Source organism: Scyliorhinus canicula, chromosome 19 (genome assembly GCF_902713615.1).
Source record: "Scyliorhinus canicula chromosome 19, sScyCan1.1, whole genome shotgun sequence".
Taxonomy (NCBI): Eukaryota; Metazoa; Chordata; class Chondrichthyes; order Carcharhiniformes; family Scyliorhinidae; genus Scyliorhinus; species Scyliorhinus canicula.
Window position 1 is genome coordinate 2,130,969 of NC_052164.1, and position 71,719 is coordinate 2,202,687.

The 71,719-nt window shown below is 50.1% G+C and overlaps 1 protein-coding gene across 1 annotated transcript; it reads left to right on the forward strand.

The window, feature by feature from the left end:
* The first annotated feature begins 29,486 nt into the window (after positions 1 to 29,486).
* LOC119954495 (migration and invasion enhancer 1-like) lies at positions 29,487 to 52,913 on the forward strand. The gene is made up of 5 exons (XM_038779780.1): positions 29,487 to 29,572; positions 32,652 to 32,728; positions 47,283 to 47,369; positions 49,352 to 49,428; positions 51,679 to 52,913. Exons 1-5 carry the CDS (start codon positions 29,487 to 29,489, stop codon positions 51,760 to 51,762), a joined length of 411 nt encoding a protein of 136 aa, XP_038635708.1. The 3' UTR covers positions 51,763 to 52,913.
* The last annotated feature ends 18,806 nt before the right edge of the window (positions 52,914 to 71,719 follow it).

Here is a 71,719-nt window from a genome sequence, read left to right on the forward strand (position 1 = left end):
GAGAGTCAGTGTGTGTGGAACTGCATCCCAGTGAGAGTCAGTGTGTGTGGAACTGTACCCCAGTGAGAGTCAGTGTGTGTGGAACTGTACCCCAGTGAGAGTCAGTGTGTGTGGAACTGTATCCCAGTGAGTGTCAGTGTGTGTGGAACTGTGTTCCAGTGAGAGTCAGTGTGTGTGGAACCCGTAACTCAGTGAGAGTCAGTGTGTGTGGAACTGTATCCCAGTGAGAGTCAGTGTGTGTGGAACTGTATCCCAGTGAGAGTCAGTTTGTGTGGAACTGTATCCCAGTGAGAGTCAGTCTGTGTGGAACCGTACCCCAGTGAGAGTCAGTGTGTGTGGAACTGTCCCCCAGTGAGAGTCAGTGTGTGTGGAACTGTATCCCAGTGAAAGTCAGTGTGTGTGGAACTGTATCCCAGTGAGAGTCAGTGTGTGTGGAACTGTATCCCAGTGAGAGTCAGTGTGTGTGGAACTGTATCCCAGTGAGAGTCAGTGTGTGTGGAACTGTACCCCAGTGAGAGTCAGTGTGTGTGGAACTGTATCCCAGTGAGAGTCAGTGTGTGTGGAACTGTATCCCAGTGAGAGTCAGTGTGTGTGGAACTGTACCCCAGTGAGAGTCAGTGTGTGGGACTGTATCCCAGTGAGAGTCAGTGTGTGTGGAACTGCATCCCAGTGAGAGTCAGTGTGTGTGGAACTGTATCCCAGTGAGAGTCAGTATGTGTGGAACTGTATCCCAGTGAGAGTCAGTGTGTGTGGAACTGTACCCCAGTGAGAGTCAGTGTGTGTGGAACTGTACCCCAGTGAGAGTCAGTGTGTGTGGAACTGTATCCCAGTGAGTGTCAGTGTGTGTGGAACTGTGTTCCAGTGAGAGTCAGTGTGTGTGGAACCCGTAACTCAGTGAGAGTCAGTGTGTGTGGAACTGTATCCCAGTGAGAGTCAGTGTGTGAGGAACTGTATCCCAGTGAGAGTCAGTGTGTGTGGAACTGTCCCCCAGTGAGAGTCAGTGTGTGTGGAACTGTATCCCAGTGAAAGTCAGTGTGTGTGGAACTGTATCCCAGTGAGAGTCAGTGTGTGTGGAACTGTATCCCAGTGAGAGTCAGTGTGTGTGGAACTGTACCCCAGTGAGAGTCAGTATGTGTGGAACTGTATCCCAGTGAGAGTCAGTGTGTGTGGAACTGTATCTCAGTGAGAGTCAGTGTGTGTGGAACTGTATCCCAGTGAGAGTCAGTGTGTGTGGAACCGTACCCCTGTAAGAGTCAGTGTGTGTGGAACTGTATCCCAGTGAGAGTCAGTGTGTGTGGAACTGTATCCCAGTGAGAGTCAGTGTGTGTGGAACTGTATCCCAGTGAGAGTCAGTGTGTGTGGAACTGTATCCCAGTGAGAGTCAGTGTGTGTGGAACCGTACCCCAGTAAGAGTCAGTGTGTGTGGAACCGTACCCCAGTAAGAGTCAGTGTGTGTGGAACTGTACCCCAGTGAGAGTCAGTGTGTGGAACTGTATCCCAGTGAGAGTCAGTGTGTGTGGAACTGTATCCCAGTGAGAGTCAGTGTGTGTGGAACTGGATCCCAGTGAGAGTCAGCGTGTGGAACTGTATCCCAGTGAGAGTCAGTGTGTGTGGAACTGTATCCCAGTGAGCGTCAGTGTGTGTGGAACTGTATCCCAGTGAGAGTCAGTGTGTGTGGAACTGTATCCCAGTGAGAGTCAGTGTGTGTGGAACTGTACCCCAGTGAGAGTCAGTGTGTGTGGAACTGTATCCCAGTGTGAGTCAGTGTGTGTGGAACTGTATCCCAGTGAGAGTCAGTGTGTGTGGAACTGTACCCTAGTGAGAGTCAGTGTGTGTGGAACTGTATCCCAGTGTGAGTCAGTGTGTGTGGAACTGTATCCCAGTGAGAGTCAGTGTGTGTGGAACTGTATCCCAGTGAGAGTCAGTGTGTGTGGAACTGTATCCCAGTGAGTCAGTGTGTGTGGAACTGTATCCCAGTGAGTGCCAGTGTGTGTGGAACTCTATCCCAGCGAGAGTCAGTGTGTGTGGAACTGTATCCCAGTGAGAGTCAGTGTGTGTGGAACTGTATCCCAGTGAGAGTCAGTGTGTGTGGAACTGTATCCCAATGAGAGTCAGTGTGTGTGGAACTGTATCCCAGTGAGAGTCAGTGTGTGTGGAACTGTATCCCAGTGAGAGTCAGTGTGTCTGGAACTGTACCCCAGTGAGAGTCAGTGTGTGTGGAACTGTACCCCAGTGAGGGTCAGTGTGTGTGGAACTGTATCCCAGTGAGTGTCAGTGTGTGTGGCACTGTGTCCCAGTGAGAGTCAGTGTGTGTGGAACTGAATCCCAGTGAGAGTCAGTGTGTGTGGAACTGTATCCCAGTGAGAGTCAGTGTGTGTGGAACTGTACCCCAGTGAGAGTCAGTGTGTGTGGAACTGTACCCCAGTGAGGGTCAGTGTGTGTGGAACTGTATCCCAGTGAGTGTCAGTGTGTGTGGCACTGTGTCCCAGTGAGAGTCAGTGTGTGTGGAACTGAATCCCAGTGAGAGTCAGTGTGTGTGGAACTGTATCCCAGTGAGAGTCAGTGTGTGTGGAACTGTACCACAGTGAGAGTCAGTGTGTGTGGAACTGTATCCCAGTGAGAGTCAGTGTGTGTGGAACTGTATCCCAGTGAGAGTCAGTGTGTGTGGAACTGTATCCCAGTGAGAGTCAGTGTGTGTGGAACTGTATCCCAGTGAGAGTCAGTGTGTGTGGAACTGTACCCCAGTGAGAGTCAGTGTGTGTGGAACTGTATCCCAGTGAGAGTCAGTGTGTGTGGAACTGTATCCCAGTGACTCAGTGTGTGGAACTGTACCCCAGTGAGAGTCAGTGTGTGTGGAACTGTATCCCAGTGAGAGTCAGTGTGTGTGGAACTGTATCCCAGTGAGAGTCAGTGGGTGTGGAACTGTATCCCAGTGAGAGTCAGTGTGTGTGGAACTGTATCCCAGTGAGAGTCAGTGTGTGTGGAACTGTATCCCAGTGAGAGTCAGTGTGTGTGGAACTGTACCCAGTGAGAGTCAGTGTGTGTGGAACTGTACCCCAGTAAAGGTCAGTGGGCGGGCCTGCGTGAATCCCGCCCCGCCGCTCCGACGCCAGCTGCCGAATACACTGGCGCCCGTTTTTGGGCAGGGACGGTGATCTCGCCGAGCCGATCAGGGGCCGTTGGCCGTGGACCCCCCCCCCCCCCCCCCACGGCGATTCTCCGGGCCCGGATGGTCCGAGCGGCAGCCTGTTTTCGGTGGGACCTGGCTTTGAGGGCGGCTTGCGGAGTCCTTGGGGGGAGACGCGGGGGGATCCGGGCCTGGCGGGGCCCCACGGTGGCCTGGCCTGCGGTCGTGGCCCACCGATCAGCGGGCGTTCCTGTGCCATGGGGCACTCTTTCCCTCTGCGTCGGCCTGTGTAAGGCTCTGCCATGATCGGCGCGGAGAAAAAACCCCCTGCGCATGCGCAGCAATCATGTCAGTGCTCCTGCGCATGGGTCAACTCGTGCCGGCCAGCGGAGGCCCTTCGCCGCCTGTTGGCGCAGCATTAACCACACCTGCGCTGGCCTAGCCGCTGGATGTGCGGAGGATTCTGCACCTTCCGGGTTGTCCGATGCCGGAGTGGTTGAGGGCACCGTTTGGCGCCGCTACGGCCCGCCCTGCCAATTGCGGGAGAATTCCGCCCAGTGTGTGTGGAACTGTATCCCAGGCTGGCCCGCTGTGAGGTCCGCTGCATCAGAGTCATGCTGGCCACCCCCCCCCCCCCCCCCCCTCCCCCGCACTGCCTGCAAACGCCTCTCAACCAGATTCCATCCCCCCTCCCAAGCCGCCCCAAAGGGTCACCTGTAATAGGGTGACCCCGTCAGACGGACCCTTGTTATAGGGCCCCCAGGAGCCCTGTAATATTTAGACTTTAGTTTTTTATTTGATTTGGTTCCATTATTGTCACATATATTAGTATACAGTGAAAAGTATTGTTTCTTGCATGCTGTACAAACAATGCTTACCGTACATAGGGAAGGAAGGAGAGACTGCAGAATATAATGTTACAGTTATAGCAAGGTGTAGAGAAAAGATCAACTTAATACGAGGTAGGTCCATTCAAAAGTCTGATGGCAGTAGGGAAGAAGCTGTTCTTGAGTCGGTCGGTACGTGACCTCAAACTTTGGTAGCTTTTTCCTGAGGGAAGGAGGAAGAGAGTATGTCTGGGATGCGTGGGGTCCTTAATGATGCTGGCTGCCTTTCCGAGGCAGCTGGAATTATAGAGTCAATGGATGGGAGACTGGTTTGTGTGATGGACTGGGCTACATTCACAACCTTTTGTAGTTTCTGCGGTCTTGGGCAGAGCAGGCTCCATACCAAGCTGAGATACAACCAGAAAGAATGCTTTCTATGGCATATCTGGAGAAGTTGGTGAGAGTCGTATAGGGGACCCCACAGGGACACTCCCCCACACACACATAGATCCCCCCCCCCCCCCCCCCCCCCACACACACACACACACACACACACACACACACAAACCCAGAACTCCATCCCCCAGAAGAAGGCCCCGTGTCTGGAAGCTGGAGAGAAAGGCCCCGTGTCTGGAAGCTGGAGAGCAGACAGGAGCAGTGGGAAGCATTGTTGCTGTATTATTAACCTTGCAGCTCCAGATGTGGAAGGAGTGTCGTTGTGCCCGTGTCTGGTTCCCACAGATCCATTAGCTGCAGGCTATTCACAGCTTTCGAGTGGTGGTTTGTGATTGACAGTTTCTACAAACCATCTGCAGCTTTAACGCTCAGAGGCCTAAGTGGTGAAACCCCAATATCAACACCAGATACCAATATCCTGGGGATTACCATTGACCAGAAACTGGACCAACCATATAAACATTGTGGCTACAAGATCAGGTTAGAGGATGGGAATCTTGCAGTGGGTGACTCACTTCTGACTCCCCAAAGCCTGTTCAGCATCTACAAGGTACAAGTCAGTGGGTGGGATGAACACTCTCCACTTGCCTGAATGAGTGCAGCTCCAACAATACTCAGGAAGCTGAACACCATCCAGGACAAAGCAACTCCCACCCACCCAATCCCAGAGAAAGAAAAAACAAAAACAACAATCCAACCCATACAATTCACTAAAATAAGATATAACCGATGCAACACAGAACGCCAATCAACCCAATCAATAACTTGAACTTTGCAACAATGTGAAGAGAAGTAAATTACAATACATGTCAGTAAACAGAAAGTTATGACATTTATACACTTTCCAGCTCCCCAATCACAGTCCACAGTCTCTCTTCCAGCTCTGCTCCTCACGTCTGTCCCAAGCCTTCTGCCCTCATGAACATCTCAGCCGCCTCCACTGTCTCAAAATAAAAGTCTTTGGTATCATACGTCACCCTCAGCTTCGCCAGGTACATCTACCAAATCGCACCCCTTCTTGTACAGTGCCGCCTTCACCCGCCCGAACACCCCTCGTCTTTTTGCCAACTCCACCGTCAAGTCCTGATAGATCCGAACTCCAGCACCATCCCACTGCACCGCGCACTTCTGCTTCGCCCAGCTTAACACCTTCTCCTTCATGCAGTATTTATGGAAGCAGATAATTACTGCTCTTGATGGCTTGTTCACCTTGGGCTTCAGCCTTAATGACCGATGAGCTCAGTCCAGCTCGTACCGGGAGGAGTTCTCACCCTCCCCCATCAGCTCCGCCAACTTCTTAGCGAAGTACTCTATTGGCCTTGGGCCCTCTGTCCCTTTGGGCAAGCCCATACTTCTCAGATTGTGCCTTCTTGAGCGGTTCTCCAAGTCCTCGAGCTTTGCTCGGAGTCCTCTATTGACCCCCACCACGCTCCGCAGCTGGTCCCCCATCGAGGTGACCTGATCGCTGTGCTGCGACACGGCTTCCTCCACTTCCTTCATCTTCTCGCCCTGCTCTCTCGCCTCGGCCAATGTCTTTGCCACAGCTACCCTCACCAGGGCGATTGCCTCCTCCACCAATGATTTCAATGCGCCCGCCGTCTCCTTCCTCAAAGCCTCCATATGCCTCGCAAACTGCTTTTCCAGCTCCACCACCATCTCCTCGGTCATCTTTTCCACCGTAAGTAGTGCAGCCCCACCATGCAGTCCGGTATCCGCCATCTTGTCAGCGCTTTTGCTGTCCTTCTCATTCAACGTTGAGCCCGGGTTTTCTTCCTTCTTCCTAGCTGCTTTTCACATCCTCTAATGACTTATTATTTTTTCTTTCTTTCTTCAATCCGAAAATAAATAAATAATTATTTTCAAAAAATGTTTCCAAAAACTCCAAAATCAAAAATCACTTCCCCTGGGGACCAGACTTCAAACTCCTCAAAGATCCATTTTCAGTGGGAGTCACCCAGTGTGCTCTCATTCCCCTCTACATCGCGTTCTGGACTCAGGCCTGCCACCTCGATTGCCTCGCCTCGTGCCAAGCTCCGCCCATGCATCTGACCTCTGGATCGATGCCTCCCGCTCCGGCCACTGGACACTCCCGCAGGACTCCTCACCGGCTCCAAGCCAGACCGACCTGATGCCCGTCCTTCAGGTCCCAAAGGCCGAAGAAACCCGGGAAGAAAGAACCACGGGGAAACCCCCGAAAAGGTCTGAAATATCGCGGACCGACGGGAGCCTCTTCTCGACACAGCCACTCCGCTCACAAGCGCCACCAGAAGTTCCCTTTAAAACAGAGATGAGGAGGAATTTCTTCAGCCAGAGGGTGGTGAATCTGTGGAACTCTTTGCCGCAGAAGGCTGTGGAGGCCAAATCACTGAGTGTCTTTAAGACAGAGACAGATAGGTTCTTGATTAATAAGGGGATCAGGGGTTTTGGGGAGAAGGCAGGAGAATGGGGATGAGAAACATATCAGCCATGATTGAATGGCGGAGCAGACTCGATGGGCCGAGTGGCTAATTCTGATCCTGTCTGAAGTTGGGGATTTTCTCCTTGGAGGGACCAAGATTGAGAGGTGATTTGATAGATGTGTTCAGGACCATGAGGGGTCTGGACAGAGTAGATGGGGGGAAAACTCCTTCCATTAGCAGCAGATTATTAGTAAAATAATCAATGGGGACATGTGGATAAACATTTTCATGCAGTGAGTGGTTAGGATCTGGAGTGTGCTGTCCTGAAAGTGTGGTGGAGGCAGGGTCAGGAGGAGAGTTGATAATTACCTGAAACTAAAACATTTGCAAGGTTGCGGGGAAGGTGTGGGGAAGGTGTGGGGAATTCAATGGTGAGCATGGACACAATGGGCTGAATGGTCTCCTTCTGCACCGAGACCATTCTGTGAGATTGAAAAGGAAGGGGTGGTAATTCTCAAGGACAGCCTCTGTAGATAGTAACCCAGCGCCTTGCGTATATAATAACCAAGCATTTACAATTATACTCTTATTTTGTGCATGCTACATTCTGGCTGATAGGTTGAGTTCACTTGATATTGTCTCCCATTATATTACATGGTATAATAATAACTGTAGCATTCAGAGGGGGACAATATGGTCAGAAATTACTACTTTCATCATTTACCAAAGTCTGAGCGTCAGAGAAAAGCAAAGACAACTTTCCTCTGCAGATTGGATAGATGTTTGTACAGTATTTGCAGAGTCAGCTCAGCCGTGAATTACGGTAATGACATTCTCCTCCCACACCCACGTGTACATTGGTTAATTGTACCAGGAAACATCAACGCTTTCTAGGAATCGGCTGAGCGTCTGTTATTTAATTATTCATGACCAGCATATTCTATTGAAATTACTGTGGAGTTAAAACCACAGTGAGAGAAATAAAATTCTCTCAACCATAAACCTGCCTTTCAACCTGATTTAGTTCTTCTACCACGTTTTACGTTGAAACAAACAGAATTACAAAGAAAGTCATAAAGGTCAGTAATGAGTGCTTGAAAAGGCACACAGCATAACAGAGGGTGCACGCCTTCAGCATTCGCGATTATTCCAGAATATCCCACATCTTCTACACCCTGCTGCCCTTACTAAACTCTGGGCACCTCCCCAAGTGTTTCATAATAATAATCACTTATTGTCACGAGTAGGCTTCAATGAAGTCACTGTGAAAAGCCCCTAGTCGCCACATTCTGGTGCCTGTTTGGGGAGGCTGGTACGGGAATTGAACCAGTGCTGCTGGTCTTGTTCTTCATTCAAGCCAGCTGTTTAGCCCACTGTGCCAAACCAGCCCAACTACAGACTCTAACCGATTCTAGTTTAACCCTTTCATTACTAATAATATCTCTGTTGCTATCTGAATGAGATCCAGTAGGACACGAAGAATGTGTGGGCACTGCTGGAACTGTCGCTAGAATGAGATGCAGGGAGAGGGAGGGAGAGTGTCGTATGTTACAGATGGAGAGAGAGAGACGGTGAGTGACCAAGGCATGGGTGAATGTTAGTTGAACGAGACGGTTAAATGGTGTGGAGGGTGTGGATAGTGACAGTGAGTGGGTGAAGGATTAAAGGCTGTAGTGTGAGAGGGCTACAAGGCAATCTTCCTTCTGGAGTCCAATCAACTTCACGTTCACAGCAGAATTAAGCCTAATCCAAATGAAATGCCATAAATTTTCAGTTTCCAAGGCTCCCACACTATGAATACATTTCACAGTCCCACTGTGCTCTGCAGCAAGAAACTGCAATACAATAAACTCCATGGTAGCTTGTATTAAAAATGCCATAAAACATCTTTCTTTCATTTAAAAAAAATAAATGGGCAGGACAACAGAGTGTAAAAGTTGTTGAAATTTCCTCAGGGATTTAGCAAAGGAGTTAATATACAGGGGCTGACATGATACAGGGCCTGACATGAACGCATCAGATAATTCGACACATCCCCGCCACACTGTTACAAGACCACCTCTCCTGCCTGTGTTGTTTACAAGTCTACAGCCTGCCTGGTTGCTTCATGAACAGAGACAATCCATTCTTTTCTGCTGTTATAAAGTTGTGTGCAACTTGTAGTGAGCTGGAGCTTGTCATTAAGAGAGGCGGACTGAGTGTGCAAAACACTCACTTTCTCATTTCCACTAAACACACAGAGCAGGAAACCACGTTGAACTGATGCCAGATCAGATGTATCCCTTTGGCCAACATGCTCAACAAATAAGGGGGGAACTTACATTCCTTTTCCCACCGCCACGCTATATGGGCGGCACGGTAGCACAGTGGTTAGCACTGTTGCTTCACAGCACCAGGGTGCCGGGTTCGATTCCCGGCTTGGGTCACTGTCTGTGCGGAGTCTGCACGTCCTCCCCGTGTCTGCGTGGGTTTCCTCCGGGTGCTCCGGTTTCCTCCCACAGTCCAAAGATGTGCAGGTTAGGTGAATTGGACATTCTGAATTCTCCCTCTGTGTATCCGAGTGTGGCGACTAGGGGCTTTTCACAGTAACTTCATTGCAGTGTTAATGTAAGACTATTTGTGACAATAATAAAAATTGGCCCCATGTGTTCCATCCCACAGTCCTGGTGGTGGATTCTCTGCATCACAGTTTATGTCCTTGTTCAGCTGCTACTTGGAGCAGAGGCAGCTCACAGGCTGAAATCAATAAATGTTACAACAAATGTCAGTGAACCCACTCCTCTCATAACAAGCCTGGCAGATGTTGTGGGTTAATTGAAAATTTTCAAGACTGAGATTGATAGACTTTTATTAGGAAAAAGAGCCATATACATAAGCCTGGAAAATGATGTGCACACAGATATAAAAGGTTGTCCCACACGCACCTCAGTAAAGAGATATTGGCCTTCGCGAGAAAGCAGCACAGGTCCCCCAGAATGATACCATGGCCTGAATTATAAAGACAAGCTGCTTAAATTTAGCCTCTACTTTATTGAGTTTAGAAGTTGGGGGGATGGTGGCGGTTGATGATCTGATCAAAATGTTTGAAATGATTAGGGCATTGTTAGTACAGAGAAGCCATTTCCTCTGGTGGGGATTAAAGAACAAAAGGGAAAATAAATACCTTAGGATCATTAGATTAGAATCAGGCAATTGAAGAGACAGATTGAGAAGGCTCTGGATGCTGGGTTGAAGAATTGAAACTTTCAATCGATGGAAGAATTTGGAGCAGAAGCAGGTAAATGTAGCCAAGATGCAAATCAGCCGTGATATGATTGCAACAAGGTTGAGGGGCTGAATGGCCTCCTCTTGTTCCTCTGAGATCCAAAAAGACGAGGTGTTGGGCGTCTTGAAAAATATTAAGGTAGATAAGTCCCCAGGGCCTGATGGGATCTACCCCAGAATACTGAAGGAAGCCAGAGAGAAAATTACTGAGGTCTCGACAGAAATCTTTGGATCCTCACTGTCTTCAGGTGATGTCCCGGAGGACTGGAGAATAGCCAATGTTATTCCTTTGTTTAAGAAGGGTAGCAAGGATAATCCAGGGAACTACAGGCCGGTGAGCCTTCCGTCAGTGATAGGGAAATTACTGGAGAGAATTCTTCGAGACAGGATCTACTCCCATTTGGAAACAAGTGGTCGTATTAGCGAGAGGCAGCACGGTTTTGTGAAGGGGAGGTTGTGTCTCACTAACTTGATAGAGTTTTTCGACGAGGTCACAAAGGTGATTGATGCAGGTAGGGCAGTGGATGTTGTCTATATGAACTTCAGTAAAGCCTTTGACAAGGTCCCTCATGGCAGACTGGTACAAAAGGTGAAGTCACACGGGATCACACGGGCAAGATGGATACAGAACTGGCTAAGTCATAGAAGGCAGAGAGTAGCAATGGAAGAGTGCTTTTCTGATTGGAGGGCTGTGACTAGTGATGTTCCGCAGGGATCAGTGCTGGGATCTTTGCTGTTTGTAGTAAATATAAATGATTTGGAGGAAAATGTAACTGGTCTGATTAGTAAGTTTGCAGACGACACAAAGGTTGGTGGAATTGTGGATAGCGATGAGGACTGTCAGAGGATACAGCAGGATTTAGATCGTTTGGATGGCAGATGGAGTTTAATCCGGACAAATGTGAGGTAATGCATTTTGGAAGGTCTAATGCAGGTAGAGAATATACAGTGAATGGTAGAACCCTCAAGGGTATTGACAGTCAGAGAGATCTAGGTGTACAAGTCCACAGGTCACTGAAAGGGACAACACAGGCGGAGAAGGTAGTCAAGAAGCCATACGGCATGCTTACCTTCATTGGCCGGGGCATTGAGTATAAGAATTGGCAAGTCATGTTGCAGCTATATAGAACCTCAGTTAGGCTACACTTGGAGTATAGTGTTCAATTCTGGTCGCCACACTACCAGAAGGATGTGGAGGTTTCAGAGAGGGTGCAGAAGAGATTTACCAGGATGTTGCCGGGTATGGAGGGCATTAACTATGAGGAGAGGTTGAATAAACTCGGTTTGTTCTCACTGGAACGAAGGAGGTTGAGGGGCGACCTGATAGAGGTCTACAAAATTATGAGGGGTATAGACAGAGTGGATAGTCAGAGATTTTTTCCCAGGGTATAGGGGTCAATTACTCGGGGCCATAGGTTTAAGGTGCGAGGGACAAGGTTTAGAGTAGATGGACGAGGCAAGGTTTTTACACAGAGGGTGGTGGGGTGCCTGGAACTCGCTGCCGGAGGAGGTGGTGGAAGCAGGGATGATAGTGACATTTAAGGGGCATCTTGACAAATACATGAATAGGATGGGAATAGAGGGATACGGACCCCGGAAGTGTAGAAAATTTTAGTTTAGACGGGTAGCATGGTCGCTGCTGGCTTGGAGGGCCGAAGGGCCTGTTCCCGTGCTGTACTTTGTTCTTTGTCCCCATCATCCTCTTGAGAGTCATTCACTAACAGACTTTGTCCATTCATGTTTCACTGTTAGAAAACATTTTTCTCACTCTCACTGGGGGTCATCACACGAGCAATGTGCAGACAATGCTCACAGAATCCTGCTGTTTAGTTACCAATATATTTCCCCACTGATGGAATGTGAATACTGGGCTGTAGATTCAAGCACAGCGCAAGAATATAAAAGATCAGCTGCAGGAGGTAGAATGTGTGATGTATGGACAAAATTGAAGGTAGTGCTGGCTGGAGAGATTGAGACACCAGTCACCACAAATTTTGAATTAACTACTAGTGTAAAAATTAATCTGTTCCCTCATCCAGTGGAGTGAACCAGCCCAGCACAGGGCTGAGAATCTGCCAAGGAACCCATCGTAATCTGACATCTGAAAAAGTGCAACGTTAACATGGTAAGCAGCGTTCTGAGGACTCACCGGCAATCTGTGACATTGCTCTTTGGGGAACTGATGAAACTTGTTCACCCATCCCTGTCCCCCCTCAGACAAGTGATGCTTCTGGAAGTAGTATAATGGTCTGGCATTGAAAGGGTTAACATGGGACAGGGTACAGCACCGTCCACAATGTAATGTCAAGGAACACATGACCCAATTCTAGAGGGCAGCCTTGGACTGGAAGAGTGCAGAGGCAAGCATGGTGACAACATCGAGCTTACAGCTAACATACGGAAAGTCATAGAGTTAGCACAGAAAGAGGCCTTTCAGCCCATCGTGTCTGTGCCGGCCATCAGGCACCTATTTATCCTCATCCCATTTTCCAACACTTGGCCCGTGGCCTTGTCTGCTGTAGCATTTCAAACGCTCATCGAAATACTTCTTAAATGTTGTGAGGGTTCCCGCCTCTACCACCCTCTCAGGCAGCGAGTTCCAGATTCCCACCACCCTCTGGATGAATACGTTTTCCCCCAAAGCCCCTCTGAATCTCCAGCCCGTTACCGTAAGTCTCTGCCCCCTTGTTATTGACCCCTCTACTAGGGGAAAAGACTTCTTCCTATCTACTCTATCTATGTCCCTCACACTTCTGTGCACCTCAATCAGGTCCCCCCTCTGCCTTCTCTACTCCAAGGAGAACAGCCCCAGCCTAACCAGCTTCTCCCCATAGCTGAGACACTCCAGCCCAGGCAACATCCTGGTGAATCTCCTCTGCACCCTCTCCAGTGAAATCACATCCTTCCTATAGAGTGGCGATGAGAACTGCACACAGTACTCCAGCTGTGGCCTAACCAGTGTTTTATACATCATCACCTTCCTGCTCTTATATTCTATGCCTCAACTAATAAAGGCAAGTATCCCATCTGCCTCCTTAACCACCTTATCTACCTCCCTTGCTGCCTTCAGGGATATTTGGACATGCACACCAAGGTCCCGCTGGCCCTCTGTACATCCCAGCATCCTACCGTTTATTGTATATTGCCTTGTCTTGTTAGTCCTCCCAAAATGCATCACCTCACACTTCTCCGGGTTAAATTCCATTTGTCTTTGTTCTGCCCAATGACCAGCCCGTCGATATTGTCCTGTAATCTAAGGCTTTGCTCCTCACTATTGAACGGCAGGGGGGGGGGGGGGGGGGGGGGGGGGGCGGTAGCACAGTGGGTAGCACTGTTGCTTCACAGCTCCAGGGTCCCAGGTTCGATTCCCGGCTTGGGTCACTGTCTGTGTGGAGTCTGCACGTTCTCCCCGTGTCTGCGTGGGTTTCCTCCGGGTGCTCCGGTTTCCTCCCACAGTCCAGAGATGTGCAGGTTAGGTGGATTGGCCATGATAAATTGCCCTTAGTGTCCAAAAAGGTTAGGAGGGGTTATTGGGTTACGGGGATAGTGTGGAAGTGAGGGCTTAAGTGGGTCAGTGCATACTCAATGGGCCAAATGGCCTCCTTCTGCACTAATTCTATGATTAACACACCCCTAATTTACGTGTCATCTGTGAACTTACTGATCGTACCTACTACTTCCACATCTCAATCATTAATGTAGACAATAAGAAGCCTTACAACACCAGGTTAAAGTCCAACATGTTTGTTTAAAACACCAGTTTTCGGAGCACTGCTCCTTCCTCAGGTCACATTCACCTGAGGAAGGAGCCGCGCTCCGAAAGCGAGTGTTTGAAACAAACCTGTTGGACTTTAACCTGGTGTTGTAAGACTTCTTACTGTGCTCACCCCAGTCCAACGCCGGCATCTCCACGTCATTAATGTAGACGGCAAACAGCAAGGAACCCAGCAAGATGCCTGCGGTACACCACTGGACACAAGCTTCCAGTCACAAAAAAAACTGTGACTGTTATCACAGCCTCTGCCTCCTGCCACGAGCCAATTTTGGATTCAACTCACCAAATTGCCCTGGACACCATGGGCTCTTATCTTCTTGATCAGTCTCCCATGCGAGACCTTGTCAAAAGCCTTACTGAAGTCCATGTAGACTACATCAACTACACACCTCGACACCATCTCGAAAAATTCAATCAGATTTGTAAAGATGTATAGTCATGAATAAACACTGACTGTTAAACTATATATGACTCGGCACCTTGTCATGAGACCTAACCCACGACATGCACCTTGCAACAGTGGACAGGAAGCACATGTTGATTTCAGCCGTTGCTTTGGTCAGCTGGCTCAGTCATTGTGACAATCAATTCCAGTGTCTGTGAAATGGAAAACAATAATTCAGCTCTCCCATCCTCACTGACGGCCAATTGACTTCCTGATACGTCCTGACAGTGTTTTTGTGGGGCTTCGGGCACTGTGTGTGAGGGTGCTGGGGGTGCAACCTTTTGGGGGAGATGGAGGGGTTGTTAGAAGTAGGGCTAATGGATGGTCTCTCAGTGACAGATTTGGGAACTGCTATGGTGGTTCCTGTGGTCAAAAAACCTTCTGACATTCACTGCCGAATCTCACAAACCAAGATTGACTTCCCGGGCGAGGGGCAGGCAATGTGACAGGGCCTGTATCACAGAATGAGTCGAAGCTTCGAAGACAGAGGCGAATAACAGGATTGAGGAGAAGTTAGATGAGAGATGAGTGATTTCTCTGGACTCTCGACTTCTCTAGTTATATTGTGAAACAGTCCTGGCCAGAAGCCTGGGGATTTGCGATGGGTTGGAAAGAATGGAATGTGTTTGGTGGGGACACCTCTCCAGCATGCTAAACTTGATGCTAAACTTCTGGCCAGAACCAAGAACACTGACAGCAGCTGAGTGTGGAAGGACATGAGAAATCAGATCAGAATTAACAGTAGCCCGACACCTCACCGTCTGATATTTTCAAATCAACTGACAATGCGGCCGGTATTTATGCTCCCATTCCTGGCAGGCGTTTTGGCAGACCACAGTAGTGAGAAGGCGAAAACCGTTTTTATGTTGTTGTAAAATCAGGTTGCGATTGCAGGCTCCGAACGTCACTGGCGGCACGTTGAGAATATCATTTCATTTGTGGTGGCACAGTGGTTAGCACTCTCCTCACAGCGTCAGGGACCCGGGTTCATTTCCAGCCTCGGGTACTGTGCAGAGTCTGCACGTTCTCCTCGTGTCTGCGTGGGTTTCCTCCGGCTGCTCCGATTTCCTCCCACAGTCCAAAGATGTGTAGGTTAGGTGGATTAGCCATGATCAATTTACCTTAGTGTCCAAAAAGATGTGTAGGTTAAATTAAGGGGTTAATGGGTTAGGGTGGAGGAGTGAGCTTGGGTACTCATTCAGAGGGTTTGCGCAGTCTCCTTCTGCACTGCAGGGATTCCATGATTCTATGAATACATTTAGATCACGTTGTAATGACCCCTCTCTGGAATTCGCCCCACCCCCCCAACACCCACCAATACTGGATCATCTGGGCAGGTCAGAGTGGAAGTTGAATTACAACGGTAAACAAACAACATGAATTGTGATTTTTTGTTCCCATGACTTTGTGGTTGGTTTGCCGACCACATCACCCAGCGCTCATGGGAATCAGCGTCAGGCTTCACAGGCAGGTCTACATCGCTTCCAAGGAGTTGTCGCAGGCAAGTCTCGACCAACCAGACCAGCAGTAAGGTGGGGGTGGCTTTTAATGGACTGCAGGACAAGGGCTTAACTGGGTCTGGGGGGGTGGGGGGGGGGGGGGGGGGGGTGGGGGGGGGGGGGGGGTGCGATCAGTGTGATGAATGTCAGGTTTTAGATATATTGGATTATAAGTATGTGGTGCAGTAAGGGTTAAAAGCCTGGGTTAGAGTGTGTTTGACTGCTGCAGTCATGTTTTTAAAAACATCTTGGTTTGAAAGACAACAAAGCTTTTAGTAGCCAGCGGTGCAATTAACCATCATAAAAACTTGGGCTGATGCAATTTTGTTTTGGGAATTCCCTGGGGAGTCAATTAGTTTTCAGCTTGGTGAGATGATGACATTGCTGGGTGGCGCTAAGGCATCAGGCATTTTCAGAAAACATTTTTCAGTTTGAGTTCTGATTCTGGCTGAAGCTTTGTGCACACTGAAATAATTCTGCTCTCACCGTAAATCAGTTAAACAAGATTAACTGTATTTAAAGCTGTGCAGACTTGTCTGAGGACAAGGGGGAGCTCAATCAAGCCAGTTGAAAACAGCTTTTGAAGACATCCAGCCAGAGTTTCTGCAGGGAATTCAGATCGGAGTCAGATCTGTTCTGTAAATCAGTGTTGAGAGATCTCTCTTTCTCAAAGAATAACGCTGTAAAGCAGGTATTCCTCTGTGCCACTGATATTCAAAGGGGATTGAGAGCTGAGATGGTCTACTTTCTTGTTGTTAAAGTGAGAGTAAAGATAGCAGTGAAGGGTATTGTATTCACTGTGTTGAGTAGTATTAAGGGTCTTTCTGGTGTGACGTTAAAGATATTTTAATATTGTGTTAGTAATAAAGTTTGTTTTAATAAACCATATCCCTATTTCTTTGTGTAATCCCACCTGGGCCGAGGAATCCTTTCCTCACAGTCTGACAAAATTGAAATAAAATATTGGGGTTTCTGTCCAGTATCTGAGCCACTGTTGGGGTCTCATTGATACTGCAGAGAGGAGATTATTAGGAGGATGAAGCCTGGAATTATAACTGCCTGCACATACAGACCGGAGGGAAGGCAGAGAACATTGAACCTGGCTCCCCAAAGAGAGGAGCAAAACACTGAAGACCAAGGGCCAGGATGGCCTCCTCCAGACACAGAGGACAAGGCTCACAAAGACTTAGGGCTGGATTCTCCGTCGGCGACAGCGCAGTCACGCCCGCAGATTCCCCCACGCCATGGGGGTGTCCACAATGGGAAACACCATTTGCCGGCTGCCAGGATGGAGGTTCCCGCTGCCGACGGGGGCACACTGCACCCAAAAGCGGGGGCAGCAGGACGGAGAATCCCGCCCACTGTGTGTAGGTGGCTCACAAGAACCAGGGTGGAGAGAACTTACATTGCTTTTCTGCAAATGAGTGAGAACCAGTGACGCCAATGGCTCCACATTTCCAGGGATCTGGCTAATTACATTTGCCACATTCTCCAGGAATTGGCACCACAGGGAGGAGTTGCCAGATGAAGAGATGGAGGAGCTGTATGTCTCCTTCGATGAGGAGGACCTCGAAGAGGATGAGAGTGATGAATTTGACAGTGGCATCTGTTTGAAATCTGAGGAGTGCATGGAATCTGTGATTGATAGAAGTGTGTCACAAGTCGAGTGGCCTTTCCAAGGGCCAGTGCAGACTCAATGGGCCAAATGGCCTCCTTCTGCACTGTCGGGATTCTATGAAAAAGTGAAGTCTCCACAAACATTTTCTTCCCCTTGCAGGTGAAAAGACATTCGGACTGCTCACTGTGACAGGACTGCCAGGGAGCCCAATCATACAAGGCATGGAGCTGGTCTCTGCAGGAATTATTCTCCTAAAACTGTGCTTTGTTAGCAGCTGCTTACCTCACCTTGTGTTGTATGAACCCTCTGTGCCTAATCCTTGGAGTTAAATGTGGGAAGTTAGTTAAGAGAATACTCACTCGAGAGATTAAAATCGTAAATTACTGGAGGGAATGAGCATTCTATTGAAGTCCTCTCGATGGGATAAACCCCTTCTGCTGGAATGTGACTCAATACAATTCTCTGATCTCTCGGTTCAGTTTGGGGCTCCCCTGCCAGTGTATCTGTGAATTTCCAGGAGTTGTGTGCCTGACCTGCCTCCCACAGAGCTATATTTAAACTTCTGTAACCTTCTGAACTCAGAACTTCCACAATTCAAATGTCTGTCATACAAGAGCAAAGTTAACATCTGTTATTGCTGCCAGGGTTAGCTACTTGTTATTGTCCTCACCATGAAATCCTTTTTGATCTTGAACATGTACAGCAGGATCCCATCAGATATCCTGATTGGACCACTGGATCCTGTCAGGAATACTGAAGTGGAAGAATGCGCGGAATTAATAAATACAGAGCGAGGAACCACTGGAAATTCAGAGAATATGAAGAATTTTAAAGACCATAAAACCATAAGACATAGGAGCAGAATTAGGCCACTCGGCCCATCGAATCTGCTCCGCCATTCAATCATGGCTGATATTTTCTCATCCCCATTCTCCTGCCTTCTCCCCAAAACCCCTGATCCCCTTATTGATCAAGAACCTATCTATCTCTGTCTTAAAGACACTCAGTGATTTGGCCTCCACAGCCTTCTGCGGCAAAGAGTTCCACAGATACACCACCCTCTGGCTGGAGAAATTCCTCCTCATCTCTGTTTTAAAGGATCGTCCCTTTAGTCTGAGACTGTGCCCTCTGGAAACAAAGAAACAATGCTCCAGGTAAATCTGCCTGCACATTGTCACCCAGCCTCCACCCTTCCAAGCTCCATCCCTCATTCTGTAAATGGACCTGTCCGCTCCTCTCCATTCCACGTCCGGGTTCATTACTGTCTAATTGTGCAGAATTGCTACTCTAACCGTCAAGTCCAGGGTTACTCCCTGTCAGTCACTGTTTATTCAGGGTAAGGGGTAATCACTGTGTAACTGTACAGTGTGGAAACCCAAATGGTGTGTTTGCACCTGGTGCTTGTAACTGTACAGTTTCCACTGCAGCACACTGAAAGCTGCACACACCATAATTGGCGTGCATGTGAAGAACCAGCCAACATTCTCATTAGTCAGGCATTCCCCTATCTCAGTGGTGCCGTGAAGTCTGCAGCATCAGCGACTGTGAGGAATACGAGCCATTTTACATTCAAATTACCTGCCAAAGTGACGTTTGCCCATTCCTGTCTGCAGATATGTGTCAGGGGTGTGGTGGTAGGCACAGAGGGTCTTCGCAATCAGCCTGAACTGCTCGGCATTCCAGTTCTTCTTCCAAATACCTGGGATGGAGAGCAGGGGAAATTATTAATGGAAAATATACTGATGCTCGCAATGGTGAAAGTATCATTGTTATCGGATACTTTCCATATTAGGTACAAAAGAAGTAGAGGTTAAACATAAAAAAACAGGATGGAAAATGCCGTAACTGTAACAGAGGAATTAATTGTAACAGAGGGGTTGTCCTTGAAAATGTTCTCTGGACAGAAAAAATATTTGGTGGGGAACCACTTGGAATATTGTGCAGCATTTTGTTTTCTATTTCTGAGGGATCGATTCAACCAAATGGGAACAAAGTCCCATAGCGAGCACGGTTAGCCGCATGTTTCCCAGCGCTCCCAATCTCCGAGGCCCCAAAGCAATCCCCGACCTGCCTCCCAGCCCAAACGCACCATGGGAAGGTCCCTGCCCTCCTCCTCCACCTCCAACATATTGCCCTGCTGCTGTGTCACATTGTGGAGGACAAAGCAAACCACCACAAAGTGGCCGTCCCTCTGAGGGGTGTACTGCAGGGCACAGCCAGACCGGTTCAGGCATCGGAACCGCATTTTGAGTCCGATGCACAGCCTGAGTGGCCACATGGGCCTCAGCATATTGGGTCTCCGAACTGGTCACCGGCCTCACGGTGGCACAGTGGTTAGCACCGCTGCCTCACAGCAGCAGGAACCGGACCCAATTCCGGCCTCGAGTGATGGCCAATGCGGAGTTTGCACTTTCTCCCTGTGTCTGCGTGGTTTCCTCCTACAGTCCAAAGATGTGCAGGTTAGGTACATTAGACACGCTAAATTGCCCCTTAGTGTCTAAAAGGTTAGGTGGGATTCCAGAGATAGGGTGGAGGTATGGGCTTAAGTAGGGTGCTCTTTCCTAGGGCTGGTGCAGAATCGATGGGCTGAATGACCTCCTTCTGCACTGTAGTGATTCTAGGATTCTGTGGATTCTATGATTCTCCGTACTGGCGTCATTAGCCAGGTCCTCAGTGGGTACCCCTTATCCCCCAAGAGACAACCAGTCATCCTGGGGTGTCCCTTGATGCCGGGGATGTCCGACTGCCCCAGTATGTAGCTATTGTGCACACTCCCTGGGATGCGAGCACACACGTGCATGATTTTCAGTGATGGTCACACACAAGTTGGACATTCAGGGAGTCTCTGGTGATAGCCCTGACGTCCTCAATGGAGTAGGGCAGATTGTGGGCATTAATGAAGTGGTAAAAACGGGTGACGTCTGGGTGACAGAGATTGTCGTGCACGGTCTGGAGTCGGTCCACTTGTGCGCTGGCACATGTACCCCGGGATAGGGCGTCTGGGGGCTCATTGAGCTTACCGGGGCGATACAAAATCTCGTAATTGTAGGTGAAGAGCTCGATCCTCCACCTCAAGATTGTATCATTTTTGATCTTGCCCCGCTGCGTGTTGTTAAACATGAAGGCAACCGACCGTTGGTCAATGAGGAGAGTGAATCTCCTGCCAGCCAGGTAATGCCTCCAATGCCGCACCGCTTCAACGATCACTTGGGCCTCCTTTTCGACAGAGGAATGCCGAATTTCTGAGGCATGGAGGGTGCGGGAAAAGAATGCCATGGCCCTGCCTGCCTGGTTGAGGGTGGCGGTCAGAGCGACGTCTGATGCAATATCATCCATGGTGTAATATCTGTAAGGAGGTGGAGAGGGTGTGAGACTGACTATCTGATATAGTGTCCTCTCTGGTTCCCTTGGATCCCTTAAGTGTCCCCGCCATCGCATCCCTTCCCATCCCTCATGGTGCCATCCTATACACCCTGCACACGCACCCCTGGCCGCAGCGCTGCACCATAGGCACCAGACCTGTACCCCAGGCACACTGGTAAAGCCACCTGGGCTGGTTGCTGGTTCCCTCCCCGGTCCACACACCCACCCTCTGGTTGCGGGGATGTCCCCAGTGCTGAGGCCCAGCTCTCATGTTGCTTGCTGCTTTAGTGGTATTGGTGCCCGTGGAGCTCAGGATAATTGTCCAGGCCTCGCAGCCTGATTGAGAACCGCCTGCGTTACGGCACGTGTACCCACGGGAATCCCCATGGCAGCTGTGAAATACTCACATGACTAGAATTGCCAATTCCCCATTAGCGATAGCCTTCAGCTATGTAACCAGCGGCCACCATGGTCAGTGGGAGTGACCATCACCATATTACCACGGGCAGTCCTCTGTCACGGGGGTGTTCGGTGGGATGGGCAGGCAGCAGGTGGAGCTGCCTCTGTAATGGGTGTAAATGATCCGAATATGTGGTGGCAGTCTTGTGAGCTCTGTGCATCCCCTGGACTAGGGGGCGAGCACCCTCCCCCCAAAGGTGGCATCCGCCTAGTTAATGGGGGGAGCCAGATCTGTCTGAAGAGACAGTAGGTTCTAGAAGTCTAATTTGAAAGAGGAATTTTAGTTTGGTCCAAAAAGGTTCTCTCTCCAAAGATTCTGCAGAGATACATGCTGAAAAGTGGTGTGATCATTAATCCCCAACAATCACCATCATTCCTTTTGTATCAGATAGCGAGTCAGTGCAGCTTTCGCCCCTTGACATGCGCAGATCACACTTTGTAGGACAATTTAATAGTCTAATCAATAGCATTAATTTTTTAAAATGTATTAGTATAATCCTAAAGTCTGAGGAATATAGGGATTTTGAATAAACTAATTGAGTGAAAGAAATATAGATTGAATATTTATCAAGAGACATACTATATTATATGAGTGACATTCGGGCTGGATACTCCATTTGGGAAACTATGGCCGGGATTCTCTGGCCGTCGGGATTCTCTTTTCCCGCTGGCAGCACCCCCCACCTGTGGGTTTTGTCATGATATGCAAACATGCAACAAATGAACACTCAGAATAGGACACAACCAATGGGCAGTCAGGACACTCAGAGGTGGCATCACCACAAGGGGGTATGACATAAACACTATAAAAGGGATGAGGCACTCACACCCTGCCTCTTCCCACAGAGAGACATCTAGAGAGTTAGACAGGGTTGATCAGCAGCATCACACCCCAGCACGTGGCTTGGAGCAAGCTGGTACAGTTAGACTGAGTTACTGCAGTTAGATTAGCAGAGAGTCAAACTCATTTGAGAACTGTGTTAATAGTTCAATAAACACATTGAACTCATTTCAGAGTCTGGAGCATCCTCTAGTTAGCCTGTGTTATCCGAAGCAGCAGAACACAACAGGTTTCCCGGCAGCGTGGGCTGGCTTCAATGGGAAATCTCATTTACAAGCAGCGGGAAGAGAGAATCTTGTCACCAGCAAACAGCGTGTTGCAGAGTAACATGCGGCACGGAGACCGGAGAATCCAGCCCTATGTTCTCCCGGCGGAGCTGAATTGCACCTTATTCGTGCTCCTGTTGGGAGTGCAAAGAACAAAAGAACAAAGAAAAGTACAGCACCCTCCTCATCTCTGTTTAAAAGGATCGGCCCTTTAATCTGAGATGGTGCCCTCTGGTTCTAGTTTTTCCTACAAGTGGAAACATCCTCTCCACGTCCACTCTATCCAGGCCTTGCAGTATCCTGTAAGTTTCAATAAGATCCCCTCTCATCCTTCTAAACTCCAACGAGTACAGACCCAGAGTCCTCAAACATTCCTCATACGACAAGTTCTTCATTCCAGGGATAATTCTTGTGAACCTCCTCTGGACCCTTTCCAAGGCCAGCACATCCTTCCTTAGATACGGGGCCCAAAACTGCTCACAATACTCCAAATGGGGCCTGACCAGGGCCTTATATGGCCTCAAAAGTACATCCCTGGTCTTGTATTCTAGCCCTTTTGACATGAATGCTAACATTGCATTTGCCTTCTTAACTGCCGACTGAACCTGCACATTAACCTGAAGGGAATCGTGAACAAGGACTCCTAAGTCCCTTTGTGCTTCTGTTTTCTGAAGCATTTCCCCATTTAGAAAATAGTCTATGCCTGAATTCCTCCTCCAAAGTGCATAACCTCACACTTTTCCACATTGTATTTCATCTGCCACTTCATTGCCCACTCTCCTAGCCTGTCCAAATCCTTCTGCAGCCCCCTTGCTTCCTCAATACTACCTGTCGCTCTACAGATCTTTGTATCATCTGCAAACTTAGCAACAGTGCCTTCAGTACCTTCGTCCAGATCATTAATGTATATTGTTAAAGTTGTGGTCCCAGCACAGACTCCTGAGGCACACCACTAGTCACCGGCTGCCAGCCTGAGAAAGACAGGCAGTGAGTACAATTCAAAAGTACTTCATTGGCTGTGAAACACCAAGGCGCACTGAGGTGATGACAGGCTCTATATTCATGCAACTCTTTCTGGAATTAGTGATAGTATTTTATGATGGTGTTTGTGATTGGATTAATGTTCCTGACCATTATTACATGATCCTGTTGGCCAGCCCATCTATTCTCCCCAGTGATGCTGCCTGCAGCAATTTCTGCCTCCTTGCTGCCTTCCAGCATCGGCTGCCTTTCATTTCTTCCACCGTCCAAGTTGGCTGTTTTGAGAAATTCACATTAAGTGGTTTTAAATTGATTGACCTCCCCTTGGGTGAGAGGTGAAATTGTGGATTCCGTGAATCATCCTGCTGTATCGTCACTACCCACTCGAGGGCAGCTGTGAGCAGCTGCCGCAGCAGCAGCTGGTGGATGGGGCTGGAAGACACTACATTCGGATTCAGAGTCACGGACGCTGTCAATGGCTGATACAGACACTTTAATCCAAAATCCTCATGATTTATTTTTTTAAAAATCAATCAGGTTAATCAGATGGAACATTCCCTTCCCAAATCCGATTTCCCAATTCCCGAATCTGGAGAGCTTTGCAATAACCTCACTTTGTGTCACAGAGTTTTACAGCATAGAAAGAGGCCATTCGGCCCATCGCGTTGGGTTGACCATCAAGCACCTGTCTATTCTAATCCCATTTTCCAGCACTTGATCCATAGCCTTGTAATGGCCTAGAGTGCAACTCATCAGGTCTGGGAAAGCTGCCACTCTTTAGTCTCAATGCAGAGCTGCCAACCTTTCCCAACAGAAATCAGGATTCCAGATAGCAGAAATAGCACTTTGGCAGTAAATTCAGGATCTTCATTTCAAACAAAAAATGCCCACCAATCTGCAGTACAGCTTTGCGCCTTTTGTGCAAATCACATTCAGCCACACGGGGCAGCAGGGTAGCATGGTGGTTAGCATAAATGTTTCACAGCTCCAGGGTCCCAGGTTCGATTCCCGGCTGGGTCACTGTCTGTGCGGAGTCTGCACGTCCTCCCCGTGTGTGCGTGGGTTTCCTCCGGGTGCTCCGGTTTCCTCCCACAGTTCAAAGATGTGCGGGTTAGGTGGATTGGCCATGCTAAATTGCCCTTAGTGTCCAAAAAAGTAAGGTTGGGGGGGGTGGGGTTGTTGGGTTACGGGTATAGGGTGGATACGTGGGTTTGAGTAGAGTGATCATTGCTCGGCACAACATGAAGGGCCTGTTCTGTGCTGTACTGTTCTATGTTCTATGAAGCAAAATCTTTGATTTTATTATTTTAAATATTCCAAATCTGCTTCCTTGCACCCTGCATATGATAACAAGATTAAACAGCCTGTTGTACACTGAGCGTCTTAAACATCATTGGTCAATCAACTTTTCCAAAACACGAATGGATTGTGTAAACCTCACGTGTTTACATGTACAACGTCATGAGTGCGTGTTTTCAAATTAAGTTTCAAACATACAGTAAATCATGGCAGCACAGTGACGTAATGGTTAGCACTGCTGCCTCCCAGCGCCGAGGTCCCAGGTTCGATCTCGGCTCTGGGTCACTGTCCGTGTGCAGTTTGCACATTCCCCCCGTGTCTGCGTGGGTTTCACCCCCACAACCCAAAGATGTGCAGGGTAGGTGGAGTGGCCATGCTAAATTGCCCCTTAATTGGAAAAAAGGAATTAGGTACTCTAAATTATAAAAAAACATTCAGTAAATCTAAGAATGAAAAATGTGAACAAAGCATTCACCTTTTCCATGAAGTTGAAAAGAGGAATACCATTAAAGATAGTTGATAATAACTGAGATCAAGCATATTTGCTTATAATAATAATCTTTATTATTGTCACAAGTCGGCTTACATTAACACTGCAATGAAGTTACTGTGAAAATCCCCTAGTCAACACACTCTGTGCAGATACACAGAGGGAGAATTCAGAATGTCCAATTCACCTAACAGCCGTCTTTCGAGACTTGTGGGAGGAAACCTGAGCACCCGGAGGTGCCAAGCCGTGGATCGAACTCGGGTTCCTGGCGCTGTAAAGCAGCAGTGCTAACCACTGTGCCGCCCATTAAAGGGAGGTAAGGCTTCCTTTGACCGGAATCGGTGGTAGGGTATTGTTCCCGGCCCCGGGTCACTGTCTGTGTGGAGTTTGCACATTCTCCCCGTGTCTGAGTGGGTCTCACCCCACAACCCAAAGACGCGCAGGGTAGCTGAATTGGCCTTTGATGAAAAAAAAATGTAAACATACAAAAAAATCAGTGATAGGGTATCGGATGTCAACAATTAGCACATTATGGCGATATGACCATTCAAACAAACATAAGCATTTATATTGGTGAAACTTTGACATCCACTCAATTTTGGGTTAACTGGTGTTCTGATACATGGAATTCGCTTCACTTCACTTTCATCTTGAAAAAATGTAAGGAAATTCTCCTGGTACTATCGAAATTGAAGTTTGGCTCTCCTAGCTAAAGGAAGTTAGTTTGTTACACAATATTCTTGATCTGATGCCAATTCAAAGGACTCGTGTAGTTTATGGTAGGCCCTGTATATGCAATTGTGTTGACAATTTGGGCAGTCTACTTGAGTGATGCGGAGAGGGTATGTACCTGTAAGCACCTGAAAAATGAACTGCAGTGGATCTCAATATTTACTTACATTTAAAAAATCACCTGCTTTCAGAATTAATGTTCTTGGCTTTACACCTGTCCTCAGAGCTCAGTTCAACCTGACTGATGCAGCTCTTTTGCATTTGTCAGTCTTGCAATCACCTGCTCTCATGTGGGATGCTCCTTCAAGCCACACTGCATCTTAATTTCAGAGTTTAAAGATGTGTTTGTAGCTCTTTTACACTTATCAAGCAGTTTTGCATTGAATTGCATTTTGTGACAGCACTGTCCTTTGGGCTTGAACGTAGACTTTGTGGGTGAGGCAGTCAGAAAGTGTCTTGGTTCCTAAACTGGGACGAAGCTCAGTGGAGTTCTTCCTGACCAGACTGAAGATTCGTTCACCTTCAGCGTAATTGACGAGACCACCAGCATGATTCTGGGAAGGTGACGATATTTCAGCTCACACCGATTGATTTTCCCCTCAGCTGGGAGCTATCCACCCAAACCTTGTCGGATCATCCTGTCTAATGCAATACTTTCCAATGTGTCAACCTGGAATTGAGCAAATTCCACTGCTACATCATCCAGAACATCTTCCATGAAATGCTTTGCAAAGTAACAAACTGATGTAAGTTTCCCTTCATCCTCCCCCTTCGATTTGCCACTCTTGCATGTAGCAGCAACTAGTTTTGAAGGAGAAATCTGGTGGTAGTCATGGTCACACAGTGCAACATGGTACTTTTGCACTGATGAGTCACAGTTACTCCTATCTTGCGAGGTGAGGTGTCCCATCTTGAGAAACTGCCCAGCAATGATGAGGTCTTCATAGGAACGTAGGAATTAGGAATAGAAGTCGGCAATTCAGCCCCTCAAGCCTGCTCCGTCATTCAATCACAACATGGCTGATCTCTACCTGGTCTCAAATCCACCTCCCCACCAGTTGCTCATATCTACTTAACCTGTTCTGTTTTATCAGAAATATATCTATCACTTTCTTGAAAACATTTAATGATTCAGATTCCACCGCACTACGGATCAGCGAGTCCCACAAATTCACCACCCTCTGCGAGAAGTATTTCCTCCTCATCTCAGTTCTAAACCTACTGCCTCTTAACCTATATCTGTGACCTCTCGTTCTAGATTTCCCACAAGGGGGAACATTTGATCTACGTTTACTTTATCAATTCCATTGAGTATTTTCTACACCTCGATCAGATTCCCTCTCATCCGTCTAACCTCCAGTGAGTATAAGCCCAAACTGATTACTCTCTCCTCGCACGTCAACCCTTTCATCCCTGGAATCAATCTGGTGAACCGCCTCTGAACTGCCTCCAATGCCACCACATCCTTCCTCAAATAAGGAGACCAAAACTGGACACAATACTCGAGATGTGGTCTCACCAACACCCTATACAATTGCAACATCACCTCTCTACAGTTATACTCCAGTCCTTTTGCAAGAAACGCTAACATTCCATTTGCCTTTCTTATTACATTTTGTACCTGAATAGCGACTTTCTGCGATTCATGAACAAAGACACCCAGATCCCTCTTCCCAGACGCATTTTGAATCTGATTTCCATTCAGATAATAATTTGCCTATTTTTTTGGCCAAAATGGATAACCTCACACTTCTCCACATTAAACTCCATTTGCCAAACTTTGTCCCAATCTCCTAACCTATCTATATCCATCTGTAAAATCTGTACCTCCTCTTCACTGCCTGCTTTCCCACCTATTTCAATATTATCCACAAATTTTGCTATGTTACACTCTGTCCCTGCTGGCAGATCATTTATTAGATTGTAAACAGTTGAGGTCCGAGGACTGACCCCTGCAGCACTCCGCTAGTTACAGCTCGCCAACCAGAGAAAGACCCATTTATCCCGACCCTCTGCTTTCTGTCAGTCAGCCAATCCTCGATACAATCTAGTACTGTATCCCAATCCCCTGCGATCTCACATTCTGGATCAGTCTTTTATGCAGCACCTTGTCAAACGCCTTCTGGAAGTCTAGATATAGAACATAGAACATAAAACAGTACAGCACAGAACAGGCCCTTCGGCCCTCGATGTTGTGCCGAGCAATGATCACCCTACTCAAACCCATGTATCCACCCTATACTCATAACCCAACAACCCCCCCCCCCCCCCCCCCCCAACCCCCCCAACCTTACTTTTTAGGACACTACGGGCAATTTAGCATGGCCAATCCACCTAACCCGCACATCTTTGGACTGTGGGAGGAACCGGAGGAAACCCACGCACACACGGGGAGGACGTGCAGACTCCGCACAGACAGTGACCCAGCCGGGAACCGAACCTGGGACCCTGGAGCTGTGAAGCATTTATGCTAACCACCATGCTACCATGCTGCCCCTTCCACTTCCATTCATCGGACTTCTGATTGCAGTTGTCCTTGTACATGCAGCTAGCAGGCAATAGAACACTGCCAATTGTTGCAGGTTTGACAAAGCGAAGCAGCAGGTCCTGAAGAAAGTCAAGCAACTTCTGATGTAGAGTCTGTATCTTGAGAGCTTATTCTTGGAACTCGAGATGAGCCTGTTGAACACAGGAAGTGTATATTGAAGAAAGGCACAATTCTGCTTGTTTCTGTGACAAAGCTTTGCCTTGAGATGGCTGTAGTGTTGTATTAGCAACTGGGCTGCTAGCTGTGGGAAACATCTTTTTGCTTCCAGCACTTGAACTGCTGCTTTTTCCGTCTTTGTTTCAAGAACAGCAGTTTTCCAAACAGATCCTGCACTGGTCTTTTTGGGTCTGACTGTTGCAGGGGCCTGTTTCCTGACAGCAGCTGAAACCAGACAACCACTCTCTGCTTTCACAACATGAACGCTGGTTTGAGTTCCTGCAAACTGTGGTAAACCACTGTTACACCTGTATTAGGTGATGTAAAGTAGGACCTGTACTACAGGTTCGCCGGTAGCCCCTGTCTGCTGGCTCCGCCCAATAAGAGGAGTATAAATAATCGTGTTCTCCATTCAACAGCCATTTCGCCAGCTGCAGCAGGAGGCCACGCATCTTACTGCAATAAAGCCACAGTTGTACCCAATCTGAGTCTTTGTACAATTGATCGTGCATCACAAACAATGTTCTTGTTGTAGAGGATGTGCTACATGTAACACTACCCTTTGTGTGTGGAGGTTGAGCAGTCTCCTTGGTGATGGTTTCTGCCGCTGGAGGCTTGGTAGATGTCTTTCCAGAAATGTCAACCTTCAGTTGTTTAGTGTCTCTCAAGCCCCCTTGATTCTTTCTTTCTCCTTTCTCAGATTCTGCTTCCTGGATTGCAATGCAGACCATTGTTCCAGAACTCTGTCTGGTGATCTTTCTACGGTCAACATCTTGTGCAGACATGTATTCTGTGATTTTCTATTTCCTTCAACTCTTTGTGGCGCTTGCTAGACTTCTCAAGGTAGTAATAGGCCGGTACAAGCATGTCCACTGGAGAATGGAAGCTGACTTGCCCCTTTCTCTGCAGCCAGGCAAAGAAAGTGGCATGGACATCCAAAAATGAAAATATCTGGCTTTTCTTTCTCCACAAAGGAAGCAACACCATTGTGGGCTCCTATCATCCCTGCTGCATTCTCTGCGGAAAGGTATGTGAAGTTTCTCCAAGAAATGTTGTTTTTCTCAAGAACATTGTCCAGAAGTTGGAAAATGTTTTTGCCGCTTGATCTCTCTTTCGTTGTTGCTATTTAAGCAGAACACTGATCACCCTGTCCACATCTGTGTCAAAGAACCGAACAATGATAGGATCGAGTTGTTCCTCTGCACCACGGTCAAAACTCCCATCAGATAATATGGAGAATGGGATTTACCTGATTTTGTCAAGGATGCCACCTTCCGTCTCTTGGTCTTGAGTCTTGGCAATTGCTGCTATCTTGGTCCGGCGTGAAGCAAACTTAGAAGCAATCGAACTGCCCAGAAACATCATTTTCACAAGATGAGTCAAATGATCGGCAGCAGAAAACTCCACATTGTGTTTAATCACGAAATGTGCCATCAAAGTTTCTGCTCGTATGACTGAGTTGCCTTTCTGCTGCATGAAAGGTTTGATGTCGCGGGTGCTTTCAGAAACTTGTGCCACAGCATGATGTTACTTGGATCGCACATGTGCCTGTGTGTCATTTGCTCCTCCGGGAGTGATGCTGAAGTCCGATGAGCAGACGTCACATCATGCAATGTATTCACCCTTTCTCAATTGTACAATGAAGGACCATCTTGATGTATAGTCCTTCTTGAAAGTCTGTTTTCTAGATGTAGCACCAGATAACAAAGTCATGATCGCTACTCAACATTGCATGGGTTTTCTTCCACTCAACCACTCAAACGTGATGACGCTGTCAGTCCAGGCCTTCGATGATGTAGATCTACACGTACGGACAATAGGCGCTAGCTTAGTTTTTCAACACGCAGACGTGATGCTTACATATGGAATAGGCAACTATGTGTGATTGTGTAGACCCTCAATGTGAATTTTTTTATTACAATAGCTGGATTTTGTTCTGTTATCTTTTCCACAGGACGTTCGTGTAACTGGGTTGCTGCAAATTTCCCCAATTACATATTCCAACATGACAAATCATATTTCCATATTCTAAATCCGTGCTAGCTGGCAGCTCTGTGGGATGGGCTGTGCGGCCTCCTTTTGCACTGTAAGCCCTTCTGTAATTCAACAAATTGCATTGAATATAACTAATATCAAACAAAATAAAGATATCTGGTTGGCCACTCCTCCTCCTCTCCCAACCCACTCCCACTCTCCATGAACTAGGACTGGGTCCCATTGCAAATGGCTCTGGAAATGGGAGCACACGCACCATGTGGTCAGAGAACCACCCCCATCCAGCTCATGCACATATTCCCTGCCCATCTCCGTGCCCGCGCATGGGCCCCTCCTGCCACATACCCTGTTCTCCAGAGCAACCGACCAACATCGCTGGCACCGCGGTGCGACGAGCCCCCCCCCCCCCCCTCCCCTCCACAAAAAAGAAAGATCAGTCAGAATTAGACAGGAGACACTCTACCTCTCCTACAACACTTCGCTTATTAATGGAACGATGGTTGCAAATAACGCAGCTCTATCTCTCCCCCCACCCCTCGCCCCACTGGGTTGCTGTAAATTTCCCCAATTCCGTATTACAATATGGCAAATCGAATTTCCGTGCGAAATATGGAAAATCCATACCAGTTGGCAGCTCTGCCATTGTTTTTGTCATTAGCTTTTTTAACTCCACTCATTGATTTTGTAAGGGACCTCATGTTTAAAGCTTGCTTCCCTTTAAAATCTGGCTTTCCGGTGTCATCCCCTTTAGGTTCCTTGATGCTGGATTCCACAATTCTGCAGGTTGTAAATTGAAACCTCCCCCCCGGTACAAGGTGCTATTTGAACTGGTCCGAAGGCCCCCATCAGTGCTATGTGGCATAGTCCAGTGATGTCACATTTTGAAGGACGTGGCTAGCAGCCAATTGGCTCCTCTGGAATGCCGGGCCTTGCTGCTTTTCCATCCTGATCGATTGAAGGAGTTCCAGAACATTCTGGCAAAGAAGGCAGACTCCATTTCGAGTTCAGTTCTGTTGAAGCCCAGGAGAGAGCAGGTCTGGACTCTCTCTATCAGCTGAGGCTGGCGTTTAACTTCTGATTAAAGGACGACAAGCAGTCTCTGCGGCGAGGTCTGTGAAAGCCTAACCTCTGTTTGAAAGGCTGAGGAAAGCACGGTGCTGGTAGCTCCCTCCTGAGACCTCTGAGGGTCTGGAAGAAGAACATCTTTCCTGCCTGAGGAGATTTTCAGCATTTTCTCTTGGGTTTCTCTTTCCTTTCTCTCTACCCTGCAGCAAGAAACTTGCACAAAGGCCAGACACGTGCTCGAGAGACAGATTAAATGCAATGTAAACCCTCTTTTAAATTCTTAGGCAGCAAGTTCTAAGATAGTTTCAGTGGGACTCAGAACCAATTTGGAGGTCAGTCAAGTGAATGTGACTCCCCAGAGAACATTTACAGCCTGCGGGTTCCAATTGAAGGCACAAAGTAGAAGGTCCGTTCCAACACTTCGCGTCCCAAGATCACCGACTACAAAGACCACAACCTCAGCAGCGAAAATGCTCATCTCTTTTAATCCCGATTATTTTCATCCATCCCTGCCCCACTGTGCATCTGTCTTGTGTGTGTGGGTGGAGGGCAGGACACTGGTTGTGGAGTAATTAGATTAGCAGACCGTTGTTCTATTATCGCCACTACATGTTTAACTGTAAGTCATTGGAGCAGTTGAGGGCCAAAACTCCCACAAATTTTACGTGAATTATTGGTTAATTCACTTAAATTGGGACTCCGGGGCCTTTGGTCTGGAATTGACTGCGCACTAGCCCAGGGTGTCATAACAATGTGTTTATTGCTAATACTACTTGACGTCTCCTGCTTCTCCCAGCCGACATTTGGATAAATCTCCCATTATAACTAAATTGTGACTGTGCTTCTCTGATCCCTCCGCCACCTTCATTATTATCACTAGGTCTGGCAACACCTCAAATTTAAAATTCTCATCCTGGTTTTCAAATCCAGCAATGGACTCATCTATCCCTATCTCCACAATCTTCTTCAGTCCCACAACTCTCAGATCTCTGCATTCCTTTAATTCTGGTCTTACCCCAATCTTTTTTAATGCATTTTTATTGAAGTTTTCAAGCTTTTAACAGAGTTTACATCAAAACAAAGGAAAAAGAGAAAAAAAGCCGTTGGTATCAATGCAAAACAGGTACAGCAGACACCTTACAATCTGGGGTGCAATTCGCCGGGTGGGAGAATTGCGGGAGTGCCGGGCGATTCCCGCCACACCGCCCTGGCACCCGCACGCGATTCTTCCCCCGCCCCCCAAAACGGCGTGCCGCGTTTCACGACAGACCGCTCGGAGAATCACCGTTCGCCGTTTGTAGCAGGCGAGCACCGATTCTCCGGCCCGGATGGGCTGAGCGGTCTGCCCAATCCGACGGGTTCACGCCGGCGCCAACCACACCTGGTCACTGCCGGCATGAACAGTGCGTGAACACTGCATGTGCGGCCTGTGGGGGGGGGGTGGGGGGAGGGAGGATCGAGCACCAGGGGGGCGCTCAGTAGGGGTCTGGCCCGCGATCGGTGCCCACCGATCGGCGGGCCGGCGTCTCTAAAGGACGCACTCTTCCTCCGCCGCCCCACAAGATCAATCCTCCATGTCTTGCGGGGCGCCCGCGGGGAGGACGGCAACCGCGCATGCACGGGTGACGTCATTTACGCGGCGCCGCTTTCCCGCGACGCCCAGGCCCGGCGCGCGTAATTGATGCGGCGCCGCTCCTAGCCCCTTGGGGGTGGGAGAATAGGGGGCGAGGAGCGGCCTCCAACGCCGGAGTGAAACACTCTGGTTTTCACTCCGGCGTCAGAACTTAGTCTCCCGATGGGAGAATTTCGGCCCTGGTGCCTGTAAGTTAACAGAAGTAATCGAAAACATAGGAACAGGTAAGACTGGATCAGACAAGGACAAAATCACCAACATATTCGCTCCACGGATAAAAGATTCGTCTGTACCAAGTGGGTGGTGTGACAAGGTGGCTCAGTGCTTAGCACTGCTGCCTCACAGCGCCACGGATCCGGGTTCAATTCCGGCCTTGGGTCCCTGTCTGTGTGGAGTCTGCACGTTCTCCCCGTGTCTGCGTGGGTTTCCTCCGGGTGCTCCGGTTTCCTCCCACAGTCCAAAGATGTACAGGACAGGTGGAATGACCATGATAAATAGACCCTTACTGTTGAAGGATGCGCAGATTAGATTACGGAGTTATGGGGATAGGGCGAGTGGACGTGGGTAGAATGCACAAAGGGTAAGTGCAGACCCGTTGAGTCGAATGGCCTCGTGCACTGTAGGGATTCAATGATTCTAAGCTGTATACAGCCAACGACAGAGATTTCTCATACCCATAGCTTTGTGATCAATGTAGGAATTTCAGATATATTGTATTATAGGTATTTGGTGCAGTCAGGGTTAAACGCCTGGGTTAGTGTGTGTTTGACTGCTGCAGTCATGGTGCAGTCAGGGTTAAACGCCTGGGTTAGTGTGTGTTTGACTGCTGCAGTCATGGTGCAGTAAGGGTTAAAAGCCTGGGTTAGTGCGTGTATGACTGTTGAAGTCCTGTTTTTAAACAATCCTGTTTTTTAAAACAAAAAAGGCTTTGTGAGACAGGGGTGGAATTAAACCATTGTTATAAAACTTGGCTAAAACAGTTTTGTTTGGATTTGGGGGATTCCCTGTGGAGTTAATTAGATTTCAACTTGGTAAGATGCTGCTGCTACTGAGTGGAGCTAAGGTATCAGGCATTTTTCAGGAAAAGTAGGTCACTGGAGTTCTAAATGAAGCTGTGGAAAGACATCAAGCAGTTTGCCCTGGCTGAGTTCAGTTAAAAGAGATTAACAGTCTTTCCGAGCAGTGCAGACTTGTCTGAGAACAAGGTGAGCTCAAACAAGCTGAGAAGCTTCTTCTGAAGAAATACAGCCAGAGTTTCTGCATGGGTTTGACAGGAGTCAGATCTTTTCTTTAAAGCAGTGGCACAAGACCTTTCTTTCTCAAAAAAACATCTCTGTCAAGCGGATATTTGATTGTGCTAATGATATTTGTGGATTGAGAGCTGAGATATTTTTTCTTGTTGTTTGAGTGGGAATAAAGATAGCAGTTAAGGGCATTGTATTCACTGAATTGAATAGTATTATTTAAGGGGTATTTTCTTGTGTGATGTTAACGATATTCTAAGACTGTGTAAGTAATAAAGTTTGTTTTAATATACCATATCCCTCTTTTGCATGTAAACTCTTCGGGAGCGAGGCGTCCTTTCCTCAGTCTTACAAAATTAAAATATTGGGGTTTCTGTCCAGTATCCTAGCCTTTTGGGGTCTGGTTTGGGATTGCATTAGCTTCAAAAAGAATAAAAAACCCTGGGAGCCCAGAGCTATGGGTGAATTACAGTGACACCCACAACTCAATCAAAACTCCCTTCCAGGCCCAGGTCAGAACAGCAACCATTGGTACAGCTACAATTCAATAAGGAAGATCGAGTACCACAGTCCAAGGAAATCTCAGGTCTCAAACCTCAAACCCAGGGTCTCCCAGAGAATGAAGAAAAGATTAAAAAGTAAAAAACAAACAGCAAGCAAGACCCTAGATACCAAACCCCACCCACCGGGTTCCAAGTCCAAGGGAAGAACAAACCACCCCAACCCAGGAAGACTGGACGTACAAATTGGCCCAAACCAACGAGGAACCTCACCCAGCACTGAGGAAAAAGGCACCGATACCATGAGCGTCCTGGGAGGGGGGGGGGGGGGGGGGGGCAGTCCTCTACCCCCCACCACCCCGGGCACCACCATCCCACCAGACCAAGCCGACACCAGAACCAACACCACACTCACCGAGAAGGGAGGAAATAAGGAACCTCTCCAGGTGGGGGCACCCAGCCGAATCGTCCCCTAGGGCGATACTCAGTGCCACCCTTGTCCTCAGACTGATTCCACCTTAGGGAAGAGGCACATATATTCCTGTGCTCATCAGGATATCAAGCAGGATGATTGGGCCGAAAAAGCACGGATGCTCTGGATTGGAGTTTTTACAAAATAAATTGGTTAGATCTGACTGGGGGGTATGGAGCAAAAAAAATCACCCCCTCCCTCCATTCCAGTCCTTTCCAAACATTGAACGTCCAGTCTCCTTCCATCGCAAAGTTGTGATAAGCATCGGCAATCACGTCTTCTCTTCCTTAGTGTACGGAGCAGTGCCAGCACCTGGTGGGATATTGGACCATGACCTTCCCCATGATGGGTCAGCTGGGGTCTGAGGGTCCCAAGAGGGGGATGGCCAGGCCGGGTGGGAGCCATACAGCCGTGGCGCTCTGCCCAACGGGACAGAGCGGGCAGTCGGCGGAGTGCGCAGTCACATGGCTGCCTTGCAGGCCACAGCAAGGGCGACCCATGCCCGTCATCCCGGACCTGGGGGGGGGGGGGGGGGGGGGGGGGGAACCCCAGACCCATGAACCATCTCCTGTTCGCTCCCCCTATGCCCCCTACTCTGGCAGGTGCCTCCAACCAACTGTCAGCCACCCAATTTCAGGCATTTGACATATATTTAAGTTGATTGATGTATTTTATATTCAGTTTATTTGAAGCGGCCCGGGTTGAGGGTGAGGGATCGATGAGTTGAGGGTCTGAGTGCTGAGGGTCTGTGGGTGTGAGGGTCTGTGGGGGTGAGGGTCTGAGTGCTGAGGGTCTGTGAGTGTGAGGGTCTGTGCATGTGAGGGTCTGTGGGGGTGAGGGTCTGTGGGGGTGAGGGTCTAAGTGCTGAGGGTCAGTGGGGGTGAGGGTCTGTGGGGGTGAGGGTCTGGGGGGTGAGGGTCTGAGTGCTGAGGGTCTGTGGGGGTGAGGGTCTGAGTGCTGAGGGTCTGTGGAGGTGAGGGTCTGTGGGGGTGAGGGTCTGTGGGGGTGAGGGTCTGTGGGGGTGAGGGGGTGAGGGTCTGTGGGGGTGAGGGTCTGTGGGGGTGAGGGTCTGAGTGCTGAGGGTCTGTGGGGGTGAGGGTCTGAGTGCTGAGGGTCTGTGGGGGGGAGGGTCTGTGGGGGTGAGGGTCCGTGGGGGGTGAGGGTCTGTGGGGGGTGAGGGTCTGTGGGGGGTGAGGGTCTGTGGGGGGTGAGGGGCTGTGGGGGAGGGGCTGGGGGGAGGGTCTTGGGGGGTGAGGGTCTGTGGGGGGGAGGGTCCGTGGGGGAGGGGCTGGGGGGGAGGGTCTGTGGGGGGGAGGGTCTTTGGGGGGGAGGGTCTGTGGGGGGGGAGGGGCTGGGGGGGAGAGTCTGTGGGGGTGAGGGTCTGTGGGGAGGGTCTGTGGGGGGGAGGGTCTGTGGGGGAGGGGCTGGGGGGAGGGTCTGTGGGGGGGGAGGGGCTGGGGGGAGGGTCTGTGGGGGGGAGGGTCTGTGGGGGGGGCTGGGGGGAAGGTCTGTGGGGGGAGGGGCTGTGGGGGAGGGGCTGGGGGAGGGTCTGTGGGGGAGGGGCTGTGGGGGGTGAGGGTCTGTGGGGGAGGGTCTGTGGGGGGGGGGGGGGGGGGCTGGGGGGGAGGGTGTTGTGCGGCGGGGCAGCAGGGAGCGGTGGGCCGAGTGGCCTCTCTCTGACCTGCGGCGGGACGATCCGGCGCTGCATCGATGCAGCTCGGTTACCCGGCAACCGGGAGCCCCGCCCCCGGATCAGCTGACCAGACAGTGCGCAGGCGCGGGGCCCAGACCCACACCACAGACACAGAGACAGAGAGAGGATGGTTGTCAAGATTCACATCGAGTATTGGTGAGGGGGGCGGGCGCGCGCGCCGGGGGGGGGGGCGGGCGCGCGCGCCGGGGGGGGGGGGGGGGCGGGCGCGCGCGCCGGGGGGGGGGGGGCGGGCGCGCGCGCCGGGGGGGGCGGGCGCGCGGGCCGGGGGGGGGGGCGGGCGCGCGCGCCGGGGGGGGGGCGGGCGCGCGCGCCGGGGGGGCGGGCGCGCGCGCCGGGGGGGGGGGGGGCGCGCGCGCCGGGGGGGGGGGGGCGCGCGCCGGGGGGGGCGCGCGCGCCGGGGGGGGGGGGGGGGGCGCCGGGGGGGGCGGGCGCGCGCGCCGGGGGGGGCGGGCGCGCGCGCCGGGGGAGGGAGGGAGGGGCCCGCGCGCGCCGGGGGAGGGGGGGCGTGTGTGTCGGGGGGGAGGGGGGCGCGCGCGCCGGGGAGGGGAGGGGGGCGCGCGCGCCGGGGGAGGGGAGGGGGGCGCGCGCGCCGGGGGAGGAGGGGGCGCGCGCGCCGGGGGAGGGGAGGGGGCGCGCGCGCGGGGGAGGGGAGGGGGCGCGCGCGCGTGCCGGGGGAGGGGAGGGGGGCGCGCGCGCGTGCCGGGGGAGGGGAGGGGGGCGCGCGCGCGTGCCGGGGGAGGGGGGTGGCGTGTGTGTCGGGGGGGGGGGGGCGCGCGCGCCGGGGGAGGGGAGGGGGGCGCGCGCGCCGGGGGAGGGGGGCGTGTGTGCGGGGGGGAGGGGGGCGCGCGCGGGGGGGGGGAGGGGGGGCGCGCGCGCCGGGGGAGGGGGAGGGGGGAGCGCGCGCCGGGAGGGAGGGGGAGCGCGCGCCGGGGGAGGGGAGGGGGGCGCGCGCGCGGGGGAGGGAGGGGGCGCGCGCGCCGGGGGAGGGGGGGGCGCGCGCGCGTGCCGGGGGAGGGGGAGGGGGGCGCGCGCGCGTGCCGGGGGAGGGGAGGGGGGGGGCCGCCGGGGACGGGAGGGGGGGCGCGCGCCGGGAGGGAGGGGGAGCGCGCGCCGGGGGAGGGGAGGGGGAGCGCGCGCCGGGAGGGAGGGGGCGCGCGCGCCGGGAGGGAGGGGGCGCGCGCGCCGGGGGAGGGGGGGGGCGCGCCGGGGGGAGGGGGGGCGAGCGCTGCGCGCCGGGGGAGGGGGGGCGACGCTGCGCGCGCCGGGGGAGGGGGGGAGGGGGCGATGCGCGCGCGCCGGGGGAGGGGGGGAGGGGCCGCGCGCGCCGAGGGAGGGGCCGCGCGCGCCGGGGGAGGGGGAGGGGCGCGCCGGGGGAGGGGGTGGCGCGCGCGCCGGGGGAGGGGGAGGGGGCGCTCCAGGGGAGGGGGGTAGAGGGTGGGTGGGGGGAGTGGGTGGGTGAGGGGTGGTGGGACGCGGAGGGTAAGGTTGGGTGGTGCGGAGGGTAGGCGCGGGGTTGGGGGAGGGTGGCGTTGAGGGTAGGGGAGGGTGGTGTGGAGGATGGGTAGGGGGCAGTTTGTAAGGAGTGTGGAGGAGGGGTTGGGACTGATTGGACAGCTTTTTCAGAGAGCTAGCACTATGGCAATGGGCCGAATGATCTTGTTCTGTGCTGTCTGATTTTCTACAGTCAATGTGTTGACAGCAATGGGTAAAAAAATTGATACAACGTCAGTTGATTTAGCTCACTGGGCTAAATCGCTGGCTTTTAAAGCAGACCAAGCAGGCCAGCAGCACGGTTCGATTCCCGTATCAGCCTCCCCGGACAGGCGCCGGAATGTGGTGACTAGGGGCTTTTCACAGTAACTTAATTGAAGCCTACTCGTGACAAGTGATTTTCATTTCAGTTGACGGTGGCAGGGTTTTGCCAGTATTGGCATTGTGATGCTTGGCACAGCTATAATTAAAATTAGACAATTCTCTCTCGCCTTCTGAGTCTATTCAAGGACCCAGTCTTGGTTACTTGTCCGAGTAACCAGGCAGTTTCTCTATATGATTGTCTGTTTGTTTGGAGTTGACAGAGTACAAGGGCAGAGGAGGTATTGGCGGACAGGTGTTTACAGTAGTTACAGTTTCTCGCAGCAGAAACCTCGGGGACCTACCGCCTGCCCTTACCGCCTGCCCTTACCGCCTGCCCTTACCGCCTGCCCTTACCGCCTGCCCTTACCGCCTGCCCTTACCACCTGCCCTTACCACCTGCCCTTACCACCTGCCCTTACCGCCTGGGGAGTAAGCCCTGGAGACGTTCATCAAAAACAAACCCTTCAAAACAGTATTGAGATGATTATTATGTTAGTTGCCAAGCAGGCTGTGACAAACAGCATCAGCAGTTGTTTTGCACTGGGTTCTGTTGCAATGAAGGAAATTCCTTCGTGCGGTGGTGGGAGTGAAACTGAAGGACTCTGGCTTGGATTGGATTGGATTGGATTTGTTTATTGTCACGTGTACCGATGTACAGTGAAAAGTATTTTTCTGCGAGCAGCTCAACAGATCATTAAGTATATGGGAAGAAAAGGGAATAAAAGAAAATACATAATAGGGCAACACAAGGTACACAATGTAACTACATAAGCATTGGCATCGGATGAAGCATACAGGGTGTAGTGTTAATGGGGTCAGTCAATAAGAGGGTCATTTAGGAGTCTGGTGACAGTGGGGAAGAAGCTGTTTTTTGAGTCTGTTCGTGCGTGTTCTCAGACTTCTGTATCTCCTGCCCGATGGAAGAAGTTGGAAGAGTGAGTAAGCCGGGTGGGAGGGATCTTTGATTATGCTGCCCGCTTTCCCCAGGCAGCGGGAGGTGTAGATGGAGTCAGTGGATGGGAGGCAGGTTCGTGTAATGAACTGGGCGGTATTCACGACTCTCTTAAGTTCCTTGCGGTCCTGGGCCGAGCAGTTGCCATACCAGGCTGTGATGCAGCCCGATAGGATGCTTTCTATGGTGCATCTGTAAAAGTTGGTACGGGTTAATGTGGACATGCCAAATTTCCTTATTGGCAGAGGAAGTATAGGCGCTGTAGTGCTTTCTTGGCGGTAGCGTCGACGTGGGTCGACCAGGACAGATTTTTGGAGATGTGCACCCCAAGGAATTTGAAACTGCTAACTATCTCCACCTCGGCCCCGTTGATGCTGACAGGGGTGTGTACAGTACTTTACTTCCTGAAGTCAATGACCAGCTCTTTAGTTTTGCTGACATTGAGGGAGAGATTGTTGTCGCTGCACCACTCCACTAGGTTCTCTATCTCCCTCCTGTATTCGGACTCGTCGTTATTCGAGATCCGGCCCACTATGACCGTATCGTCAGCAACCTTGTAGATGGAGTTGGAACTAAGTTTTGCCACGCAGTCGTGTGTGTGCAGGGAGTAGAGTAGGGGGCTAAGTACGCAACCTTGCGGGGCACCGGTATTGAGGACTATTGTGGAGGTAGTGATGTTGTTCATTCTTACTGATTGTGGTCTGTTGGTCAGAAAATCGAGGATCCAGTTGCAGAGTGGAGAGCCAAGTCCTAGGTTTTGGAGCTTTGATATGAGCTTGGCTGGGATTATGGTGTTGAAGGCGGAGCTGTAGTCAATAAATAGGAGTCTGATGTAGGAGTCCTTGTTTTCGAGATGCTCTAGGGATGAGTGTAGGGCCAGGGAAATGGCGTCTGATGTGGACCGGTAGCGACGGTATGTGAATTGAAGTGGGTCAAGGCGTTCCGGGAGTATGGAGGTGATGCACTTCATGATCAGCCTCTCGAAGCACTTCATTACGACTGAGGTCAGGGCCACCGGATGGTAGTCATTGAGGCACGTTGCCTGGTTCTTCTTTGGTACCGGTATGATGGTGGTCTTCTTGAAGCAGGTGGGGACCTCGGAGTGGAGTAGGGACAGGTTAAAGATATCTGTGAATACCTCTGCCAGCTGGTCCGCGCAGGCTCTGAGTGCACGACCAGGGATCCCGTCCGGGCATGTCGCCTTCCGAGGTTTCACTTTCAGGAAGGCCGATCTGACTTCGGAAACTGTGATGGTGGGTATGGGTGAATTATGGGCTGCTGGGACACTCGACAGCAGATTGTTGGTTACCTGCTCGAACCGAGCATAGAATGCATTGGGTTCATCGGGGAGGGGTGCGCTGCTGCCAGAGATACTGCTCGGCTTCATTTTGTAGCCCGTTATGTTGTTTAGTCCTTGCCGAGAGTCTGTCTGTGACTCTAGCTTAGTTTGATATTCTCTCTTGGCATCTCGGATGGCTTTGCGGAGGTTGTACCTGGATTTCTTGTGTAGGTCAGGTTTGTCTGCCTTGAACGCCTCAGATCTGTCCTTCAGTAGGGAGTCAGTCTCGTGATTGAGCCATGGTTTCCGGTTGGGGAACGTACGTACTGCTTTCTTTGGCACGCAGTCGTCCACACATTTGCTGATGAAGTCTGTGACGGTGATGGCATACTCATTTAAGTTGGTCGCTGAGTTCTTAAATATGGACCAGTCCACTGTCTCTAAGCAGTCACGATGTGGAGATGCTGGCGTTGGACTGGGGTGAGCACAGTAAGAAGTCTTACAACACCAGGTTAAAGTCCAACAGGTTTGTTTCAAACACGAGCTTTCGGAGCGCAGCTCCTTCCTCAGGTGAATGGCGAGGTATGTTCCAGAAACATTTATATAGACAAAGTCAGCGAAGCCGGACAATGCTTGGAATGTGAGCATTTGCAGGTAATCAAATCATCACAGATCCAGGGAGAGGGATAATCACAGGTTAAAGAGGTGTGAATTGTCTCAAGCCAGAACAGTTGGTAGGATTTTGCAAGTCCAGGCCAGATGGTGGGGGGGGTGGATGTAATGCGACATGAATCCAAGATTCCTGTTGAGGCCGCACTCATGCGTGCGGAACTTAGCTATAAGTTTTTGCTCGGCAATTCTGCGTTGTCACGTGTCCTGAAGACCGCATTGGAGAACGTAATGATGAATCTGTAATGATTTGATTACCTGCAAATGCTCGCATTCCAAGCATTGTCCAGCATCTCTGACTTTGTCTATATAAATGTTTCTGGAACATACCTCTCCATTCACCTGAGGAAGGTGCAGTGCTCTGAAAGCTCGTGTTTGAAATAAACCTGTTGGACTTTAACCTGGTGTTGTAAGACTTCTTTCTAAGCAGTCACGTAAGAGCTCTTCTGTTTCCTCGGACCAGCACTGCACAAACTTCTTAGCTGGATTCTCCTGCTTGAGTTTCTGCTTGTATGGCGGGAGAAGGAGCACCGTCTTATGGTCTGATTTCCCAAAGTGCGGTCGGGGGATGGAACGGTAGGCACGCCTCTGAAATACCGAATGATAGGTTGCCAGTGATAAGGTCTTGGGATGTGGGTTATGCCCCCATTTCTCCACACTGCTCCGAGGGGAGACTCCATGGCCCCAAAGAAAACGGTAATTGACTGAGAATGTCAACTAAATCCCCTGATCAGCACTGATTGGCTGAATGACCAGGGGGTGGCAGGTTGGGCCAGTTTTGTTTGAAGTATTTTTTTCTCAGTAGACCCTGAGACCAGGGGAGAAGTGTGGAGCAGTGGGGTTCAGGTTGGGTTCAGTGGGGTTCAGGTTGGGTTCAGTGGGGTTCAGGTTGGGTTCAGTGGGGTTCAGTGGGGTTCAGGTTGGGTTCAGTGGGGTTCAGTGGGGTTCAGGTTGGGTTCAGTGGGGTTCAGGTTGGGTTCAGTGGGGTTCAGGTTGGGTTCAGTGGGGTTCAGGTTGGGTTCAGTGGGGTTCAGGTTGGGTTCAGGTTGGGTTCAGTGGGGTTCAGGTTGGGTTCAGTGGGGTTCAGGTTGGGTTCAGTGGGGTTCAGGTTGGGTTCAGTGGGGTTCAGGTTGGGTTCAGTGGGGTTCAGGTTGGGTTCAGTGGGGTTCAGGTTGTGTTCAGTGGGGTTCAGGTTGTGTTCAGTGGGGTTCAGGTTGGGTTCAGTGGGGTTCAGGTTGGGTTCAGTGGGGTTCAGGTTGGGTTCAGTGGGGTTCAGGTTGGGTTCAGTGGGGTTCAGGTTGGGTTCAGTGGGGTTCAGGTTGGGTTCAGTGGGGTTCAGGTGGGTTCAGTGGGGTTCAGGTTGGGTTCAGTGGGGTTCAGGTTGGGTTCAGTGGGGTTCAGGTTGGGTTCAGTGGGGTTCAGGTTGGGTTCAGTGGGGTTCAGGTTGGGTTCAGTGGGGTTCAGGTTGGGTTCAGTGGGGTTCAGGTTGGGTTCAGTGGGGTTCAGGTTGGGTTCAGTGGGGTTCAGGTTGGGTTCAGTGGGTTCAGGTTGGGTTCAGTGGGGTTCAGGTTGGGTTCAGTGGGGTTCAGGTGGGGTTCAGGTTGGGTTCAGTGGGGTTCAGGTTGGGTTCAGTGGGGTTCAGGTTGGGTTCAGTGGGGTTCAGGTTGGGTTCAGGTTGGGTTCAGTGGGGTTCAGGTTGGGTTCAGGTTGGGTTCAGGTTGGGTTCAGTGGGGTTCAGGTTGGGTTCAGTGGGGTTCAGGTTGGGTTCAGGTTGGGTTCAGTGGGGTTCAGGTTGGGTTCAGTGGGGTTCAGGTTGGGTTCAGTGGGGTTCAGGTTGGGTTCAGGTTGGGTTCAGTGGGGTTCAGGTTGGGTTCAGTGGGGTTCAGGTTGGGTTTAGTGGGGTTCAGTGGGGTTCAGGTTGGGTTTGGTTTGTATCTCACCATTCATTGTATTTCTCATTGGTGAGTTTTGAGATAATGGCAGCTAATTAATGGTTCCTGTTTATGAATTCAGTGGTGGCTGATATTTTGGGGAAATCATAGAACATAGAACGATACAGTGCAGTACAGGCCCTTCGGCCCTCGATGTTGCACCGACATGGAAAAAAAAACTAAAGGCCATCTAACCTACACTATGCCATTATCATCCATATGCTTATCCAATAAATTTTTAAATGCCCTCAATGTTGGCGAGTTCACTACTGTTGCAGGTAGGGCATTCCACGGCCTCACCACTCTTTGCAGAAAAAACCCACCTCTGACCTCTGTCCTATATCTATTACCCCTCAATTTAAGGCTATGTCCCCTCGTGCTAGCCACCTCCATCCGCGGGAGAAGGCTCTCACTGTCCACCCTATCTAACCCTCTGATCATTCTGTATGCCTCTATTAAGTCACCTCTTAACCTTCTTCTCTCTAACGAAAACAACCTCAAGTCCATCAGCCTTTCCTCATAAGATTTTCCCTCCATACCAGGCAACATCCTGGTAAATCTCCTCTGCACCCGCTCCAAAGCTTCCACGTCCTTCCTATAATGAGGCGACCAGAACTGTACGCAATACTCCAAATGCGGCCGTACTAGAGTTTTGTACAACTGCAACATGACCTCATGGCTCCGGAACTCAATCCCTCTACCAATAAAGGCCAACACACCATAGGCCTTCTTCACAACCCTATCAACCTGGGTGGCAACTTTCAGGGATCTATGTACATGGACACCGAGATCCCTCTGCTCATCCACACTACCAAGAATTTTACCATTAGCCAAATATTCCGCATTCCTGTTATTCTTTCCAAAGTGAATCACCTCACACTTCTCCACATTAAACTCCATTTGCCACCTCTCAGCCCAGCTCTGCAGCTTATCTATGTCCCTCTGTAACCTGCAACATCCTTCCGCACTGTCTACAACTCCACCGACTTTAGTGTCGTCTGCAAATTTACTCACCCATCCTTCTGCGCCCTCCTCTAGGTCATTTATAAAATGACAAACAGCAACGGCCCCAGAACAGATCCTTGTGGTACGCCACTCGTAACTGAACTCCATTCTGAACATTTCCCATCAACTACCACTCTCTGTCTTCTTTCAACTAGCCAATTTCTGATCCACATCTCTAAATCACCCTCAATCCCCAGCCTCCGTATTTTCTGCAATAGCCGACCGTGGGGAACCTTATCAAACGCTTTACTGAAATCCATATACACCACATCAACTGCTCTACCCTCGTCTACCTGTTCAGTCACCTTCTCAAAGAACTCGATAAGGTTTGTGAGGCATGACCTACCCTTCACAAAACCATGCTGACTATCCCTAATCATATTATTCCTATCTAGATGATTATAAATCGTATCTTTTATAATCCTCTCCAAGACCTTACCCACCACAGACGTTAGGCTCACCGGCCTATAGTTACCGGGGTTATCTCTACTCCCCTTCTTGAACAAAGGGACCACATTTGCTATCCTCCAGTCCTCTGGCACTATTCCTGTAGCCAATGATGACCTAAAAATCAAAGCCAAAGGCTCAGCAATCTCTTCCCTGGCTTCCCAGAGAATCCTAGGATAAATCCCATCCGGCCCCGGGGACTTATCTATTTTCACCTTGTCCAGAATTGCCAACACTTCTTCCCCACGCACCTCAATGCCATCTATTCTAATAGCCTGGGTCTCAGCATTCTCCTCCACAATATTATCTTTTTTATCTGGTGATTAAATTCTGGTTAAAGGTTGTTACTCAGGAGAAACCGGTTCTAAGTGTGGAATTCCAGCTCCACCCTTAATGCGGCTCCTCTGCTAGCGTGGCACTCCCTCAATGTGGTTCCTCTGCTAGCGTGGCACTCCCTCAATGTGGTTCCTCTGCTAGCGTGGCACTCCCTCAATGCGGCTCCTCTCCTGATGGTGCACCCTCCAGCCCTGACACTCTTTGATGCGGGCGTTCCCTCCAGTCCTTTTTTTTGAATAAATTTAGAATATCCAATTAATTTTTTTCAAATTAAGGGGCGATTTAGCATGGCCTACCCTGCACATCTTTGGGTTGTGGGGGCGAAACCCACGCAAATACGGGGAGAATGTGCAAACTCCACACGGACAGTGACCCGGGGCCGGGATCGAACCGTGAGGCAGCAGTGCTAACCACTGTGCTGCCCACCCTCCAGTCCTGACTCTCGTTGGTACGGGACAGTCCCTCCAGTCCTGACCCTCGTTGGTACGGGGCACTCCCTCCAGTCCTGACCCTCGTTGGTACGGGACAGTCCCTCCAGTCCTGACCCTCGTTGGTACGGGACAGTCCCTCCAGTCCTGACCCTCGTTGATGCGGGGCACTCCCTCCAGTCCTGACCCTCGTTGGTACGGGACAGTCCCTCCAGTCCTGACCCTCGTTGATGCGGGGCACTCCCTCCAGTCCTGACCCTCGTTGGTACGGGACAGTCCCTCCAGTCCTGACCCTCGTTGATGCGGGGCACTCCCTCCAGTCCTGACCCTCGTTGATGCGGGGCACTCCCTCCAGCCCTGACCCTCGTTGATGCGGGGCACTCCCTCCAGCCCTGACCCTTGGGCTGTGCGGGGCCCTCCCTCCAGTCCTGAGTCTCGTTGATGCGGGGCACTCCCTCCAGTCCTGACCCTCGTTGATGCGGGGCACTCCCTCCAGCCCTGACCCTCGTTGATGCGGGGCACTCCCTCCAGCCCTGACCCTTGGGCTGTGCGGGGCCCTCCCTCCAGTCCTGACTCTCGTTGATGCGGGGCACTCCCTCCAGTCCTGACTCTCGTTGATGCGGGGCACTCCCTCCAGTCCTGACCCTCGTTGGTACGGGACACTCCCTCCAGTCCTGACCCTCGTTGATGCGGGGCACTCCCTCCAGCCCTGACCCTCGTTGATGCGGGGCACTCCCTCCAGCCCTGACCCTCGTTGATGCGGGGCACTCCCTCCAGTCCTGACCCTCGTTGATGCGGGGCACTCCCTCCAGTCCTGACCCTCGTTGATGCGGGGCACTCCCTCCAGTCCTGACCCTTGGGCTGTGCGGGGCACTCTCAGAATTTGGCTAATGCTGAAACCTGTATTCAGTACTCTAATCTCTGACTGGAAGCTACACTCCTGGCTTTCTGACTCGGGTGTTTTGTGCTCGTCACTGAATCACAGCTGGCAAATTTAAAATGTTTGCAAACCAGGACACAGGGTGAAGGGGGGTCTTTCTGGAATCAGGAAGATGTGGGAGCGAGGCGACACAGCAATGTGTTCAGAATTTAACTTTGTGTGACAGTGTTAGCTGAATGCACTGATTGTTTTGATATATTCATACATTTGCTGGCAGATTGAGTGAAGTGTCAGACTAACTCCACTGTTGTGTTTATTGTAGCGATGGCTGAGGGTACGGATCCCGCTATCTCAAACTTGCCGACATCATCACTGAGGCTTGTCCTGATGCGGAGATTTCTGGAAATGTTGGGAGAACAGGTAACATGAATACACCAGCACTGTTTGTTCAGTTAGGGACCACTTTGTGCAGGATTATAGAATCCCTACAGTGCAGAAGGGGGTCATTCGGCCCATCGAGTCTCCATCGACTCTTGGAAAGAGCACCTACCCAGGCCCACTCCCCGTAACCCCACGTAACCTACACATCTTTGGACTGTGTGAGGAAACTGGGACACCTGGAGGAAACCCAAGCAGACACGGGGAGAACGTGCAAACTCCACACAGACACCAGATGCTGGAATTGAAACTGAGTCCCTGGCGCTGTGAGGCAGCAGTGCTAATCACAGTGCCACCAGGATGTTGAGGATTGTTGACTTCCTCATCCGTCTCATTGACCAGGAAGAACATTTATAGTGTGAATGTCAATAAGGCTGAAATATGTAACTGTAGGAGTTTGCTATCTGCCTTAACAGATACCTGGCTAATCTGCAGTCAACGTGCATTCATATTATTCCAGCAATCAGGTTATAATCTTTATTATTATCACAAGTAGGCTTACATTAACACTGCAATGAAGTTACTGTGAATATACCCTAGTCGCCACACTCCGCCGCCTGTTCGGGTTTACTGTGCCACCCATTATAATGCCCATTCGATCCAGCAGAAAAGAGTGACAGCAGGTTCGGAGGATGCCTCCCGGGTCGATCCCCTCCCGGACTGTGGCACGGGCCCCCCCCCCCCCCCCCCCCCCCCCCCCCCCCCGGCCCGGACTATGACGCGGGCCGGTCCCCGCTTGGGCTGGTGTCCCCCCCCCGGGCTGTGGCGCGGGCCGGTGTCGTTTCCCCCCCCCCCCGGACTGTGTATTTGCTGCACAGGAGGAGGCCATTTGGCCCACTGTACCGATGTTGGCACTTTGCTGGAGTATTCCAAAACTAATTCCAATCCTTGCATCCTCAAATCTGCTTCGAATATTTATTCAACCTTCAATTAAAAGATGCACTGGTGTCTGATTTTGTCACTTCTGTGACACAGCAGGTTTGGTCCAGCAAACCTCTACTTGATAAATAATCTCTCAACCCCTCTCCTTGCTCACAATTACAATTTTAAATTGATATCTCCGTGTCTTTAATTTCCCATCCAACTAAAATGTTTTCTCTCAACACTTTAACTGTGACGCTCTCGGTTAAATCTCCTTGATTTTCTTTGCTCCAAACAGGCCTAGTATCTGAAGTGTCTCCTCATCGCTTTCCACCTTGTCAGCTCTTTGCTCCTTTCCTTCCTTTAGGGAGGTGTTGTTTTACTGGGTTACTACAAACCTGGTCAGTTCCTGTTTCTTTACCAGCAGGCTGCTATTCCCTTTGGAATGATGTATTCTCCATCGGTATAATGATGTACAGAGAACATACAGTGCAGAAGGAGGCCATTCGGCCCATCGAGTCCGCACTGACCCACTTAAGCCCTCACTTCCAACCTATCCCCGTAACCCAATAACCCCTCCTAACCTTTTTGGTCATTAAGGGCAATTTATCAAGGCCAATCCACCTAACCTGCACGTCTTTGGACTGTGGGAGGAAACCGGAGCACCCGGAGGAAACCCACGCAGACACAGGGAGAACGTGCAGACTCTGCCCAGACGGTGACCCAGCCGGGAATCGAACCTGGGACCCTGGCGCTGTGAAGCCACAGTGCTATCCACTTGTTCTACCGTGCTGTATAGTTCAGTTCTCTCTTAATGTTCGGAGTTCCACAGATGGGTGTTTCTTGAGAAGTATGCTGGAGGATGTTTCATAGTTTATTTAAATCGTTCCTCCTTTTCCCCCTTTGTGTTTCCATTAGGGGCAGAAGCAGACCATTCAGCCCCTTGAAATTATTTTGTTATTTAGCAGAGGGTCCTGGCCAGAGACTGGGTCCAACATTCCATGGTACAGTCTCAAGGCAGTAACACATTGCCCCTCTGCCTTTCTCACTGTATAGTGCCCTATAAAGGAATTATTGTGTATTAATATATTTTTCTTTCTCAGGGAGCTTTGAGATTGAAATCAATGGGAATCTGGTCTTTTCCAAGCTAGAAAACAGCGGGTTCCCTTATGAAGATGATGTAAGTAGAAAGTGGAATCCTTTTCAGTTGCATTTGTACAATTCTCAACATTGTTAGTTCCCCGCTGCCCCAACTTGTTCTGCTCTGCACATCGTGTAGATTTTACAGGAAACAGATCATTCAGCCAACTGCTCCCCTCGTATAAAATCCCGTTTATCCATCACCTCCTGTGCTTCTTGACCCACGTTGACTCCTGCAATAGTATCCTTGTGTTCCAAACCCTCCATGACTTTGCTCCCTCCTTCCCTAGCTCTGCAACCACTTACAGCCCTACAATCCTCAAATCACAATGTTACTCCAATTCTCACCTCTTGCAATTGCCTGATTTTAACCCCTGCTGTTGGCTGCTGTGCCTTTATCTGCCTTGGCCTAAGCTCTGGAATTCCTCCCCTACATCCACAAAGAGTGCAATAAGATGGATGAAGTAGTGGTGCAAATAGAGGTAAATCATTTATATCTAATCACCATTACAGAGATATGGGGCTGGATTCTCTGCCGGCGGGATTCTCCGTTTTGCCGGCTGCCTGGGGGTTTCCCGACGGCGTGAGGCTGCCCCACAACGGGAAAGCCATTGACCAGCCGGCGAAACGGAGAATCCCTAAACAAGAAATCTGACGAGGGGTGGCGGAGAAACCCGCCCAGGATTGCAAGTGATCGTGGATGAGAAATAAATATTCCAGGGTCCACAATATTTCACAAAGACAGTCAGAGGAGGAGGGATAATCCCTGATCGTAAAGAATGATGTCAGGATATTAGTGAGCAAGGATATGGCCTCAGAAAATCATGAAATAGAATCGTGTGTTTGGAAATTAGGAATAACGAGTCAGAAAAAGCGGTGGGAGTAATTTATAGGCCCCCATAACAGTTATAACGTTGGATAGAGCATTAAACAAGAAACAAGAAAAATCATACAGATTCAACGTTAACTTTCTCTTCTCTCTCTCCACAGATGTTGCCAGACCTGCTGAGTTTTCCATGCATTTTCTGTTTTTGTTTCCTATTCTGGCATCCACAAGTATTTTGCTTTTATTAAGAAATTATTGAAGCTTGTAAAGGAAATGTCATAATTGTTGGGGAAATCTTCAACTAATTGGGACAGTCACATTGGCAGGAGTGACCTAGAAAATGAGTTTGTGAAATGTTTTTCTGACCATTTCGCAGAGCCATTTGGAACCGACTAGGAATAAAGATCTAGTGTTGTGTAATGAAGCAGGATTAATTAATAATCTCGTAGTAAAGGATTGACCGGGAAATAGTGATCATAATACCATGAAGCTTTGTTTGAAAGTGACATTCGCCAACACAAACGAGAATATTAAATTTTATGCTTATTACAACGGTAAGAGGGTGAACTGGTTGAGGTTAATTGAGCAAATAGACTAAAAGACATGGAGTAAATGTTCAATGGGAAATATTGAAAGAAACAATTCAAAATGTTAAACAAAAATATATTCCATTGAAAAACTAAAACTCAGCAAGATAGAACCCTCCGTGGTTCACTCAGGAAGTTAAGAACAGTAAAATGTAGAAGCAGTTGTGAGGATTGTGGTGTGCTTTAGAAACCAACAATGGGTCACCAAAAAATTGATAACAGACAGAAATAAGATTAAACCAGTCAGAAATATTTTTAAAACTGTAAGAGCTAAGGAAAGGAGTAGCTGAAGTAAGCATCGGTCCCTTAGAAACAGAGGCAGGAGGAATTATCATGGGGAATGAGAAAATGGGAGAGACAATGGAAATATTGTCATTCTTCACAATAGGGTACGCACATTTCATATCACAAATTGATAGAGGGGCTGAAAGAGTGAGGAAAATATCAGCGGAAAAACATATCGGAGAAAACTGGGACTAAAATCCAATAAATCCCAAGATCAGCTATGGTCGTATTGAATGGGGGAGCAGCCTCCTTGACCATTAGGGTCTCAGCCGCCTCTTGTGTTCTCTCCTTCAATTCAGTCCTGAATACAGAGGCAGGTTTGTGGCTTTCTCTCGGGATATCACTGTTTGTGGGCGGCTGTGACAAACGTGTTTGATTGGTCCTGTGGAGTGTTTGTGGATGTTAGACTATGTTAAGGCAAGTACTTGCTGTACTTGTGTAGCCATGAATTGCAGTGATTCACATTTGATGGAAGGTGTGTGTTGGTGTACGTAATGAAGCAAAATTAAACTGTGAAGGATATTATCACTACCAGTCATGTTATCCTGCATGGTTGCTAATCAGTGTTTTTGTTACTCCCTCTCTTTTACAGATTGTCAAACAGGTCAAGAAAGCAAGTAATGGGGAAGCAGTACAAAAAGTTCTCAACAGCCGCCCTCCTTGTGTCATTCTGTAGCTCTGCTTGGATGGTGCCTTCTATCAGCTACTAATCTGCTTTGTTTCCAGCACATGTGTTCTGTCCAGGTTGTAGAGATACAGAAATACTCGAGCCCCAAGAGTCTTCGAGTCTGAGGACTGCCAAATTATTTATTCTTTGAAGCTGTGTCGACCTGACAGATTTTTGATTTTTCTGCGCGCTCATTCTGTTTCCGCTGTAACTTTTAATTCTTGCTCCTCTGATCTTTTCTGGCAAATGCATTTTAAAGTCCTCTTTCCATCCAAAGTAGCTGACAAATCACTACTTTGATGCTCTTCTATTTCCTCTTTACCTCCTCCTTGGACAGACACTGTTCTGCTATTCTGTTTGCTCCTGGGATTCCGTCAGTGATGCAGAGTGCTGTTGCCTTGTCAGCTCCCCTCCCCTTGCTCTGGAAATGTAGTCTTCTGAAATCCGGGCTAGTAAATGAAAGCAGCCAGATTCAGCTGACAAAAGTCACTGATTTGTAACTGTGTGTGCCTGCACATTAATGGGGGGGGGGGGGGGGGGGGGGGGGGAAGAATGCTGACAACTCACTCTTTCATTCCCTTTCGTGCTTCCTCACTAATCAGGAAGACACTTGTTTTCTGTGTGACATCCCCCTCACAACTTGCCTGAGATTGAGATGGGTATCGGAAACCTGCAGTCCTCCGGTCCCGGCGCAACGTGTTCTGATTGATCTGAAGAACATGAAATGATAGATTCGACCGTGTTCAGAGAAGCAGGTTTCTCTCTACCTCTGTCTTGTATCAATGAGGAGGTTGTTATTTCAATGTTGCTGATCTAATCCCATCACATCTTGGGTGTGGTGGATGAGGAGTGTAGCACATTGCTCACAATCTGAATATTCTGTCCTGTCTTTTCTCTGCTGTATAACAGTGTTGGAATTTTCTGCAGAAGTAGTTGCTGATTTACTGACATTGTTGACTTGCTGGAGATTTAGAATCTGGTTTCTATAAATGACTGTTTTAACTGAAAGTCGAATGGTTACAACACGAAGAAAAAAAAGATGCCTCTTTCTAATGGGAGAGCAGGTTTACAACATCAGTAAAGTTTTTTTAAACAAAGAATTATGTTTAAACTTGGTGATATTTGAAATATAATTAAAACATTTACACGCGTAACAGAAATGTTGTTGTCAATCGTTTGTAACAGAAATGAATTCACATTGAAAACAGAGACCGAATCTCTGAATTCTAACGTCAGTTGACAATCTGTGAGTAACGTCTCACCACTGGGTCACAAGGTCAGGATTTCAGATCCTACGCCACACAAATCATCCTGGCTGATGAGGGAGTGCTGCACTGTACCAGTGCTGGGGGAGTGCTGCACTGTACCAGTGCTGAGGGAGTGCTGCACTGTACCAGTGCTGAGGGAGTGCTGCACTGTACCAGTGCTGAGGGAGTGCTGCACTGTACCAGTGCTGGGGGAGTGCTGCACTGTACCAGTGCTGGGGGAGTGCTGCACTGTACCAGTGCTGAGGGAGTGCTGCACTGTACAGTGCTGAGGGAGTGCTGCACTGTACCAGTGCTGAGGGAGTGCTGCACTGTACCAGTGCTGAGGGAGTGCTGCACTGTACCAGTGCTGGGGGAGTGCTGCACTGTACCAGTGCTGGGGGAGTGCTGCACTGTACCTGTGCTGAGGGAGTGCTGCACTGTACCAGTGCTGAGGGAGTGCTGCACTGTACCAGTGCTGAGGGAGTGCTGCACTGTACCAGTGCTGAGGGAGTGCTGCACTGTACCAGTGCTGAGGGAGTGCTGCACTGTACCAGTGCTGAGGGAGTGCTGCACTGTACCAGTGCTGAGGGAGTGCTGCACTGTACCAGTGCTGAGGGAGTGCTGCACTGTACCAGTGCTGAGGGAGTGCTGCACTGTACCAGTGCTGAGGGAGTGCTGCACTGTACCAGTGCTGAGGGAGTGCTGCACTGTACCAGTGCTGAGGGAGTGCTGCACTGTACCAGTGCTGAGGGAGTGCTGCACTGTACCAGTGCTGAGGGAGTGCTGCACTGTACCAGTGCTGAGGGAGTGCTGCACTGTACCAGTGCTGAGGGAGTGCTGCACAGTACCAGTGCTGGGGGAGTGCTGCACTGTACCAGTGCTGGGGGAGTGCTGCACTGTACCAGTGCTGGGGGAGTGCTGCACTGTACCAGTGCTGAGGGAGTGCTGCACTGTACCAGTGCTGAGGGAGTGCTGCACTGTACCAGTGCTGAGGGAGTGCTGCACTGTACCAGTGCTGAGGGAGTGCTGCACTGTACCAGTGCTGAGGGAGTGCTGCACTGTACCAGTGCTGGGGGAGTGCTGCACTGTACCAGTGCTGGGGGAGTGCTGCACTGTACCAGTGCTGAGGGAGTGCTGCACTGTACCAGTGCTGAGGGAGTGCTGCACTGTACCAGTGCTGAGGGAGTGCTGCACTGTACCAGTGCTGAGGGAGTGCTGCACTGTACCAGTGCTGGGGGAGTGCTGCACTGTACCAGTGCTGAGGGAGTGCTGCACTGTACCAGTGCTGAGGGAGTGCTGCACAGTCGGAGGGTCAGTATAGTGGGTGCGTCGTATTGGTGGAGGGGTAGTACTGAGGCGATGCTGCACTCTCGCATGGCCAGTACTGAGGAATGTTTAACTCTTGGAGGATTGGTATTGAGGGTGTGGGGTGAGAGGTTGTGGTGAATCACTGACTAGTACCCTAGAAACCTGGTCTGGAGCTCTGGGGACATTGGTTCAAATCCCACCACAGCAGCTTGTAGCATTGAAGTTCAATTAATAAATCTTGAATATAAAGCTAGTCTCAATAATGGTGACTATGGAACTATTGCGGATTGTTGTAAAAATCCCATCTGCTTCACTAATGTCCCTTTAAGGAATATTCTGATTGGGATGGGAGGGATGCACAGTTTACCTGACTCCACAAATGACACCATTACTTTAAAAACTTTAATTCACTCAGCAAAATGGCCAGTTCATTATCTTCGCTGCTGTGACCCTAAATAAAAGAGGCTTTAACCAAACATCTTGCAATAAACTCAATGATTGATTTATTGTAAAGCAAAACGTTTTAAAGCAAGTTACAAGAACTAGCTAACACTGAATTGTACTCTTAAGTATAAATATCTCGGGCAGCACGGTGGCACAGTGGTTAGCACTGCGCCACCGTGCTGCCCGAGATATTTATACTTAAGAGTACAATTCAGTGTTAGCTAGTTCTTGTAACTTGCTTTAAAACGTTTTAAACCGTTTAAAACGGTGCCAATCCCGGCTCTGGGTCACTGTCCATGTGGAGTTTGCACATTCTCCCCGTGTTTGTGTGAGTTTCGCCCCCACAACCCAAAGATGTGCAGGCTAGGTAGATTGGCCATGCTAAATTGCCCCTTAATTGCAAAAAATGAATTGGGTACTCTAAATTTATTTTTTAAAAGGTATAAATATCTCCCTTTATAAAAATACCCTCGCATGCACATGTGCACGCAATCAAAGGACAGAAAAATTGTCACGGCCGATGTGGGCTTTGGAGGATAGGCTTTATAAATTAAAGGATAATGTTTGCAGGGTTTTGAAGCTGTGAATATAGAGCTCAGTAGATGGACAGTCACACCAACGGAGCTTTGGTGTGGAGGAAAATGTAGATCTGGATCAATTCTTTGCTTCTCAGCATTGCAGGTTTCCAAATGCAGACAGGTTATAATCACAGAGGGTTTTCTGTGTACAGGCTGATAACCACATGGAGTTTCAGGCAAGGCAGCGTGAGAGCAAGTTCCTTTTTGGCTTTTTCACCATTGCGGAGTTCAAAACAACAGGTTCAAGATTCTCTATCAGGTGATTTCCAGTAAACCACTCGGCCTTTCCTTTCAAACCAGTTTTTCCCCCCATCAAATAAAATAAATTTCCGTTCAAACAATCACATAGCTCTCTCACACCCCCACCATGCTGATCAGGTAGCTGAAATAGTTTTAAAAGAAAGATACAGTTTGTGGCGATATGGATTTGCCAACAGGAAGGAAATCTGCCGTCCTTAACCTGGTCTGACCCACATGTGACTCCAAGCACGCAGTCATGTGATTGACTTTTAGATGCTGACTGAAGTGGCCTAGCAAGCCACTGAGTTGTATCAAAATACTACGATTTTAAAAAACCTACTGGCATCGACTTAGGCACCGGAGACAACATTGGCACACCCATGCCCTGTGATAATCTGCATCCCAGTGTAGTTAAGGATGTGGCCCTAGAAATAGTGGATGCATTGGTTCACCTTCCAAAAATCTATAGACCCCTGGTCACTAATGTAGCCCCACTATTTAAAAAAGGGAGTAGGAGAGAAAACTGAATGATAGACCAGTGTGCATGATAAGAACTAGGAGCAGGAGTCGGCCATCTGGCCCCTCGAGCCTGCTCCGCCATTCAATGAGATCATGGCTGATCTTTTATGGACTCAGCTCCACTTTCCGGCCCGAACACCATAACCCTTAATCCCTTTATTCTTCAAAAAACTATCTTTACCTTAAAAACATTTATTGAAGGAGCCTCAACTGTTTCACTGGGCAAGGAATTCCATAGATTCACAACCCTTTGGGTGAAGAAGTTCTCCTAAGCTCAGTCCTAAATCTGGGTGGGAGGGTGAGCTGTGCGGAGGATGCAGAGATCCTTCAGTGTGATTTGGACAGGCTGAGCGAGTGGGTAAATGAATGGCAGATGAAGTATAATTTGGATAAATGTGAGGTTATCCACTTTGGTAACAAAAGCTAGTTTAGCACAGTGGGCTAAACAGCTGGCTTGTAATGCAGAATAAGGCCAGCAGCGCAGGTTCAATTCCCGTACCGGCCTCCCCGAACAGGCGCCGGAATGTGGCAACTAGGGGCTTTTCACAGTAACTTCATTGAAGACTACTTGTGACAATAAGCGATTATTATCATTATTATTAAAAACAATGGCAAATTATTGCCTGAATTACCATAATTTAGGAGAGAGGAATGTACAACGAGACCTGGGTGTTCTCCTACACTAGTCACTGAAGGTAAGCATGCAGGTGCAGCAGGCGGTAAAGAAGGTAAATGGTATGTTGGCCATCATTGTGAGAGGTTTCGAGAACAGGAACAGGGATGCGTCGCTGCAATTATACAGGAGCCTTGGTGAGACCACACCTGGAATATTGTGGGCAGTTTTAATCTCCTTATTTGAGGAAGGATGTTCTTGTTCTAGAGGGAGTGCAGTGAAGGTTTACCAGACTGATTCCAGGGATAGCGGGACTGATGAATGAGGAGAGATTGAATCGGTTTGGATTGTATTCGCTGGAGTTCAGAAGAATGAGGGGGGATCTCACAGAGACGTATAAAATTTCTAACAGGACTGGACAGGGTTGATGCAGGAAGGATGTTCCCGGTGGTGGGTGTGTCCAGAACCAGGGGTCACAGTTTGAGGCTATGGGGTAGACTATTTAGAACAGAGATGAGAAGAAATTACTTCACCCAGAGAGTGGTCGGCCTGTGGAATTTGTTACCACAGGAAGTAGTTGAGGCCGAAACAGTTTGTTTTCAAGAAGCAGTTAGATATAACACTTGGGGCGAAGGGGATCAAAGGATATGGAGGGAAGGTAGGATCAGGCTATTGAGTTTCATGATCAGAATGAATGGTGGAGCAGGCTTGGAGGGCCAAATGGCCTCCCACGCTCCTATTTTCTACGTCTGTGACGTCTCTATGACCCTGCAATCCTCTTTTCTAGCATCTGGAGGGCTTGTGCCAAAATTAGGAGAGCTCTCTCACAAAATCATGCCTTATAAAAATGTCATTGACATCACCATCTGTGGGTACGTACTGTCCCACAGCCGGACAGATCAAGCAGAAGGTGCTGCCAGAGTGCTATATACCCCACCTCCATTGGAAGACACACTGAGGGTGGCAAAGGCACAGAAGGTACTCTGGTTGGGGGCCTACAATGTCCATTATCAAGAGCGGCTCGATAGCAATACCACTGACCCAGCTGGAGGAGTCCGAAAGGACGTGGCTGCGAGGCTGGTTCTGTGGCAGGTGGTGAGGGAAGTAAGAAGAGAGAAAAACCTACTTGACCTCGTCCTCACCAATCAACCACTCTCACATGCATTTGGCCATGACAGCATAGACAGGAGTGACCACCACACAGACTTTGTGGAGATGAAATCTTGCCTACCCAGTAAAGGTAAGAGAAGGACCCTGGGGCAGGCAGTCAGCACCTAGAGAGTGGAAGGAGGATCATTATACAGACAGTCAGCAGCCCCGAGAGGAGAATGCGAGAGGAGGACTCCGGGGCAGGAAGTCAGCAGCACCAAGAGGGGAAGATGGGAACTATACAAAAACAAAATTCTGGACAATCTCAGCAGATGACAGCATCTGTTGAGAGAAAAGACAGCTAACGTTTCGAGTCTGGTTGACTGTCAATGTTGGAGAGAACTGGAAGTGGTGGGGGGGGGGGGGGGGCTGGATAGGGGGTCAGATGTATACTGTAGTGGGGGGGGGCTGGATAGGGGGTCAGATGTGTACTGTAGAGGGGGGGGTGCTGCACTGTCAGAGGGTCAGTACTGAGGGAGTGCCGCACTGTCAGAGGGTCAGTACTGAGGGAGTGCCGCACTGTCAGAGGGTCAGTACTGAGGGAGTGCCGCACTGTCAGAGGGTCAGTACTGAGGGAATGCCGCACTGTCAGAGGGTCAGTACTGAGAGAGTGCTGCACTGTCAGAGGGTCAGTACTGAGGGAGTGCCGCACTGTCAGAGGGTCAGTACTGAGGGAGTGCCGCACTGTCAGAGGGTCAGTACTGAGGGAGCGCTGCACTGTCAGAGGGTCAGTACTGAGGGAGTGCCGCACTGTCAGAGGGTCAGTACTGAGGGAGTGCTGCACTGTCAGAGGGTCAGTACTGAGAGAGTGCTGCACTGTCAGAGGGTCAGTACTGAGGGAGTGCTGCACTGTCAGAGGGTCAGTACTGAGGGAGTGCTGCACTGTCAGAGGGTCAGTACTGAGGGAGTGCCGCACTGTCAGAGGGTCAGTACTGAGGGAGTGCCGAACTGTCAGAGGGTCAGTACTGAGGGAGTGCCGCACTGTCAGAGGGTCAGTACTGAGGGATTGCTGCACTGTCAGAGGGTCAGTACTGAGGGAGTGCCGCACTGTCAGAGGGTCAGTACTGAGGGAGTGCTGCACTGTCAGAGGGTCAGTACTGAGGGAGTGCCGCACTGTCAGAGGGTCAGTACTGAGGGAGTGCTGCACTGTCAGAGGGTCAGTACTGAGGGATTGACGCACTGTCAGAGGGTCTGTACTGAGGGATTGACGCACTGTCAGAGGGTCTGTACTGAGGGATTGACGCACTGTCAGAGGGTCTGTACTGAGGGATTGACGCACTGTCAGAGGGTCTGTACTGAGGGATTGACGCACTGTCAGAGGGTCAGTACTGAGGGATTGACGCACTGTCAGAGTGTCACTCATACCTCAAGAAATCATGGGTGGGATTCTCCATCGATAGGATTGTCCGTCAACCGGATCCTCCACTTCGCTGGCAGCGCGCTCACGCCCGGTGATTTCCCGACGGCGTTGGGGTGTCGCAATGGGAAACCCCACTGAACAAAGCACAAACAAAGAACAAAGTAAAGTACAACACAGGAACAGGCCCTTCGGCCCTCCAAGCCTGTGCCGGCCATACTGCCTGTCTAAACTAAAATCTTCTACACTTCCTGGGTCCGTATCCCTCTATTCCCATCCTATTCATGTATTTGTCAAGATGCCCCTTAAATGTCACTATCGTCCCTGCTTCCACCACCCTCCTCCAGCAGCGAATTCCAGGCACCCACTAACCTCTGTGTAAAAAACTTGCCTCGTACATCTCCTCTAAACCTTGCCCCTCACACCTTAAACCTATGCCCCCTCGTAATTGACCCCTATACCCTGGGGAACAGCCTCTGACTATCCACTCTGTCTATGCCCCTCATAATTATGTAGACCTCTATCAGGTCGCCCCTCAACCTCCATCGTTCCAGTGAGAACAAACCGAGTTTATTCAACCTCTCCTCATAGCTAATGCCCTCCAAACCAGACAACATCCTGGTGAATCTCTTCTGCACCCTCTCTAAAGCCTCCACTTCCTCCTGGTAGTGTGGTGACCAGAATTGAACACTATACTCCAAGTGTGGCCTAACTAAGGTTCTATACAGCTGCAACATGACATATGCCTTCTTGACTACCTTCTCCACCTGTGTTGCCCCTTTCAGTGACCTGTGAACCTGTACACCTAGATCTCTCTGACTGTCAATACTCTTGAGGGTTCTACCATTCACTGTATATTCCCTATCTGCATTAGACCTTCCAAAATGTATTACCTCACATTTGTCCGGATTAAACTCCATCTGCCATCTCTCCGCCCAAGTCTCCAAACGATCTAAATCCTGCTGTATCCTCTGACAGTCCTCATCGCTATCCACAATTTCACCAACCTTTGTGTCGTCCGCAAACTTACTAATCAGACCAGTTACATTTTCCTCCAAATCATTTATATATACTACAAACAGCAAAGGTCCCAGCATTGATCCCTGCGGAACACCACTAGTCACAGCCCTCCAATCAGAAAAGCACCCTTCCATTGCTACTCTCTGCCTTCTATGATCTAGCCAGTTCTGTATCCACTTTGCCTGCTCACCCCGATCCCGTGTGACTTCACCTTTTGTACCAGTCTGCCATGAGGGACCTTCTCAAAGGCCTTACTGAAGTCCATACTGAAGCTCACCGGCCTGTAGTTCCCTGGATTATCCTTGCTACCCTTCTTAAACAAAGGAATAACATTGGCTATTCTCCAGTCCTCCGGGACATCACCTGAAGACAGTGAGGATCCAAAGATTTCTTCAAGGCCTCAGCAATTTCCTCTCTAGCCTCCTTCAGTATTCTGGGGTAGATCCCATCAGGCCCTGGGTATTTATCTACCTTAATATTTTTCAAGACGCCCAACACCTTGTCTTTTTGGATCTCAATGTGACCCAGGCTATCTAAACACCCTTCTCCAGGCTCAACATCCACCAATTCCTTCTCTTTGGTGAATACTGATGCAAAGTATTCATTTAGTACCACGCCCATTTCCTCTGGCTCCACACATATATTCCCTCCCCTGTCCTTTAGTGGGCCAACCCTTTCCCTGGCTACCCTCTTGCTTTTTATGTACATGTAAAAAGTCGTGGAATTTTCCTTAACCCTATTTGCCAATGACTTTTCGTGACCCCTCCTAGCCCTCCTGACTCCTTGCTTAAGTTCCTTCCTTCTTTCCTTATATTCCACACAGGCTTCGGCTGTTCCCAGCCTTCTAGCCCTGACAAATGCCTCCTCTTTCTTTTTGACGAGGCCTACAATATCTCTTGTTATCCAAGGTTCTTGAAATTTGCCGTATTTGTCCTTCTTCCGCACAGGGAGATGCCGGTCCTGAATTCCTTTCAACTGACATATGAAAGCCTCTCACATGTCAGATGTTGATTTCCCTCAAACATCTGCCTCCAATCTACGTTCTTCACTTCCCGCCTGATATTGTTATAATTAGCCTTCCCCAATTTACCACATTCACCCTAGGACCACTCTTATCCTTGTCCACCAACACTTTAAAACGCAATTGTGGTCACTGTTCCTGAAATGCTCCCCTACTGAAACTTCTACCACCTGGCCGGGCTCATTCCCCAATACCAGGTCCCATCACAACAACCCTGTTGTTTTTACTCCTTTCCAAAATCTGTCTACCGATCTGCTCCACTATCTGCCACTGGCTGTTGAGTGGCCCAGCATTGTGATTGCCCCCTTCTTATTCCTGATCTCTACCCATATAGCCTCGCTGCCCTCTGAGGTGTCCTCCCGTAGTACAGCTGTGATATTCTCCCTAACCAGTAGCGCAACTCCTCCACCCCGTTTACATCCCCTCTATCCCGCCTGAAACATCTAAATCCTGGAACGTTTAGCTGCCAATCCTGTCCTTCCCTCAACCACATCTCTGTAATGGCAACAACATCATAGTTCCAAGTACTAATCCAAGCTCTAAGCCTTACCTGTTATGCTTCTTGCATTAAAACATATGCACTTCAGGCCACCAATCCCGCTGTTTTCAGCAACATCTCCCTGTCTGCTCTGCCTCAGAGCAATACTGGCCCTATTCCCTAGTTCTCCCTCAATTCCGTCCTTCTTATACAGTTGGAGCACTGCACCCCGCTGAGTGACATTTAAGCACTAATTAATTAATTTAAAATAAACACTTGAATTATTGTTAGATTGAGTTACAGTTAACTGTATGGCCCTGATGCTAGATTTTTACTGTAAAATTAAATGCTAAATACCGATCTCTGCCCTCAGGTTTAGTTACTCCACTATCTAGTTAATGAATTAGATTTTTTTTTAAATATTATTATTTTTAAAAATTTAACAGATTCCCAACCAGCCAATCAGGTCACTTACAGTTTTGCCCCCCACACAATTTGAAAAGGTAATAAAAATCACTTACCTTCCCAGGATGCTCTCTGGATCTCTCCCGGTAGATTAACGGTTACAAACCAGAAGAAAGAGAACAAAACGGTAGAGACAAAGCACCTTCAGGATGTGTCTCCTTCACGTGCGCAGCTTACTGAGTGTGCGCTTGATGCTGTCTCTTATATAGAACTCAGCTAACCAGGGTGACTAACACTACTTCAGCTTCAAACAGAAGAATACAATGTACACCCTTGTGCCACTAAACAGGCTTCAGGTGACTGACAGATAACTGCTTCTCAGCAAATAGGGTGGGGGCAGCTTCAGCCAAAACAGACACTAAGCTACACATTGCACTTTTAACTGATAAACAGCAAAATTAGGCCGGCTTCCAGGGCGGAAGATTCCGTTGCTGGCAGGGGTGCACCGTGGGATGGAGAATCCTGCCCCCTCTTTACACTGCTTTGTTCCTAATTTCAGCTGCTTCATGGGTTGTTCACCAGAGGCTGTGGAGTTCACACCAACACTAATGGCAACTGGAAAATGGAGGAATCTCTCTTGCGCCCAGAACACATGATGTTAGTGTACGGGGGGGGGGGGGGGGGGGGGGGGGGGGGTGAGCTGCTCTCTGCCAGCTCTGCTGGAGTGAAGACTCTATTGATGTTTACAAAGAATCTGTTCCTGGGTCAGCGCGCTGACGTAAGGAGGTGGCGGTCTGCCTCGCTGGGCTCCAGGCCTGCGCCCTGCTGAGGGGCCGTGCATGGGTGGGACGGCTGGAATTCTGAAAGCTGGTTGCAGCTGTTGGGCACTTCCTCCCGCGATCTGGAGCACCCCGACCGGCCCAAGGCCCAACGACCTTCCCGACGTGGTGATTGTAGATCTGACTAGATGCAATACAACTGAGCAAGCACTAGAGGGAGCACGGGAGAGCTATAAATACACAGGGACAGGAAGTGACGAGACACTTCACGGAAGGCAGAACTGAAAGCAGGACACAGACACAAGCAGGCAGCATTTGAGGTAGCCGTAAGTTAAGCTCTGAAGAGAGAACGAATTCACAATAAAGCATCTTCTCCGCCATTGAGACTGCGAGCTTTATTTTTTTTTATAAATGTTTTTATTCAGTTTTCATATTTTATATTGAACAAATTACAAATTGTTAGGAGAGAAAAAAAAAAAAAACACGCAAAAATTAACATACATATTTACAGGTAAGCATCTTCGTAGTAGTAACTGCGCCCCCCCCCCCCCCCCCCTCAACATGTTTATTTAGTTTGGTTTTGGGCCTTAGCTAGCCATCGAACCCCCGTACCGAACCTGTAGCCCCCCCCCCCCCCCCCCCGCTACCTTCCCCCGACTATTCTTCCTCTTGTACATTGGCCACAAATAGGTCCCGGAACAGTTGCATGAATGGCTCCCACGTTCTGTGGAAGCCGTCGTCCGACCCTCGGATGGCAAATTTGATTTTCTCCATTTGGAGAGATTCCGAGAGGTCGGACAGCCAGTCCGCAGCTCTGGGCGGTGCTGCTGACCGCCAGCCAAACAGGATTCTACGGCGGGCGATCAGGGAGGCAAAGGCAAGGGCGTCCGCCGTCCTCCCCAGGAATAGATCTGGCTGTTCTGAAACCCCGAAGACCGCCACTATCGGGCATGGCTCCACCCTCACCCCCACCACTTTGGACATAGCCTCGAAGAAGGCTGTCCAGTACTCCACAAGTCTGGGGCAAGACCAGAACATGTGGGCGTGGTTGGCCGGGCCTCTTTGGCACCGTTCACATCTGTCCTCCACCTCCGGGAAGAACCTACTCATACGGTTTCTTGTTAAGTGGGCTCTATGTACCACTTTTAGTTGCGTCAGGCTGAGCCTTGCGCACGTGGAGGTGGAGTTGACCCTATGCAGTGCTTCGCTCCAGAGTCCCCACCCTATCTCCATCCCCAGGTCGTCCTCCCATTTCCTTCTTGTTGCTGACTGCGAGCTTTAAGAGACGAGGAACAACACACCCAACACCCGCTGTGACCTGCTCGCGGGTCGTGACCCTGAGTTCGAAAATGACTACCTTAAGGAGCAGCACAGATGAATTTCAAGGGAAGTTGGATAACACGGGTATAAAGGGGATAGAAGGATAAGTGAAGAGGACGAGGTCACGTATGATAGGAGGAGCTTGAATTCAGCATGAATCCCAGCATGGACTAGTGGGGCTGAAGGGCCTGTTTCTAATCCATACACTCATTGTTATTCAATATAGCAATAATGCAGACATCCTCCAGCTACAGTGTTACCTGGAATGTCAATTCCAGCTTCCAGATTGCTAATCAGAAGTAAGAATACTGTCAAGGGAGATGTGCTCATTTAGATCATCTGTGTTAGAGGAAGAACCAAGTTAAATTGAAAATGATTCTTACTATCCAGCCCTTTGACTGCACATAGAGAGTGATCAACCTGGGGGTCCTTCACTAGAATTCTTAGTCAACCTGTCAAACATTCAAGATGTTTTGGTAACATCGATTTTGGAGTGCAGAAAGCAGCTACATCCAACAACTAGTTGCATTTACATAGCAACATTGACACCAAGATGACACGGGAATATTCAGACAGGTGGCCAAACAGGGTAGATAATGTGTGTGGTGAATGTGATTCACACTATACATAGTTGCCAATATAACTCCGTGTATATATGTTCACTATCCACCATTGTAAGTGCAGTTGCACTATCCGACCACCAGGTGGAGTCGCTCTGGGAGTACGCGAGAGTTTGTACTGGGCTCCTCCCTTGGCTCCGCCCAGCACTCCTCTCCCTGGGACCGATGTATAAAGATCAGTGCCTTAGAGTCAGCCTCCAGTCATCTGGAGTTCAATGACGAATAGGCTGGCTCTGTTGTAAGTGTATTAAAGCCTCTGTTCAGATCCAACTACACGTGTTCGCTGAATTGATGGTTCCATCTATGTGGAAAGCCTTAAAGGGAGAGAGAGAGGTGGAGGGGTTTAGAGAGGGAATTCCAGAGCTAGGACCTCAGTAGCTAAAGGCATGACTGCCAATTTGGGGGGAGGGGGCAAAGGGAGTCAGAGATGCACAGGGGGGCAAAGTTGGAGGAGAAAAGAGTTCTTGAGAGGTCTTTAAGACGGGAGGTGGTTACAGAGGCCGTGGAGGGATCTGAGCTGGAGAACGAGAATTTTCAAATCAAGGATTTTGGGGACTGGAATTCAAAGTTGGTTAAAATCCTCCGATTTCCCAAATTAGCTGCATAGTCCCTCGATTCATTGTAGAAGCTAACCCATGAATAGCACCTCCTTCAACTGCATTGTCCACATTGACTGACATTTCCACACCAGCCTTGGATCTGAGAGAAGACACACTCACCTTTGTAAATGGAAGAATTCTCCAATCTGAACTCAGGTTCACAAACCGCAGAACCAAACGCACCCAGACTACTCGATTCTAATATCGAGCAGCAGGATGGGCAGGCAGTGTAATGATACAGATCAACCTTCAGTTAATTGAATAATAGTGCAGGAAAGAGGGGCTGAATGGCCTCCTACCACAAGAGCGGAGGCTCACAGGACCTCGTGTCATTGTTAAAAATAACCTTTACAGTTTTTAGTTTTACTGCGACATTAGATTCATAACCCAGAATTGGACAAGAACTTCATTTTGTTTTAACAATTTAATTGAGAATGATCCGGACAGTTTTACATTGTCGCTGATTAATGGAGAAGGAATCACCGCAAATAAGAAACAGCTGCTGTTTTATTGCTTTTCATTGACTGACATTCCCACCTCGGCATTTTCTATCCCAGGTCTGTCAGATAGCTGGAATTGGCAATGAGATTGCAGGAACTGGCTTTGAAGGGAGAGCTGTTCAAAGGTTAAACATTCCAGCTGCCTGGGAATCACACACTGAGTGGGAATGGTGGATAATTCCCCATGAAGAATGATTCCACAGCCTGATCAGCACTGATATTACACAAGAGGCAGGAGTTTGGCAGCTGGACAGTGCCATCAGGTGGCACTATCCGAGGGGTTTCAGTCACATTCAGTGGCAATTTTAAAAGAGGTTCCACTACAATGAACTCCAAACTGGACAGTTAGAACGAGGGGGACTCACAATGAACCGAGCTCAGATTCTCAGTAAAATGGGACAATCATTTGGGACTGGCAGTCAGAGTGGCAGTGTAACTTACAGTTACACACACACTCGGGAAACCTGCGGGCATGGGGGCATTGCCAGCAAAGCGGAGCATCCCACAGAGTGTGTGGGGAACTATATCCCAGTGAGAGTCAGTGTGTGTGGAACTGTGTCCCAGTGAGAGTCAGTGTGTGTGGAACTGTATCCCAGTGAGAGTCAGTGTGTGTGGAACTGTATCCCAGTGAGAGTCAGTGTGTGGAACTGTATCCCAGTGAGAGTCAGTGTGTGTGGAACTGTACCCCAGTGAGAGTCAGTGTGTGTGGAACTGTATCCCAGTGAGAGTCAGTGTGTGTGGAACTGTACCCCAGTGAGAGTCAGTGTGTGTGGAACTGTACCCCAGTGAGGGTCAGTGTGTGTGGAACTGTATCCCAGTCAGAGTCAGTGTGTGTGGAACTGTATCCCAGTGAGAGTCAGTGTGTGTGGAACTGTATCCCAGTGAGAGTCAGTGTGTGTGGAACTGTATCCCAGTGAGAGTCAGTGTGTGTGGAACTGTACCCCAGTGAGAGTTAGTGTGTGTGGAACTATGTCCCAGTGAGAGTCAGTGTGTGTGGAACTGTATCCCAGTGAGAGTCAGTGTGTGTGGAACTATACCCCAGTGAGAGTCAGTGTGTGTGGAACTGTATCCCAGTGAGAGTCAGTGTGTGTGGAACTGTATCCCAGTGAGAGTCAGTGTGTGTGGAACTGTATCCCAGTGAGAGTCAGTGTGTGGAACTGTACCCCAGTGAGAGTCAGTGTGCGAGGGACTGTACCCCAGTGAGAGTCAGTGTGTGTGGCACTGTATCCCAGTGAGAGTCAGTGTGTGTGGAACTGTACCCCAGTGAGAGTCAGTATGTGTGGAACTGTACCCCAGTGAGAGTCAGTGTGTGTGGAACTGTATCCCAGTGAGAGTCAGTGTGTGTGTGGAACTGTATCTAAGTGAGAGTCAGTGTGTGTGCAACTGTATCCCAGTGAGAGTCAGTGTGTGTGGAACTGTATCCCAGTGAGAGTCAGTGTGTGGAACTGTATCCCAATGAGAGTCAGTGTGTGTGGAACTGTTTCCCAGTGAGAGTCAGTGTGTATGGAACTGTACCCCAGTGAGAGTCAGTGTGTGTGGGACTGTATCCCAGTGAGAGTCAGTGTGTATGGAACTGTACCCCAGTGAGAGTCAGTGTGTGTGGCACTGTACCCCAGTGAGAGTCGGTGTGTGTGGAACTGTATCCCAGTGAGAGTCAGTGTGTGTGGAACTGTACCCCAGTGAGAGTCAGTGTGTGTGGCACTGTACCCCAGTGAGAGTCGGTGTGTGTGGAACTGTATCCCAGTGAGAGTCAGTGTGTGTGGAACTGTATCCCAGTGAGAGTCAGGGTGTGTGGAACTGTACCCCAGTGAGAGTCGGTGTGTGTGGAACTGTACCCCAGTGAGAGTCAGTGTGTGTGGCACTGTATCCCAGTGAGAGTCAGTGTGTGGAACTGTAACCCAGTGAGAGTCAGTGTGTGTGGAACTGTATCCCAGTGAGAGTCAGTGTGTATGGAACTGTATCCCAGTGAGAGTCAGTGTGTTTGAACCCGTATCCCAGTGAGAGTCAGTGTGTGTGGAACTGTATCCCAGTGAGAGTCAGTGTGTGGGGAACTGTACCCCAGTGAGAGTCAGTGTGTGGAACTGTATCCCAGTGAGAGTCAGTGTGTGTGGCACTGTACCCCAGTGAGAGTCAGTGTGTATGGAACTGTATCCCAGTGAGAGTCAGTGTGTGTGGAACTGTACCCCAGTGAGAGTCAGTGTGTGGAACTGTATCCCAGTGAGAGTCAGTGTGTGTGGAACTGTATCCCAGTGAGAGTCAGTGTGTGTGGAACTGTATCCCAGTGAGAGTCAGTGTGTGTGGAACTGTATCCCAGTGAGAGTCAGTGTGTGTGGAACTGTACCCCAGTGAGAGTCAGTGTGTGTGGAACTGTATCCCAGTGAGAGTCAGTGTGTGTGGAACTGTATCCCAGTGAGAGTCAGTGTGTATGGAACTGTATCCCAGTGAGAGTCAGTGTGTGTGGAACTGTACCCCAGTGAGAGTCAGTGTGTGGAACTGTACCCCAGTGAGAGTCAGTGTGTGTGGAACTGTATCCCAGTGAGAGTCAGTGTGTGTGGAACTGTATCCCAGTGAGAGTCAGTGTGTGTGGAACTGTATCCCAGTGAGAGTCAGTGTGTGTGGAACTGTACCCCAGTGAGAGTCAGTGTGTGAGGAACTGTCTCCCAGTGAGAGTCTGTGTGTGTGGAACTGTATCCCAGTGAGAGTCAGTGTGTGTGGAACTGTATCCCAGTGAGAGTCAGTGTGTGTGGAACTGTATCCCAGTGAGAGTCAGTGTGTGTGGGACTGTACCCCAGTGAGAGTCAGTGTGTGTGGAACTGTACCCCAGTGAGAGTCAGTGTGTGAGGAACTGTCTCCAGTGAGAGTCAGTGTGTGAGGAACTGTCTCCCAGTGAGAGTCTGTGTGTGAGGAACTGTCTCCCAGTGAGAGTCTGTGTGTGTGGAACTGTATCCCAGCGAGAGTCAGTGTGTGTGGAACTGTACCCCAGCGAGAGTCAGTGTGTGTGGAACTGTACCCCAGCGAGAGTCAGTGTGTGCTGACTGTATCTCAGTGAGAGTCAGTGTGTGTGGAACTGTATCCCAGTGAGAGTCAGTGTGTGTGGAACTGTATCCCAGTGAGAGTCAGTGTGTGTGGAACTGTATCCCAGTGAGAGTCAGTGTGTGTGGAACTGTACCCCAGCGAGAGTCAGTGTGTGTGGAACTGTACCCCAGCGAGAGTCAGTGTGTGAGGAACTGTCTCCCAGTGAGAGTCTGTGTGTGGGACTGTAAAGTAAATGCAAATTATAATGAGTGGATTCTATTTTATTATGTTCTGTGTTGGTGATGTGAACTGAAATGTGGAATCTCTCTCCCTCTGGTGGCCATTAGGTGTCGAAGCGACTTGTTGCCCCTGTGTTTATCCGGTCTCCAATGTGAATGTGTCAGACTGGTGATGATGTCATTCTGAAGCTGCAATGTCTTCACCATTTTATTCCATTCACTTCAATTCCACCTGATTCGTATTTTCACTTCCTGTCCCTGAATCTCCCTCGACATCCTCGATATCCGTATCCCTCGATATCCGTATCCCTCCATATCCGTATCCCTCCATATCCGTATCCCTCCATATCCGTATCCCTCCATATCCGTATCCCTCCATATCCGTATCCCTCCATATCCGTATCCCTCCATATCCGTATCCCTCCATATCCGTATCCCTCGATATCCGTATCCCTCGATATCCGTATCACTCGATACCCCTTATCCGGTATCAATCTAAAAATACTGCTTGTCTCAGTTTTGATGTTTTCAGTTGACAGCGTGACTGACGGCTGTTCCAGATTTCCCCTCTCGTGTCCACGGAGAAATGCTTCTGGATATCAGCCCTGATTGCACTGGTTCACAGTTGAAGGTCCCAACCCGTTGTTCTGGACTCCCCCTCCCCCCTCCCCCTCCCCCTCCCCAACCCAGTCCCTCCCCCACCCACACCCCCCTTCACACACACCCCCCTTCACACACACCCCCCCTTCACATACACACCCCCTTCACACACACCCCCCCCCTTCCCACACACCCCCTTCACACACACCTCCCCTTCACACACACCCCCCTTCACACAAACCCCCCCTTCACACACCCCCCCCTTCACACACACACCCCCTTCACACAAACCCCCCCTTCACACACCCCCCCCTTCACACACACACCCCCTTCACACACACCCCCCCCCCCTTCCCACACACCCCCTTCACACACACCTCCCCTTCACACACACCCCCCTTCACACAAACCCCCCCTTCACACACCCCCCCCTTCACACACACCCCCCTTCACACACACCCCCCCCCCTTCCCACACACCCCCTTCCCACACACCTCCCCTTCACACACACCCCCCTTCACACACACACACCCTTCACACACACCCCCCCCCTTCCCACACACCCCCTTCACACACACCTCCCCTTCACACACACCCCCCTTCACACAAACCCCCCCTTCACACACACCCCCCTTCACACACACACCCCCTTCACACACACCCCCCTTCACACACACACCCCCTTCACACACCACCCCCCTTCACACAAACCCCCCCTTCACACACCCCCCCCTTCACAACCCCCCTTCACACACACCCCCTTCACACAAACCCCCCTTCACACACACCCCCCTTCACATAAACCTCCCCTTCACACCCCCCCCCCTTCACACACACCCCCTTCACACAAACCCCCCCTTCACACAAGCCCCCCCTTTACACACACACCCCCTTCACACAAAACCCCCCCTTCACACACACCTCCCCTTCACACCCCCCCCCTTCACACACACCCCCCCTTCACACACACACACCCCCTCACACACACACCCCCTTCACACACACACCCCCTTCACACAAACCCCCCTTCACACAAACCCCCCCTTCACACCCCCCTCCTTCACACACACCCCCCTTCACACACACACCCCTTCACACACACCCCCTTCACACAAACCCCCCTTCACACAAACTCCCCTCACACACACCCCCCTTCACACAAACCCCCCTTCACACAAACACCCCCTTCACACACACACCCTTCACACACACACCCCCTTCACACCCCCCCTTCACACACCCCCCTCACACACACCCCCCCCTTCACACAAACCCCCCTTCACACCCCTTCACACAAACCCCCCCTTCACACACCCCCCCCCCTTCACACACACCCCCCCTCACACACACCCCCCTTCACACAAACCCCCCTTCACACACCCCTCTTCACACACACCCCCTCACACAAACCCCCCATTCACACACACCCCCTTCACACACACACCCCTCCCCCCTTCACACACACCCCTCTTCACACACCCCCCTCACACAAACCCCCCCCTTTACACACCCCCTTCACACACCCCCCCTTCACACACCCCCCCTTCACACACACCCCCCCTTCACACACCCCCCTTCACACACACCCCTTCACACACACCCCCTCCCCTTCAGACACCCCCCTTTACACCCCCCCCCTTCACACACACCCCCCCTTCACACACACCCCCTTCACACACACCCCCCTTCACACACCCCCCCTTCACACACACCCCTTCACACACACCCCCCCTTCACACACACGCCCCCTTCACACACCCCCCTTCACACACACCCCCTCCCCTTCAGACACCCCCCTTTACACCCCCCCCCCCTTCACACACACCCCCCCTTCACACAAAACCCCCTTCACACACACCCCCCTCCCCTTCAGACAAGGTCTGATCATTTGTGGTGTAGCCGATTGTGAGCTAAG

Excerpts from the sequence above, each read along its gene's own strand:
- LOC119954495 (XM_038779780.1), top strand. The coding sequence starts at position 29,487 with ATGAAAATATCTGGCTTTTCTTTCTCCACAAAGGAAGCAACACCATTG. Across the intron at positions 29,573-32,651 it reads GCTGCATTCTCTGCGGAAAG|TTTTCAAGCTTTTAACAGAG; the intron begins GTATGTGAAGTT and ends TTTTTATTGAAG. Across the intron at positions 47,370-49,351 it reads TGGAAATGTTGGGAGAACAG|GGAGCTTTGAGATTGAAATC; the intron begins GTAACATGAATA and ends TTTCTTTCTCAG.